The sequence below is a fragment of the Notolepis coatsorum genome (genome assembly GCF_963971535.1).
Source record: "Notolepis coatsorum genome assembly, chromosome: 3".
NCBI lineage: Eukaryota > Metazoa > Chordata > Actinopteri > Aulopiformes > Paralepididae > Notolepis > Notolepis coatsorum.
The window spans coordinates 107,875,824-107,935,763 of NC_140167.1; the positions used below are offsets into that span (position 1 = coordinate 107,875,824).

Genomic DNA, 59,940 nt, shown 5'->3' on the forward strand with positions numbered 1-59,940 from the left:
AATATTGAAGAAAACAGACCTGGGCTGGAATATGGAACCAACAATCTTGTATCTCCTAAATAAATATAAAAATAAAAATCAGGAATGAAAGAAAGACGAAAGAAATGTCTCATATTCATATCTATTTTTGAAATCCATGACATTTACATTTAGTCATTTAGCTGCTTTTATCCAAAATGACTTACAAGTTCTGTCAAGCATGCAGGAAGGGTACAACTCTGCGTATAAGTAAGATTGTTTGTTAAACAGTGTCAAACTTGAGTGCTACAGTCTTGAGTCCATATCCGTGTCATGCTATAGCATACAGGCACAGGTCAACATAGCTTTTTCAACCTCAACCAAAATAACAAATCTGACCAAAATCCAACATTTAATGAATGTCTTTTGCTATCTGGGAAACATGCAGGTTGCATGTTTTCATGCCGACATCATCACACTAATGTTACTGCATCAGACAGTAATGTTGAAACATAGAAATTAGTGGAAAATATATTTTTATAAGATAAGATAAGATATTCCTTTATTGAATTCATGGGTACAGTGACTGTGACAGGCCCGGATTGATTGATTGAAAACTTTATTAACAGATTGCAGAATGGGTACAGTGACGTCACAGGCCCGGATTGATTGATTGATAACTTTATTAACATCTCTCTCTCTCTCTCTCTCTCTCTCTCTCTCTCTCTCTCTCTCTCTCTCTCTCTCTCTCTCTCTCTCTCTCTCTCTCTCTCTCCTCTCTCTCTCTCTCATTTAAAGCTAGCAAGAAGTGGTATGAAACTAGAGACTGAGGAGTCCATATATACCAGCCGTGTCATGCTAATACAGGCACAGGTCAACTGTGTCATGCTAGCATACAGGCACAGGTCATATAGATACCAACAGTGTCATGCTATACAGGCACAGGTCATAGATACCAACAGTGTCATGCTAGCATACAGGCACAGGTCATAGATACCAACCTATCACACCTATCACACCTCTCACACCTCTCACACCTCTCACACCGATCCCACCTATCACACATATCACACCTCTCACACCTATCACACACCTCACACCTATCACACCTCTCACACCTCTCACACCTATCACACCTATCACACCTCTCACACCTATCACACCTCTCACACCTCTCACACCTATCACACCTCTCACACCTATCACACCTCTCACACCTCTCACACCTTTCACACCTCTCACACCTATCACACCTCTCACACCGATCCCACCTATCACACATATCACACCTCTCACACCTATCACACCTCTCACACCTATCACACCTCTCACACCTATCACACCTCTCACACCTCTCACACCTATCACACCTATCACACCTCTCACACCTATCACACCTCTCACACCTCTCACACCTCTCACACCTCTCACACCTATCACACCTCTCACACCTCTCACACCTCTCACACCTTTCACACCTCTCACACCTATCACACCTCTCACACCGATCCCACCTATCACACATATCACACCTCTCACACCTATCACACCTCTCACACCTATCACACCTCTCACACCTATCACACCTATCACACCTCTCACACCTATCACACCTCTCACACCTCTCACACCTCTCACACCTATCACACCTCTCACACCTATCACACCTCTCACACCTCTCACACCTTTCACACCTCTCACACCTATCACACCTCTCACACCGATCCCACCTATCACACATATCACACCTCTCACACCTATCACACCTCTCACACCTATCACACCTCTCACACCTCTCACACCTATCACACCTATCACACCTCTCACACCTATCACACCTCTCACACCTCTCACACCTATCACACCTCTCACACCTATCACACCTCTCACACCTCTCACACCTTTCACACCTCTCACACCTATCACACCTCTCACACCTATCACACCTCTCACACCGATCCCACCTATCACACATATCACACCTCTCACACCTATCACACCTCTCACACCTATCACACCTCTCACACCTCTCACACCTCTCACACCTATCACACCTATCACACCTCTCACACCTATCACACCTCTCACACCTCTCACACCTCTCACACCTCTCACACCTATCACACCTATCACACCTCTCACACCTATCACACCTCTCACACCTATCACACCTCTCACACCTCTCACACCTTTCACACCTCTCACACCTATCACACCTCTCACACCGATCCCACCTATCACACATATCACACCTCTCACACCTATCACACCTCTCACACCTATCACACCTCTCACACCTATCACACCTCTCACACCTATCACACCTATCACACCTCTCACACCTATCACACCTCTCACACCTCTCACACCTATCACACCTCTCACACCTATCACACCTCTCACACCTATCACACCTATCACACCTATCACACCTCTATACCCATTCTGCAATCTGTTAATAAAGTTGTACTTAAGTTATGCTTTTACATTATACTTACTTAATAAGTGAATAGTTCCAAGTCAATCAAAAACGATGAGTTTTATTTACTCAAAACATAATGCGGTTTACAGTCTGTATCTACTTAATTATCTTAAGTTGTACTTAATTTATGCTTTTACATTATACTTACTTAATAAGTGAATAGTTCCAAGTCAATCAAAAACTATGAGTTTTATTTACTCAAAACATAATGCGGTTTTCAGTCTGTATCTACTTAATTATCTTAAGTTATACTTAAGTTATGCTTTTACATTATACTTACTTAATAAGTGAATAGTTCCAAGTCAATCAAAAACTATGAGTTTTATTTACTCAAAACATAATGCGGTTTTCAGTCTGTATCTACTTAATTATCTTAAGTTGTACTTAAGTTATGCTTTTACATTATACTTACTTAATAAGTGAATAGTTCCAAGTCAATCAAAAACTATGAGTTTTATTTACTCAAAACATAATGCGGTTTTCAGTCTGTATCTACTTAATTATCTTAAGTTGTACTTAAGTTATGCTTTTACATTATACTTACTTAATAAGTGAATAGTTCCAAGTCAATCAAAAACTATGAGTTTTATTTACTCAAAACATAATGCGGTTTACAGTCTGTATCTACTTAATTATCTTAAGTTGTACTTAAGTTATGCTTTTACATTATACTTACTTAATAAGTGAATAGTTCCAAGTCAATCAAAAACTATGAGTTTTATTTACTCAAAACATAATGCGGTTTACAGTCTGTATCTACTTAATTATCTTAAGTTGTACTTAAGTTATGCTTTTACATTATACTTACTTAATAAGTGAATAATTCCAAGTCAATCAAAAACTATGAGTTTTATTTACTCAAAACATAATGTGGTTTAGAGTCTGTATCTACTTAATTATCTTAAGTTGTACTTAAGTTATGCTTTTACATTATACTTACTTAATAAGTGAATAGTTCCAAGTCAATCAAAAACGATGAGTTTTATTTACTCAAAACATAAGAACACGTCACACGAACTCAAGACATTCAAGTTAGTAGAACTTTCATAGAATATTGAGTATACCCTACTCAAACTAATTGATTATTTTGAACGTGCGGGTTTACAGTGTACAGTAAATGACCAAGTATGGTTTCGTCAATATTCCAATGTACAGTTTTGCTTGTACAGTTGTACAGTGTACTTAGTATAATAGTAGTAGTAAAGTATAATTTCTGGGTACTTTTTACACCCCTGTTTATGATGAATTGAAAATGGGGGACCCTGATGTAAACAAGACAAACGTCTTTCTCTGGTCTGTATGTATTGAGCTGTTTTGATTGATTGATTGAAAACTTTATTAACAGATTGCAGAATGGGTACAATATAGTACAGCTCAATACACACAATTGTTAAGGGGATGCAGACCAGAGAAAGACTTTCGTCTTGTTTACATCAGGGTCCCCCATTTTCAATTCATCAGGACAGACATACATGACATACAGATAGACAGTACTGCTACATCTATGTACTGTACTGTACCCATTCTGCAATCTGTTAATAAAGTTTTCAATCAATCAAACACAACTACTGTACATAACGTTAAATAGACTGTGGACGACGTACCCCCCCCCCCCCCGCCCCCATACACAACCTACAGCATAACTTCCCACAGTAACGTTAACCAAATACTGTGGGCGACGCAGCCCCCCGCCCCCCTCCCACATACAACCTACAGCATAACTTTTATATCAGTATAATACAACTCTCAAAGCCAACGTAGAGTTTGTGCACTACTGTACATTTTAACTAGCACTTACCAGCCTCGGGACTCGGCAGTTCTGTTGTACAATGTGGTAGAAAAGATCGCTCCTGTGAATTGAAAAGCAAGCCCCGCCCCCAGCCTAGTGAATGAGAAAAGCCTGCCCCTAGTGGAGCAGGACAGTCCCTACACAGTACACTACACAAAATGATCACTGTGATCCGCTACATCACTGTGATCCAATGTCCTGACTCCTGCTACATCACTGTCCTGCTACAGTACATCACTGTGATCCAATGTCCTGACTCCTGCTACATCACTGTCCTGCTACAGTACATCACTGTGATCCAATGTCCTGACTCCTGCTACATCACTGTCCTGCTACAGTACATCACTGTGATCCACTGTCCTGCTACTGTTGCATCACTGTCCTGCACAGTATGATGAATTGAAAATGGGGGACCCTGATGTAAACAAGACAAATGTCTTTCTCTGGTCTGCATCCCCTTAACAATTGTATGTATTGAGCTGTTTTGATTGATTGATTGAAAACTTTATTAACAGATTGCAGAATGGGTACAATACAGTACAGCTCAATACACACAATTGTTAAGGGGATGCAGACCAGAGAAAGACTTTCGTCTTGTTTACATCAGGGTCCCCATACATGACATACAGATAGACAGTAGGCCTACTGCTACATCTATGTACTGTACTGTACCCATTCTGCAATCTGTTAATAAAGTTTTCAATCAATTCAATCAATCAAACATGTATATATTCCCTCCCCGCCGTATGTATATTTCTCTCCCACCCACCCACCCCCGATCCTAATGTACAGTCCCCTCCCCATCATATGTATATACTCTGTCAGGATCTAGGGGTAACAGTACTGTATATTTGAATACCGGTTATGTCACAATTTAGAAATGTATCAGTACTAAATACCTACAGTATATGTCCCTAATACCCTATGCCATAAATGTCATGTATGTTGTGTATGTCATAAATGTCTATATGAATTGAAAATGGGGGACCCTGCTGGAAACAAGACAAACGTCTTTCTCAGGTCTGCATCCCCATAACAATTGTATGTATTGAGCCGTACTGTATTGTACCCATTCTGCAATCTGTTAAATAAAGTTTTCATTCATTCATTCATTCACAACTCTCAAAGCCAACGTAGAGTAGAAAAGATCGCTCCTGTGAATTAGAAAAGCCAGCCCCGCCCCCAGCCTAGTGAATGAGAAAAGCCTGCCCCTAGTGGAGCAGGACAGTCCCTACACAGTACAGTACACAAAATGATCTAACTCCTACTGCAAGAACGGGTGCACAAGCACCTGCCCTTTTGTGCCTCATAAAAAGTGCCCTTTTTATGCCAATTATTTTTACCGTATTTAATTTTTTACCTCCATATAGAGAGAGTGATCTGCAATCTGCTTGGGTTGGGGGTGCAATTCCTAACAGGCTCAACCATATGGATAAAAGTTCCCATATTATGTGCATTACACAAACTAAAAACAGATATTACATTACATTACACAAACTAAAAACAGATATTACATTAATTACACAAACTAAAAACAGATATTACATTACATTACACAAACTAAAAACTGATAGTCTGAATTACTAGAAGAAAGAAATGCACCACCTTTGGCTGATAGTAATTTATTAATTTCTTAGGATTTCTTTTGGTCTAGTAAATGTTTAAGGTTCTTAGATGGATCCCCTGCTGCTGCCTCCTCCTCCTCTTCCACTTCCTCCAACTCCTCTTCCTCATCTTCCTCCTCCTCTTCCTCCTCTTCCTCCTCCTCCGCCTCCTCCTCCTCCTACTCATTTACATTTACATTTAGTCATTTAGCTAACGCTTTTATCCAAAGCGACTTACAAGTTCTGTACGACAAGCCATCAGGAAGGGCACAACTCTATCAGCTGAGCAACAATGTTCATCAAAGTGTTGAGTGCTACAGTGTAGGTTAGTTTATTAGGACAAGTGCATGACAGTATGGTTAGTTAGGGTTAGATTTTTTTTTTATTTCTTTTTTTTTTTATTTTTTTTTTATTCAGATAATGGTTGAAGAAGTGCGTCTTTAGTCGACGGCGAAAGATTGGACGTGTTTCGGCTGTCCTAACTGGGGTGGGTAGTTCATTCCACCATTGTGGGGCAAGGACTGAGAATAGGCGACTTCTCTTTGATGACCCTCCCGGAGCTTGGATAGGAGTAGGTCTGAGGCGGCCAGAAGATGCAGAGCGTAGAGGTCTTGAGGGTGTGTAGTTAGAGACCATTGACCGGAGGTAGGCGGGAGCGGTTCCCTTTGCCGCACGGTATGCCAGGTCGAGGGCCTAGAAGCGGATTCGTGCAGCAATGGGGAGCCAGTGCAGGTCCCTAAGAAGTGGGGTGACATGGGCCGACTTCGGTAGGTTTGAGATCAGGCGGGCCGCTGCGTTCTGAATGAGTTGAAGAGGCTTAGTGGCAGTGGCCGGGAGGCCAGCGAGCAGTGCGTTGCAGTAGTCGAGGCGGGAGATGACTGTTGATTGGACGAGGAGTTGGGTGGCTTCTTTTGTCAGGAAGGGGCGGATGCTTCTGACATTGCTCAGGAGGAATCGGCAGGTTCTGGTTGTCGCTGCGATGTGAGCAGAGAAGTTCAACTGGTCGTCGAGGACAACACCAAGGTTAATGCCCGGATAATCACCAGAACCCCTGTCATCAGTCACATCACCCCCGTCCTACGCCAACTACACTGGCTTCCCATTAAACATCGCATAGACTACAAGATCCTCCTCCATACATTCAAGGCCATTCACAACCTCGCCCCTCCATACCTGTCCGACCTTCTTCACATCAACATTCCCACCCGGTCCCTCAGGTCTGCCTCCTCCATCAACCTGACCGTCCCCCCAGCCCGTCTGTCCACCATGGGGTCAAGAGCCTTCAGCTGCTCTGCCCCCCGCCTCTGGAACTCCCTCCCCCCCGACATCAGGAACATTGACTCCATCATTCCATTTAAAACCCACCTCAAAACCCACCTGTTTAGGCAGGCGTATGTCTGATTTTATTTTGTCTGATTTTATATTTTTATTTTATATTTTAATGGATTGTGATTGAGAATTTAACTGTTTTTAAATTGTTGTACGGCGACCTTGAGTGCCTTGAAAGGCGCCTTATAAATAGAATGCATTATTATTATTATTATTAAGGTTCTTGGCGGTCGGGGACGCGGTCACAGCTGCATTCTCGACTGTGATGGAAAGGTCGGCCAGGGGGGAGGATTTGGCCGGCAGGTGGAGCAATTCTGTTTTGCTTAGGTTCAGTTTGAGGTGGTTGGTCGTCATCCAGGCGGAGATGTCGGACAGACAGGCTCTTCCTCATCTTCCTCCTCCTAATCCTCCTCCTACTCTTCCTCCTTCTCCTCCTCTCCTCCTCCTAATCCTCCTCCTCCTCCTCTTCCACATCTTCCTCCTCCTCCTCCTCTTCCTCCTCCTCCTCCTGCTCCTACTCTTCCTCATCTTCCTCCTCCTCCTCCTCCTCCTCCTGTTCCTGCTCCTACTCTTCCTCATCTTCCTCCTCCTCCTCCTCCTCCTGCTCCTCCTCATCATCCTCCCCCTCCTCCTCCACCTCCTGCTCCTCCTCCTCCTCCTGCTCCTCCTCCTCATCCTCCTCCTCCTCATCCTCCTCCACCTCCTGCTCCTCCTCCTGCTCCTCCTCCTCCTGCTCCTCCTCCCCCTCCTCCTCCAGGGGTCACTGCAGGGGTCACTGCCTCCTCCTCCTCTTCCTCTTCCTCCTCCTTTCTCCTCCTCCTCCTCCTCCACGGGGAACAGCGTACTGGCTCATATTAAATGGCAGGCCATGCATTACGCAGCAGCTTAGGGCACCGCGCTGGGTCTTCATGTCCTCGGCTACAGTCCACCTGTCGCTGCTCTGGTCGTAGCGCTCCACATTGGAGATGAAGCCATTGGAGTTGCCTCCGACCACGAAGAGCAGGTCGTACAGCACCGCGATGCCAAAGAAGCAGCGGGGGGTGATCATGTCGGGCAGGGCGCTCCAGGAGTCAGTCAAGGGGCTGTAGGCCTCCGCGCTACGCAGGACGTTTCTACCATCCCACCCTCCCACCTGAGGACAGGACACATGAGAGGAATGTTTTAGTGTGTGGCTCAGGCAGGTAGGCAGGCAGGCAGACACTGTATTAATCCACTTAGGGAAATGAGGGCATCACAGAAGCATTGCAAGTCAAATGATACATATCTATAGAAATATCTAGTATAAAGCATTTGTCTCCGTGTGCACCTACCACATAGACTTGTCCTCCGTATGCAGCGACTCCCACTCCATAACGCCTGCTGCTCATGGGGGCGATCAGTGTCCACTGGTCGGTGTCTGGGCTGTAGCACTCAGCTGTGAGCAGACACTCCGCCTCGTTGAAGCCACCACAGATGTAAACCTGTAATAAGAAAGAATATTCTAATTTAGTTTATATATTCCATTTGATTTCATTCTACTTTAATTGTCTGTTAATGTTGATGCACCAAAGGACCCAGACGCGTGAATACTTTCGGCAGCCAACATGTCCTTCCGCGTTGCTCTGATTGGCCGAGCGCGCGCATGCGCATGAGCCGCGACTAAGAGGCAGGAATACTAAACTCCGCTTAACGCAATTTATACAAATGGAAGTATTGATTACGCCGTAACGAATCATTAAAAAAATATACCGTTAACTGGAATATGTTGTGCCTTTACACATATGTTGGATTATGTAATTGGTTTGTCATGACAAACCAATAAAAAATCGCGATTTACCCGGTGGCTACAACAACAAACAGTAACTACATGCATCATTGTTTACAATGAACGGTGGGGCTAATCTAAAGGACTAGACACGGACACGTTAAACTAACCTAAAGTTAGTTGTTCACCAACAATCTACAGACACAAACAAACACAGAACCGGACTGTTATATTAAATTAATTGATTGCTGTTTAACGCGTCCGTGTCTAAAGGACTGGACACGGACGCGTTAAACAGCAATCAATTAATTTAATATAACAGTCCTTGGTGAACAACTAACTTTAGGTTAGTTTAACGCGTCCGTGTCCAGTCCTTTAGATTAGCCCCACCGTTCATTGTAAACAATGATGCATGTAGGTACTGTGTGTTGTTGTAGCCACCGGGTAAATCGCGATTTTTTATTACATAATCCAACATATGTGTAAAGGCACAACATATTCCAGTTAACGGTATATTTTTTTAATGATTCGTTACGGCGTAATCAATACTTCCATTTGTATAAATTGCGTTAAGGGGAGCTTAGTATTCCTGCCTCTGAGGAGCTTGTCGCAGCTCATGCGCATGCACGCGCTCGGCCAATCAGAGCAACGCGGAAGGGCATGTTGGCTGCCGAAAGTATTCACGCGACCCAGACACATCTTTTGTATGTGCAAGCTTACTTGGCAATAAAGACATTTATGATTTCTGATCTAACGTTCCTTGTGTTCATCTAGCACCCTGTGTCCCTCAGTTCAACCCACCTTGCCCTGGAGGGCTGCTGCCCCTGCGTGGCTCCTGCGCTCCAGCATGGGTGAGATCACTGTCCACTGGTTGGTTTCAGGCTCGTAGCGCTCTGCGGTGTTCAGTACCACGTGTCCGTCCCACCCTCCCATGGCGTAGATACAGCCGTCCAACCCGACCACGCTGAGCTCACAGCGGCGTGAGTGCATGGGAGCCGCCTGCAGCCAGCTGCGAGTGACAGGGTTGAACCTGCGCAGACTGCTGAGATGCTGTACGCCGTTTCTGCCGCCGACGCAGTAGACCAGACCGTGGACATAAGCGGTGCCGTGGCTCCACCGGGGACTCTCCCCCTCAACGCTCATGTCCATCCATCCACCGGCTCGGATGTTGTAAGCCTCCATGCCACCCCGGCCTCCGATGGCCAATAGGACCTCCTGGGGCCGGCGTGGGCGGCTCAGGGGATTCGGGAGCCTGTCGGAGCCAGGGGGGTTCAGGACGCTGAGGATGAGGGCCCTGCAGTCGTGGCTGTCCCTCACCACAGGGTTGTTCTGGACGTTGTTCAGCAAGTAGTCAGGCCTCATCAAGCCCATGCGAACCTGAGAAGACAAGCAGACAGCGGGTACAACTTAGACATCTGTTGTAGACGGTTTCTGTTGCTAGGGAACAGTTTGGACCCAAATGTTTGAGAACCACTGTACTAGGGAACCTAGTGTTGTTTTAATGTAATGCACACTAATACAATTAGTTACCTTGGGCAGCAGCAAAGGGATGTGTGTTTTACGCTCCTCACGGGAGTGGTCGATCCAACGGAGGACGGCCTTGAACACCGTCTCCTCGCTCTTCACGTTCAGATCATCCCTCTCGATGATGTCCACCAGTTGCTGCAGGGACAGCTCCACAAACTCCTGTGAGACGTGCAACATCTCCTCAAAGTGGCACACAATGAAGAGATGGGCCTTGCGCATCAGGTCAGGGCAGCAGTAGATGTCCACGAACCTCCAGATGCCGACACAGTTTTCCAGAGACAGCTGGCCCTCTAGGAAGTCAGAGCACGCTCCTACTATACCAGTGACGCGAAGCTGGTCTGCAGCCACCAGAAGCTCTTCCACGTTCTCTGCTGTCACCAGCACAAAGTGTGTGTAGGAGTACTCTATGATGAGCTGCATCATACCCGGGGACACCCCAGGGATAGTGTAGACTGGTTTCTCTGAGTCGCTCCAGCGAGTGAAGAGGGCTCTGTGGGACGCAGAGTATAGAGATATCTGATGAGTAAACAGTAAGCAACATTCTGTCCTGTGTAGTAATCAGAGCATGTGAGCGGAGCGGAGCGGTGGATTTTGAAGTGAGCGTGAAGTGGGTTTTAAAATGGGTCCGAGCGACTCTGGAGCGAGAGCTCTCCTCCGCTCCGAGCCGCTCCCAGCCGCTCAGTGCACACGATCACACAGAAACTGATGTAATATACATGTAGTACAATGCCAAAGCAATAGGTGGCGATGTACAAACATGAAGGCCATTTTCAACCAATGAGAAGGGTGAACCGTCACTACACATCCTGCTAAGTCCAAAGTAGAATCCGCCATCTTTAAATCACCTTGGGACCTCGGGCGAACGCAACATTTAGTTAGTTGAATGGATAAACGTTATTTAACATTGCAGAATGGGTACAATACAATACGGCTCAATACAAACAGTTGTTAAGGGGCCCAGGGGGTGCAGAGTCATCAACACAATGTACCACCAAGAGCGGAGTTTAGTCTCACAAAAAGCGAGAGACTAAAGCTGACGCTGTTGTTGTTAGCTTACATGCTAACGTGAATGGGATCTGCCATAGCATTGCGGCTAGGCTAGCTACCATAGCATAGTACAGCTAGTTGAATGGATAAAACGTTATTTAACATTGCAGAATGGGTACAAGACAATACGGTTCAATACAAACAATTGTTAAGGGGCCCAGGGGGTGCAGACTGTTGTAGTTTGGTCAAATCAAGCTAATTTACATCATGCTCCAAAAAAATTCTGCTGAGCGGGCTGTGGAGCGGGGAGCGCTTGATGCGCAAATGAAGGTGAGCGGTGAGCGAGCGGAGAGCGATTTGGGGGGGGGGGGGGCAACATGAGCGAATGAGAGCGGAACCAGACGTCTAGAGCGAAGAGCGGATTTCTCGGCCGCTCTGCACCGCTCACATGCTCTGGTAGTAATTAGGGCTGACCCCTATTAGTCGAATAGTCGACTAATCGGTCGAAAGGAGCCGTAGTCGACTGCCAACCTCTTAGAAGCGTGGCTAACGCTAATGGCACGCACACCAGAGGCCAACTGCCTAAGAAAACAGGCACAGAGGCACTGAAAGAGGATTTCACCCATCTAATGAACACACTAGACTAGACAAATATCAAGATGTATCCATCAGTGGACCAATTGCATGCTTTTGCAGAGGACAAGAAGCCTTCAGTCGACTCCTTCATACATTAAGCACCCCCCACAGCCCAAATGGAATGATACAAAAATATATATATATTATACTTTTTTTTTTATATATATATAGTCGACTAATAGTCGACTAATGGCAAATTTTGGCCAATCATAGTCGACTATCCAAATCCTTAGTCGGGGACAGCCCTAGTAGTAATATATTTTCACTGTAGAAGTATAGGGTCTTAGCACAGTATAAGTGAAGAGCGCTATATAAATCCAATCCATCATTATTATTATTAAGTATAGTATATTTTTACAGTAGAATTACAGTATAGTATCTGTTTACAGTATAAGTACAGTATAGAATCTGTTTACAGTAGAAGTGCAGTATAGTATATTTTTACAGTAGAAGTACAGTATAGTATCTTTTTACAGTAGAAGTACAGTATAGTATCGGTTTACAGTAAATGTACAGTATGGTATCTGTTTACTAACCAAGCTAACCTGAACCAAGCTAACCTGAACCAAGCTAACCTGAACCAAGCTAAACTTACCTGAAATAGTCACTGCAGTCACACAGGCGGGCCTTGTGGGCATTCAACTCAGTGCTGTTGACTTTAATAACCACATCACAGAACCTTCCCTCCAGAGGCAGCTCATTAAGGATTGTACAGGACATTGTTTCCTTTTCCATGTGGGGATTTTAAATTGTATCTACAGAATATATTCAAGCTTACAAACAAGTAGCCGGAAACAACAAGTGATATCTTCACTTGGTCTTCTGAGATCTGAGAACTTCTGAGAGAATTGTTGAATATAATACTGTACACAAATGTTCTAGAATGGTCTATTATGACATCATACTGTGACATCACAAATGTTCTAGAATGTTTGATTATGACATCATACTGTGACATCACAAATGTTCTAGAATGTTTGATTATGACTAGAGGTGGGCATAGATTATTTTTTTTAATCTAGATTAATCTATCTGCAATCCTGGATTTAATCAATGGCTCAAAAAAAAAGAAACCTGCTGAAGGCATTCAAAATATATGTGTTCTACCCAAATAATGACCAGAAGTAAGTCCTTACTTTTTCTTTCCTCCTTATGTTTCTCAGGCCAGGTGGCCCATTACACCATGAGCCCATCTCCCGTTTCCAAAATGCATTACAGACTGTTTGAAAAAGCTGTTTTGCTATGATAATTGGTAATGAAATATCAAAATAATGTTCAATAAGATGTACTTGTGTTTAATAAGTTGTTTTATTCAGAAGTTAACACAAATAAATAATATTACCAGTACAGTACAGTATCTAGCAAACTCTCAGGAGCAAAACAGAAAGAAGCATTTCAAACTTGAACTATGGAGTTGCTCAGTGGCCAATGGTGTCAACTGTGGTTGTACTGGGCAGCTCCCAGGTGTGAATGGAACTGTGTGAATGTGAAGCAGGGCGTTCCTGAAAAAGAGCATCTGTGCTCAGCGAACCTACCCTGGGTAAATAAAGGTAAAAAAAAAAATGTATGCATTAATTAAATTATCGCGCGATACTAGTATCGCGTTAACGCAGCACGTTAACGCCGTTAGCGGCCCAGCTCTAATTATGACATACTGTGACATCACAAATGTTCTAGAATGTTTGATTATGACATCATACTCTGACCACAAATGTTCTAGAATGTTTGATTATGACATCATACCGTGACATCACAAATGTTCTAGAATGTTTGATTATGATATCATACTGTGACATCACAAATGTTCTAGAATGTTTGATTATGACATCATACTGTGACATCACAAATGTTCTAGAATGTTTGATTATGACATCATACTGTGACATCACAAATGTTCTAGAATGTTTGATTATGACATCATACTGTGACATCACAACGGAACATGTTTGAGTTCCATTTGAATAATATAAATAATTTGTTGACCTTAACCCTTTCGCTGATGATGACGTGTTAAGACGTCATTCCTCATCATGCGTAATCTGCCAATGACGTTTTACAGCGTCTTTGAGATCAATATTTCAAATTTCTGTCATGGTATTCATATTTCACCCACGGATCCTTGACTGGTGCTGTAGGACTCCGCTCAACTCTCCAACGCTTCAATGCCGCCACCTGGTGGCCGATCGGCGAGTTGCAACCGGATGTTGATAATTGTGACGCCGGTGTGTCTCCCTATTCCCTCCGGCCACTCACTATCGCTCGCGGGACTCCATCTTGATACACTGGATATCGATCCGTTGCCATAACTCAATAAACAACATTATTTGGACGTATATAGTATTATACAACCTGGAAATGGATCGCATAGATAAACATCCCATAATAGCGATCTTTTTGCTCCACGCTCATCACCCAACGGTAAGAGGGTGAGTTTCAGCGTTTTTGATTATTATTATCCATACAAACTGTTCTGATCTATATATCACCCATACTACATGAATCATTTAACGTCGGTCATTGCATTATAAACGACCCCCCCCCCCCTCCGGTCACCAGCAGATGATGAGTCATGACGTTTAGGACCTTGTACAATTGAAATTTTTTATCTGCCGTCAATCGCTATCAAACTGCATTTGATGATCTAATATATGCATAAATGGCTATAACTCACGTTCTATGAAATACAGCAGAAAATGATAAAAACATATTTATACTCTAGACAGTATTTTTGTATGAATGTGTGAATGAAAAAGTTAAACGTTCCTACATCCTGAACGATAGATAATTGATGTTGAATGGGCCATAGTAATGTCAATTTAGCAATACAATTTAAAAAGTTATAGCCCTGCAAAGAAGGTGAACATCTCCATAGACAAATAGTGCTGGCAGAGAGGCTACAAGGATGAGAATAAGCTCCGGCAGATAAAGGGTTAAAAAAGAACAAATAAAATGATAAAAAAAACTACATAAAAAACAATGATACAAATTATAATAAAATATTTAAGTAAAATGTATAGAAATAAAGAATAATAAGACAATGAAAAAGATAATAATTCATTTAAAAGCTATTTTAAAAAGGTAAGTTTTGAGCAGTGCCAACCGAGTCTGCTGTCCTAACAGACTTGGGGTCTGTAGGGTAAGCACTTATTCCCTCCACCCTGAACATTTATGGAGATGTATGGGCCTTTTAAGTCAGTGATAAAAGTGTCTTTCAAGGATAAGTGAACTCCTGCACTGATTATTATAGTTCAATATTCAATATTTGATCACCAAAACCCCCCAAAAAGCATAAAAAGGCCCCTCCCCGCCAAAAAAGGGCCCCCAAAAATAGCACAGGCCCAGTGCCCTTTCCAGCCTTTGAGCACCTGCCCCTCTAAAGTCCTGTGCACGTCCCTGGTCACACTACAAAGGTAATGCCAACTATTGTATGATACAATGGATGGGATAAAGTAAACAACATGCATTATTGCATGTTTATTTTACACTCAGCTGACAGCATGAGTGTTCCATTCCTATTTCTTATTTAGGTGATGGGATGGGAGGCCGGGACTATGAATCACTGACTGGGCCTTTAACAGTCAATGTGGTATTTATAATGGAATAAAGGTTGTGTTTGCTGGATCTCTGTGAATATAAGACGTTGTGTGATTGTGATTTTGTGTGACATTAGAAAGCAATCGACCATTTCGTTTTCATTGTAATTTTGTTGTTTTGCCAAACTAACCAAAAAGGTTAAAATGGGTAACAAAGACCAATGTGAATATAAATACACACACTATGTAATGTTATGAGTCAGCCACATAAAGTAGCAGTCTAAATACATAAAGCGGCACTACAACATTTCATTTCAAATAATAAAAATGTGAGTGAAGTACAGCATTATCATTTGTTTTACCATAAATAGACAAACGTAACATAATATGAACAGAAACTGCTGATTAGAAATTACATACATGCCTAACATTGATCAAGGATCTACAATGATACGGATACTGAATTACCGGTCAATTATTATAGTCTGAGGGAAAAACGTGTTCATATCCTGTGACGAGCACTTCCGACAATAGATATCTATGCTTCCGACGACATCTTGATTGACAAGCCTTGAATCAATCAGACAAAGTGAACAACGAGCTTTGACCAATCACAGAAAAGAGGAGGTATGGTTTAGTGGTAGAAGTGAGGTGGGCCGTTCTGCCATACATGGTCTCGCATAGGAAAGAATAGCAACAAAAAAAAAGTTGATAGCGTATGGTTGGAAACTCGCATTAAAATGAATGGAACCGCATATTCGAACTTTGACAATCAAGAACACGTCTTGAAATTAGGGGAAACGTTTGAGAAACACCCTAAAAGCGCATACCATACGGTGCGATGTAAGTGCCATTTTGAATCCAACTTGTTCTGCTAACTAACGTTAGCTAACGTGTGCTAAGCTTTCTACCTAGCTTGCTAGCTAAACGTCCAACGGGAGCTGTTAGCCGTGGTGTCACGTTAGCGGCTAACTTGGAGCTAGCCTTGTTATCAGTAATCGGGTTAAAAACTGTTCGTGTCACATCGTCATTGTGAATTTCGTAGAGTTTGCTCTGATGCTCAAGCTGTCTACAGTAAATGTTAAAGTTAGCTAACGTTGTTGTCATTAGTGCTGTGTGTCAGTGACTGCAGATTCATTATTTGTGACAGACACGCCATCTTTTGGGCATAGATTGTAATTGCTGCACTGAAACGTCACCGGTTTAGGAACTGTCATCCACTCCCAATGCCATGGCAAACCTCTCCAGATGGTGGCGCAGCACCAAGTCGAAAGTTCAAGCAAAGTCTCATAAGGTTCCAAGTCTTCTGAAAAAATGCATAAAAATCAACTGTACTGCACACCCTACTACTGGTATTGTACGGTGCTGTGGTTGTCGTTCCAAATGAGAGGAAACCTTCCTACCCAGTTAACTTGCCCACATAATCAATTATGAAATGAATCCACCACTCTGTTTAAATGAAGAACTGGAAAACGAAAAGCCCTACTACTAGTGCTACATTCCTTTCCTCAAATGACACCAAAAAATGCCAGAGTGCTGTCAGAGACCTGCACAAACCAGAGCCTAAAAGAGGGTTTCCATTTGATCAAGAATGTTGTTCCAAGGCACATAACAAACATCTGCAGTGCACCGTATACATTTACAGTGAGATTTTGCATAATAAATGTCAGATCTTCATAATAAATTGGGCCTACCCAATGCAGTGTTTGTAGATGCTGTATGCCAAATTTATATTCCAAATACTGCATTTTTTTTTACCAAGCTATATATGGTGCCCTCATGTAGCATAACACATTTAGTCAATGGAAAAATACAAACATTTTATGAATTTAATCAGCTTTTTGACTTCTGCCTTTATGGTATTACATTTATCCTTATTCTCTTTCTTGCTTCTAATACACAATCCTCCTTCATCTTGTTATTTTATTTATCTTTTTCTGAGCATTGTAGTCTGTTCACCCATACAATTTCAAACCAACCACAAGATCATAATACCACTTCTCACAGTCAGCTGAAGACATTCGTAACCTGCCATAAGGGTTATGAGTTCAAGTCATCCTCTGTGCTGCTTAAGAAATCTAATATGCATTTGCCTATGTTGTCTTTAACATGCCAGTGATTTTACCTACATAGACCAGCTGAATACTTTTCATTTTCATAAACAAGTGAAAGTCCTATTGGAAATTCCATGTGAGAACATGAAGGTGGTTAGTCACTAGCTACTGGCAGGCACTTTGCGCTCGGTACCTGTCGTCTTGACAGCCTTGAACTACGTTACCATGTATGTTAAACCTTATCCATTTGGCCACCTAAAAAGGATCCAATTCAGTTACACATGCATATTCTGATGTTCAAACTTCAAAAAGTTAATAAAATAACGTACAACTGTCGATCTTAAGGTACATTTTCACGAGGACCGTGACTACCTGTCTATATAGTCCTCTTCTAATTATGCATTAGAAATACGTCCAGCCCCATCTCGTTGCTGCCAGCAGCTGTACAGTATTACTGCCAGTGTTCTGTTGTTCACTACCAAGCTTCTCTTTTCTCTTCTCAACACAGATGACTTCAAACCAGCCTCTATTGACACAGCATGTGAAGGAGAGCTTGAAGTCGGTAAAGGAGAACAAGTCACCATAACTCTACCAAATCTAGAGGTAAGATTCATAACGCTATAATACCTGAATTCACTCTCGCCACAGTAATCCATTGACGGACCTTCGTAAATCATAGAAAGGTTTAGTATTTTAATTGGTATTTAGATTAGTATTATATATTTATTCTCACAGCGCATGTATAGCTATCCACACCTGTATGTACTTACCTGCATATGTCCTTTACTATATCTAATCTATATCTGTACATATCCTACTCTCTAGTTACGCTGCTGGCCAGTATGACTACTAGTACCTTACTGTCCTACCTATATCTCTGTACATACATCTGATTATCACTATACTCACTACTCCGTAGTACTAATTTGTATATTTTGTACCCTGTTTAATCACCTGTACATTGTATAGAGCTGTTGCACTTTACTGCTACATTTGCACTCTGGTCGGATGCCAGAACCTCTTTTTGTTGTGCTGTATAATGACAATGATTCAACTATTCTAATGATTTATAAAAAATATATATATAATTTCCTTCTTTTTTTTTAATTGTTTTTAATTGAAGGGCTCAACTGCCCCTGTAACAGTCTTCAAGGGATCCAAGAGACCTTACATGAAGGAATGTATCCTCATTGTGAATCATGACACTGGAGAGTATCGCCTGGAAAAACTCAGCAGCAACATTGCTGTGAAAAAGACCAGGTAGGTGGAATGAGTTGTGTGTGATCATCATCATTAGTATAAGGCCATGTCCACACGTATCTGGATCTTTTGCAAAAACAGATATTTTCAGGCTCAGTTTAATTAAATATCCTCGCCCACACGGCAGCGTTAAAAAAAAAAACTCCATCCAGACGCAAACACATCAACGCATATAAATTGCTCCAACAAGCATGCCGGGCCAGTAGGTGGCGATAAGCGATATCTCAAATACCATAGCGGTACCGAGCGGACAGGACGATTGAGGAACGATGTGTTTCTCTATAGGTCATTCAAACTGTTTCCTTTTATATATGACTGTGACGGCACCACACATGTGAACAGTAACAATGCAATTGTTGTAATTATTATTATACCTAATGTAGTGAGTCTTCTGAAGCGGATTCAGCTTTTTTTCGCTCCGATTTGACATCCGTTTAAAACCCATTGTGCGCTGTAGAATTGTCCAAGAGTAAGTGCTTTTGCCCCTTTTCATTTGTAACTTCATCTTTCAATATCTTATTTAACATTACTGTATGTATGATATAAGTGTGTTAAAAGACGGAGCTGTTAAATTGCGTATGAATGTCTGTGTCCACGGGCAAGCTATATTATTTTGGCGCTGCCCCCTGTGCGTGCGACTCTGTCACCTGAGCGTCCGTCCATCATCACCTACAGCCGGCTGGAGCTGCTGCAGCTTCGGCCTCCTTCAACGGGCGGACTAGGTGGCCTACTTCCCCGATGTCGACTCATCTGTACCTGTACCCCATGTGAAACGGAGGAAGAGGGGTTGCAGAGGATCCCGAATCAGGACGAGACGGCAGGGTTTTTTTAAACCTGTGCTCCCGTCTGTTATTATGGACAATATCCGCTCACTAGTCAACAAAGTGGATGAGCTGTCAGCTTAGGGGTGGACGGTATAAACGGTATGAATTTGCTCTACGGTATGGATTTTGACTATACCGTGTAACCGGTAGGGCAGCTCTAAAATAGCAATGACGTCATGTAACCACAGCGCGACTATATATGACGAAAAATAAACAGGATACACAACAAGGTGCACTACATATAACCTCATCGCATGCACCTTGTTGTGTATCCTGTTTATTTTGTCATTATTATATTCAGAGTTAATTATATTGTTTACACTGTCTTTCTTCTATTATAACCCTGCCCATTCCCAAATCATATTCAGAAAGTATCACAGAGACTTCTATTGACCGCGGAATTAGTTATTATTAGTAAGACACAACATTTCCGTAGTAATTGACCACCAGACTCTTTCTCTTAAGGCATTAACTGGGTTAATTAATATAAATGTTATATTGTAACTGTCTAGTTACACATTGGTTCCGAAACATGTATGTTCCAGGCTGCGATTAAAATTTTGAATCTGAGAGAGCTCTGGTCAGCGAAGCCGGCGCCGTTCGCGACCTCCATGTTTTGGGGCTATTCATCAGAACTCGGATACGCGATTCGGCTCTCATCCGTCGGGCAAGAACTGGCAGTTTTCAGCCTCTCTCTCTGGAGCTTAACGGAGTTTCGAGTTTGGGATTCACCGTGTTGAATGGGGCGTCTGAACTAAGCGAGGACCTCATGCGCATGCGCGGCGAAGAATGCGGAAGCGCTCTTGCACTCTTCCGCTGGCATTATGCTACACGCAGCCAGGAGCCCCGCAGCACCCTAGTACTAGTAACGTTAGTATTGTGTATTCAAAAACACACCGGACTGCGACGTAACGTTTTACTGTTTATTTGCTTGTTCCACCAGTCCACAACACACACTCTCGTTACCACAACGTTTTACGGTATTTTCACAGCACTGTCGCAACATTACCGTAAAGCGTGACCACCGTTGTGATACACATACACAACAGTTAGCTCTCAGAACAGCCAGTTAGCCCGCAGCAACGGTAAGCGTGTCTCGACTCTCATTTAATTTCCAGTGAAGCGGGGTTTCCCCTCCTCCTCCTGTGTATAGACAACCAGCTCTGCGGCTCGCTGCCTCGCTCCACTAGTGACTCGAGGACTGGTCTCGCCCTCTGCTGGCGCGTGTGTGCAGTGCACTACAACCAACCACTGTTAAAACTCCGTTTCACTGTAATTATAAACTGAAATGGATCTGTGATTTTGACGGTATTGATTTTCAATACAGTCGGTATCTCTAAATACCCTGGTATACCGTCATACCGCCCATGCCTAACGCCCGGCGCCATTGGCTTGTAGATTTATTGTTTGGCGATTAGAATTTAAGGTCTGCTGGCGGCTAACAAAATACACTGCATCTACGTAATGGGTCGGCTGTGCTCGGCGTCAATATGATGCGGCGGTGGTGAGTTGAGTGTGTGTGTGTGTGTTTGTGTGTGTGTGTGTGTGTGTCACGTGTCCGTTCTAATGTTTACAAACAATGAACCTTTAAATGTAAATGAGATGCGCTCTGCTCACGAGGTCAAGTTTGTAACATGAGACGGCACATGAGGTCTTACATCACCGTTCTTTAGCCTACAAGAAAACCCTGCAATCGCGTTTTTGATTGTGCTCTGATATTTTACTATTTCGCATTTGATTTGACCAAATATGTGGAGGCATATTCCCTGCAACAGGTTCAAAGATAACTTCACATTTATTGGCAATTCGTTTCCTTATATCGCTTCCTCCAGGGTTCCAACTTGTGTTGACAAAATGCAACCCTGCTCAGCTACGGAGAATCAGCGCTCTCTCTCTAGACTAGAAAGGTGCACTCAGTAGAGCACAGATGTCCGCCAGGGCGGCAGCCACACATAATAATAATAATAATAATAGATTGGATTTGTAATGCACTTTTTGTTCACTGGGATCCCAAAGTGCTACACTACATGGTTAAAACAGTTAAAAAAAATTGAAATAAAATAGTTATTAGTCAAACAAATAAAATAAAATACAGAATAAAAATAAGATAAAAATAGAACATAGTTAATTAAAAACATAGTATAAACAGACAATTTAAAAACAAGCGCAATAAAATTAAAATAAAAAGCTAACAGTCAAAGGCCTTTTTGAACAGGTAGGTTTTCAGGCCTGCCTTCTCTCTCTATCTATCTATCTATCTATCTATCTATCTATCTATCTATCTATCTATCTATCTATCTATCTATCTATCTATCTATCTATCTAATCTACCTCTCTCTCTCTGTTCAATGATTTAAAGTGGCCAAACGTTACAATATAAATACTAATTGGATTTTTGGCTGGTAAAAAATCTGCCCGGCTGGTAGTTTTTTAAATCTACCAACCAAATGGCTGGTAAGTCAAAAAGTTAAAGTTTGTTCCCTGTGCCTAGCTATTCTCCTGTTATCCAGAGACGGCCTATCAAGTCGAAAACTGTGCGTGTGTGGTTTGATGACGCTTGTGAGTTGTGATAAATTACAAGGGAGCTTTGAATGTACTGACTGGTCTATATTTTTAGACAACGATGATCTCGACCTGGACAGTAAAGCTGACGGAGTCACCGCCTACATACATTTCTGTGTTGATGGCGCCATCCCCTGTAAAACAATTAAAACGTTCCCCAATGATGAGCCTTGGATGTCCAGGGAGGTGAAAGCTGCAATTAACCAAAAGAAGAGGGCATTCTCCACTGGTGATGATAGAGATATGATTAAACTACATTCTGTTGTGGAAGGACAGCTCATTCACTGAGAGACTTACACTGCATCAGGGTAAGACATTTTAAGTAATTTAGTAATATCTTTAAACTGAGACTTGATTGCTGACTTGACCAGCTGACTTGATTAAGACATTTTTAGTAATTTAGTAATATCTTTAAACTGAGACTTGATTGCTGACTTGACCAGCTGACTTGATTAAGACATTTTTAGTAATTTAGTAATATCTTTAAACTGAGACTTGATTGCTGACTTGACCAGCTGACTTGATTAAGACATTTTTAGTAATTTAGTAATATCTTTAAACTGAGACTTGATTGCTGACTTGACCAGCTGACTTGATTAAGGGGCGTGTTTAAAGCGGCCATTTTGTTTCCTTAAGTGACCCATTAAGGGCCAGGTGTTAGAAAGCACTAATTAGTGATAGGGATTTAAAGGCCTGCTGGCTTAGCGTCAGCGAAGCGTCGAGAAACGAAGAGGGACAAAGAGGAGTTTTCCTGGAGTTCTCTGCAGAGGGATCCAGGGATCCACCCAGCGCTAAGTACATCATAATCCTATCTTACACTCCACTCTGAAAAATCTCCCTTTCCCTCCCACTCTGCTATTTCTCTACTTCCTCCCTGCCACTCTTGACACCACAATGTGTCTCATATCCACAATCTGCTCCCCCAGAACAGACTCAACCCACCCACGGCAGTTTGCTAGCAACCCGGCTAATCTATCCTACCCTCCTACAGCCACTAATACACCTGTCACAGTACAGGGAGGCCTATGGAATTGTCAATCAGCAGTCAAGAAAGCTGACTTCATTACTGCCTACGCCCATAGTCAAAACCTGCAGCTCCTGGCTCTAACTGAGACCTGGATAACCCCCAATAACTCATCAACACCTGCAGCATTATCTACAAACTATAACTTCACTCACACACCTCGACCTTCCAGGCGGGGTGGAGGCACTGGCCTCATGACATCTCCTTCATGGACTACAAACGTAACACCCCTCCCAGCACTGTCACTCTCCTCTTTTGAATATCATGCAGTATCTGTCTCTAATCCTTTCAATCTCACCATTGTTACACTCTACCGCCCTCCAGGTCCGCTCGATCACTTCACAGATGAGCTGGACATGCTTCTAAGCTCCTTACCGGAAGATGGTACCCCTCTCCTTCTATTGGGCGACTTCAACCTGCCTGACTCATCTCAGTCAGTCATAGTAGTCTCCCTCCTACAATCATTTGACCTGACTCCCACTGCCATGCCTCCCACCCACAAAGCAGGCAACTCCTTGGATCTCATATTTTCCCGTAACTCCAGCATCATTAACACCACGGTAACTCCCCTACATGTATCTGACCATTCCTTCATATCCTTCTCACTAACTCTCATGCTTAACCGAAAGGTCTTCACCCCAACTCAAACCGTCTCACTCAGACGCAACCTGCCCTCCCTATCCCCCTCCACCCTCTCCTCTGACATACTATCCACTCTACCTTTGAGTGACACCTTCTCTGCTCTCTCCACAGAGATGGCAACCTCCACCCTCCTCTCAGCCCTTGCAACCTTCTTCGACAAGCTCTGTCCCCTCGTTGAGAAACCTGCCCGCCGTTCCCCACCCAGTCCATGGCTGACAGATCCAGTGAGAGAACAAAGACAGGTCCTGAGAGCAGCTGAAAGGAAGTATAGAAAGTCACGCCTCACTGCTGACATCGACACATATCACAACCTCTTGTTAACATTCTCCAAAACCATTACTAATGCCAAAGCTTCTTTCTTTCACCATAGGATCGAGGCCTCTGCCAAGAATCTTCGCAAACTGCATGCTACCATGTCCTCCCTCCTCACTCCCCCCCCACCCCCCCCTCCCTCATCTTTCTCTGCCGAAGACTTTGCGATCTTCTTTGAGGAAAAAGTGGAGAACATCCGCAGCTCCTTCTCCCAACCCCCACCCATTCCAAATGCTGAATCGAGAACCTCATCCTTCACTCTGTCATCTTTCTCTCCCATTACAGAAGCCGAGACCCTGACACTGGTAACGTCGAACCGTCCGACTACATGCCAGCTGGACCGGCTACCTTCCCCACTCCTCCAGTCCATAGCACCAGACATCCTCCCATTCCTAACTGCAACCATCAACTCCTCACTCAACTCGGGGGTGGTCCCCACCTCCCTAAAACAAGCCAGAGTCACGCCCCTCATAAAAAAACCATCCCTGAACCCTACCGTCATAGGCAACTACCGTCCTGTCTCTCTTCTCTCCTTCCTTTCTAAAACACTTGAACGTGCTGTATCCAACCAACTTACTGCTTATCTCTTACAGAATGACCTCCTAGACCCTAATCAGTCAGGCTTCAGGACTGGTCACTCCACAGAGACAGCCCTCATTGCGGTCACAGAGGCACTTCACTTAGCAAAAGCGAAAGGCCTCTCCTCTGTCCTGATTCTCCTAGATCTATCTGCAGCCTTCGACACAGTCAACCACCAGATCCTCCTCGCGGCCCTCGCAGGAATGGGAGTGGCTGGCTCTGCGCTGACATGGTTGTCATCATACCTCAATGACCGCTCCTACCAAGTGTCATGGAGAGGGACCCTGTCGGCCACCCGCCCCCTGCGGACGGGTGTCCCCCAGGGCTCGGTTTTAGGACCCCTTCTCTTCTCCCTCTACACTAAATCACTGGGTAACATTATCACGTCTCATGGCTTCTCCTACCACTGTTATGCCGACGATACTCAACTCTTCCTCTCCTTCCCTCCCTCAGATATCCACGTCTCTGAGCGGATCTCGGCCTGTCTGTCCGACATCTCCGCCTGGATGACGACCAACCACCTCAAACTGAACCTAAGCAAAACAGAATTGCTCCACCTGCCGGCCAAATCCTCCCCCCTGACCGACCTTTCCATCACAGTCGAGAATGCAGCTGTGACCGCGTCCCCGACCGCCAAGAACCTTGGTGTTGTCCTCGACGACCAGTTGAACTTCTCTGCTCACATCGCAGCGACAACCAGAACCTGCCGATTCCTCCTGAGCAACGTCAGAAGGATACGCCCCTTCCTGACAAAAGAAGCCACCCAACTCCTCGTCCAATCAACAGTCATCTCCCGCCTCGACTACTGCAACGCACTGCTCGCTGGCCTCCCGGCCACTGCCACTAAGCCTCTTCAACTCATTCAGAACGCAGCGGCCCGCCTGATCTCAAACCTACCGAAGTCGGCCCATGTCACCCCACTTCTTAGGGACCTGCACTGGCTCCCCATTGCTGCACGAATCCGCTTCAAGGCCCTTGACCTAGCATACCGTGCGGCAAAGGGAACTGCTCCCGCCTACCTCCGGTCAATGGTCTCTAACTACACACCCTCAAGACCCCTACGCTCTGCATCTTCTGGCCGCCTCAGACCTACTCCTATCCAAGCTCCGGGAGGGTCATCAAAGAGAAGTCGCCTATTCTCAGTCCTTGCCCCACAATGGTGGAATGAACTACCCACCCCAGTTAGGACAGCCGAAACACGTCCAATCTTTCGCCGTCGACTAAAGACTCACTTCTTCAACCATTATCTGAATTAAAAAAAAAAAAAAAAAAAAAAAAAAAATCTAACCCTAACTAACCATACTGTCATGCACTTGTCCTAATAAACTAACCTACACTGTAGCACTCAACACTTTGATGAACATTGTTACTCAGCTGATAGAGTTGTGCTCTTCCTGATGGCTTGTCGTACAGAACTTGTAAGTCGCTTTGGATAAAAGCGTCAGCTAAATGACTAAATGTAAATGTAAATGTCAAAGGGAGCTGAAAGCTAAAATAAAACAAGCAAAACTTAAATATAAAGATAGGGTGGAAAGACAAATGTCCAATACCAATACCAGGGGCCTTTGGAAAGGCATTCAATCAATCACTGATTGGACCAACAATTCCAATTGTCTGGGCCCTGAGATTGATGTTAATCATGCAAACCAGTTCTTTGCTAGGTTTTCGATGAATTTTATTTCTCTGCTGAGCAGGAGAGTATCCTCTCCTCTCTGGCTCAGCCTAGTCCTGTGGACAGTTGTCCCCCTATTGTCATCTCTATTGAAGAGGTTCGTCAGGAGTTTAAGCGCATAAAGGTAAACAAGGGCCCCAGGCCTGATTTTTATCCACGCACCCTCAAGGTCTGTGCTGACCAGTTGTGCCATGTTTTTCATTCTCTTTTTTCTCTATCCTTGTCTTCATCTGCTCTTCCTGTAATGTGGTTAACATCATGTATTGTCCCTATTCCTAAAAAGAACAATGTGTGTGTAATAGCCTCACTAACCTGAGACCTATTGCTCTGACATGTCACATCATGAAATGTTTTGAAAGGGTTGTGCTGGGCCACCTCAGGGAGCAGGTGGCACCTTATTTAGACCCCTTGCAATTTGCATATAGGAAGAGTGTAGGAGTCGACGATGCACTGATTTTTATGTTGCACCAAATGTATCTAGCCACCTTGAATCGTCTGCCAGCTCTGTTAGGGTAATGTTCTTTGATTTTTCTAGCGCTTTCAATACAATCCAGCCACATATCCTAGCAAACAAAATGATCCAGTTTAAACTGCACAACTCAACCATCTCTTGGTGCACGAAATATCTTGTTCCTCCACCTCAGTTTGTCAGGCTGGATGACATAGTATCGGATGTCATCTGGACAAAAACTGGAGCCCCCCAGGGAACAGTTTTGGCGCCCTTCCTCTTTGTGCTCTATACTGCCGACTGCAGACACAGCGAGGCCATGTGCCATATGCAAAAAAAATTCTGATGACACAGCGCTGATCGGTCTAATCAACAAAGGCGATGACCAAGCCTATAAAAAGGAGATTGACTCATTTGTCCACTGGTGCAATGCCAACTTCTTGGAATTAAACATCGAAAAAACCAAGGAGTTGGTCATCAACTTCAGTAGGAAGGAGGTGAATGTCTCTCCTGTCATCATTAGGGGGCAGGAGGTTGAAATAGTCCAGTCCTATAAATACCTTGGTGTTCACCTGGACGGTAAGCTGGACTGGAAGCAGAACACAGATTCTGTGTTTAAAAAAAGCCCAGTCTCGGCTCTTTCATCTGAGAAAACTTTGTTCTTTTGACATCAGCAGGTCACTTCTCTATGTATTTTACCAAGGTATCCTGGTTAGTGTCCTGTTCAATGCTGTTCTCTGCTGGGGGGGCAGCATCACTGTTTTGGACAAAAAACGTATAAATAAAATCATCATAGCGTTGTAGTTGTAGATCTAGGTTAACTGTGTCCTGGTAGTTGTAGAGTAGTAGTAGATCTAGGTTAACTGTGTCCTGGTAGAGTAGTAGTAGTTGTAGCGTTGTAGTTGTAGATCTAGGTTAACTGTGTCCTGGTAGTTGTAGAGTAGTAGTAGCTGTAGTAGTAGTATATCTAGGTTAACTATGTCCTGGAGTGGTAGTTGTAGAGTAGAGTAGATCTAGGTTAACTGTGTCCTGGAGTGGTAGTTGTAGAGTAGTAGTAGCTGAAGTACAACCACACACACACACACAACACAATAAACACACATACACACTAAACAACGATGCATACAGGATTATTTATGACTATTTTTAAACTGAATAATTTTATTCTTATTATTTGCTAGATCCAAATGTGAAACACTGTGATTATTTGTTCATGAACTACAGGAGTATTACTGAATAGAGAGCCTATTAAGATGCTAGATCCTAATGTGAAACACTGTGATTTGCCATATCTTGCTATGCTCGCTCATGCCTGTATTTTTTATGTCCGTTCTATTTTATAATTTTTTGACTATTTTTAAACTGAATCATTTTAAACTATTTTTACTATTTGTGTTACTGAAAACTGTAAGCGGAGAGCCTATTGGGATGCTAGATCCTAATGTGAAACACTGTGATTCTACCCGTCTATCTTTTTATGCTCGCTTATGCCTGTATTTTTTACTGTTGTGAAGCACTTTGAACTGCAACCTCTGTATGAAAAGTGCTATACAAATAAAGTTATTATTATTATCAAAAAGGCTGGCTCAGTGATTGGCCTTCCTCATGATTCCCTGGAGATCACCATAGTCAAGCGAACCAGGACTAAACTGAACACCATTTTATCTTTTGTAGGCCACCCATTGTTTAGTATTTTCGATGCTCTGCAAAGCTCATTTAGTAACAGATTGCTGATGCCTCAATGCTCTACTGAGCGATTGAGAAGGTCCTTTGTACCTGCTGCGGTAAAAAAAATTAACGAACACCGATAGCACTATGTTAAGAGGCTCTCCTATTGTGTTGTGTATCCTGTAGTGTATTGTATCATGTAACTGTGTCTTTCATGTTTGTATGTGTATTCGCTCTGGTGGCAAATCATGTTTCCCCTCAGGGATTAAGAAATAAACCATACCATATTCACGTAACTCACATATTCAAATGATTCCTGTAATTCCTGTACAGTAACTTCAACTAATAATGTTAAATTATTAGGTCATCCTGGGACCACTCACGTTTGATGCCAACATCCTCAACTATCTGCAACATCAGAGCGCATCAGGTGCAGACAGTCTGGCATCTATTAACTAAATTTAGAATGCAATTTGGCTTTTAACTGAAGCCGGGCGCAACACTAGACATGTTTAGCAAAACATTAAATATCTTTGGAACAGTTTGTGATAAGGACTCGCCTTATTTTGTTTCGGAATCTGAATATTATGAATGATCTCAACATTGACATTGTATCTCTCCGGGGAGAAATAAGCGTACAACGAAAAAAACGTCACTCGCCACTTAAAGAAATCAAAATCGTGTATTTAACAACCTCAAAAACGTTCGAAACACGGTTTATATGAACTTAATAAATAAACAAAATGAAAAATCTACTTATGTCAACGAAAATGTCCAGTAGGCCTAACTAAATAACAGATACATCTCCGTTACACGCAAGCAGCGTCTGATGGCCAAATCTGTCAGACGGCACTGGAGTAGATGTACAGTACTGTTACATCCAGACATTTATGACACAAAGATATACAAATATACAGTACTGCTTAACACATTAATTGCCAAAAACGAGTTAACTCGTTATTGCCCGCCATGCGAATATCGTTATTTCTTTTATTCGCTATATCTATTCATAATTCATGGCTGCAGCCTCTGCAGACCCTGGTGAATGTGTCTGAGCTGGCAGACGGTCAACACCGCCCTCTACTGCCTTGCGGAGCTATTGCACTTCATTGGAAACGGTCTGGTGTGTTTTCTGAGCCGATCTGAGCCGTGGGGGCGGGGTTTAAATACTCAGGCGAGGCAGGCCTTTACAACGATGGCATGGAACACTAACCCCGCCCGCCCGTTCATGTGTAACGCTCGGTAATGTCGGGGACAGGATCGATGTGGATAACTGGAATGGCCATCAGATAATTGGATTATTTTTTTGCATTACATCAGACAAGGTAAGAACACTATATATAAAATCTTGCGTTGATCTGATATTTCTTTCTCCCGCGATCAAAGCTATCTGTGTGGACCGTGTTGTGCTTTCTGCGGTGGGGGGCGCCCCGCTACGAGGGCCATTTCATGTATGCACGAGGAGACATAATAATGATCTAGCGTTGATTTCAGGATGATTAGATAATCAATCGAAAAATTACAACGTGATAACTCGTCTTTTCCTGGAATTACTCAGAATCACTCAAACTATACTCTATACTCAATCAAGTTTTTTGCATGTTGACCAGAAGCAACTCACTGACAGTCGACGGCGTTATTAGATCCATAGCTATAATATAAAATATAGTTTTAGGACTCGCAAGTTTGGCATTCTAATACTATATCCATTGAATAAAGACCTGGTGCTGAAGGAGGATCAGCGCCCCCTGCTGCTGGTGGTCAATGTGTTAAGAGGCAGAGATCAATAAAAGAAAATATATACATTCGAGGGGGAAGAAACTGTACATGCTATTTCTGTCTGCCATTTCAGCACCAGGCGCTGTCCATTGCTATTACATTCATGCGCTTCAAGGCTACAGGCGCCTATTGCCATAGATTACAACAGTCTGAGCATGCGTAGTGAGCTGTGACGTCATCGTTTATCTAGACTATGCGTTTACAGTGGCCACACGGATCCACTGAACCGATATTTTGAAAAATCTTCACATTAAAATGCGTTTTCAAAAATCTCTTTACATTTCTGAAAACACTGTTTACGTGTGGATGAAAGGCCCAAACGTGGAAGAAAATGTGCGTTTTGCAAAAGATCTGGATTCGTGTGGACATGATGGCCTAAAACCATCTCCATACAGGATCCAATGTAATTGTATAAGGCTGTCCTCAATCAGTCGACTAATCGATGAGGTGATTTCATCGACAGATTGGTAAAAATGTGGGTACCTGCCTGTGTGTTCTTAGGGCTGAGGGCAGTAGTAAGATCCATTCTGTTTGTGTACCGGCCTGTGTGTTCTCAGGGTTGAGGGCAGTAGTAGTAAGATCCATTCTGTTTGTGTACCTGCCTGTGTGTTCTCAGGGCTGAGGGCAGTAGTAAGATCCATTCACGTATGGAGCAGCAGACCAGTCGTCTAAGCCAGCAGGTGAAGACCAGCAGTAGCAGCAGCAGCAGCAGCAACAACAACAACAAGACCCCAACCGGCTCCAAGAGCTCTCCGCCCAAAGAGAAAATGTCCCCTGCCTCGCCCATGGACGACATCGAGAGAGGTAGCTGATTGATTGCTTAAATGTATCATCCTTAAAATATGGGCTGCTTATCAAACGGAACAGTCCCACATAATACTAGAACAGTTAATTTTGATTTATAATCTTAACCCCTTAAGCCAGTAGCCATATTTTCTGAAAATTTGCCTAAAAAGATATACCTAAGTAAATGGAAGATTGCTCCACTTCTACAAGGTCCATTTGCATGTTCTTGGTATCTAGGGACATCTATGGATCTCAGGGAATGTATTCCCAGTGTCAGAAATATTGTGTCTGTTACTAGGCTTGAGTAAATTGTAATGAACCAAAGGAGAATATACATTTTCTTTTTTCATCTCTAAAATTGACCAGACATGAAGAATTGCCACGGAGCTCATTCAGCACCTTCTTGAGATCACGTGTACAACAAATCTAAGCAAATTAATAAAAGGCAGATGATTAAAGGAAAACTCCAACATTTTGGGAAATTAGCTTATTTAACATCTTCCCTGGAGTTAGACAAGATACCTTTTTTGTCTCTGTGCGTGCATTTAGCTTTGGGAACAGTCGCTCCGTTAGCGTCGCTTAGCTTCATCACTGGAAGTGGGGGAGGACAGGAGCCTGACGTTCCCTTACAGTGTATACAGTCACCAAATACACTCCAAATACAACTCCAAAACGTTCATGTAAACATGTTGTGACCTGTGTATTCACCACGTGGAGAAATAAAAAAATAATTGAATTAGACAATTACGTTTTCTAAGCAAATATACTCGGAACAATTTTTTGCCTAAGCACTCGTCTCTGCGCGCAGCCAGTTATTTCTACGTGAAGCCGTGTTTGTGGACATTCTCATTAATTCAAAGGATCCGAACCGATTGAAGTTTATGGATACCATGACTTAAAATCCTCTTACCTTGACTATTAAAAGCCTCCCCAATTTAGAAAACAGTAATCCAATGGCTGGTATTGATAATATAATACTAACTACTGCACGCTTGGAGCTAACCGGAGCTAACACAGAACAGGATGGTAAAGCAAATATAATGACTTCCTTTCTGGGGTTTTCAAAATAAAAGTGCGACGTTTATAGCAGCGGAAAACGTTTATTTTGTACATTATCTAACGTTAACACGAACCTAAACTAACGTTACAACTAACCTAAAGTTAGTTTAGGTTCGTGTTAACGTTAGATAATGTACAAAATAAACTTGTCTATTTGCTTATAAAACGTAATTGTCTAATTCAATTATTTTTATTTCTCCACGTGGTGAATACACGGGTCACAACATGTTTACATGAACGTTTTGGAGTTGTATTTGGAGTGTATTTGGTGACTGTATACACTGTAAGGGAACGTCAGGCTCCTGTCCTCCCCCACTTCCAGTGATGAAGCTAAGCTACGCTAACGGAGCGACTGTTCCCAAAGCTAAATGCACGCACAGAGACAAAAAAGGTATCTTGTCTAACTCCAGGGAAGATGTTAAATAAGCTAATTTCCCAAAATGTTGGAGTTTTCCTTTAACAGGAGGTTTTGTAGATACAGTACTGAATTCTGCCATCCGGACACATGCCATTTGAAATATGATTATAGAATATAGAATATCAGGCCTATAAATGACCTTATTATGGCCAAGTCACACATCTATGGATCAGGCCAAATCGCATCTTTCCAATGGCCGCGTTCAATCTGGATTTAGTACCACCAGGCGCCCCCGACAGGGCAGCAAAAACCGTGAATGAAATCTAGTGTAAGTACAGTTACTTTTTTATAATGTACATTTCTCCGCCATTTTTCATCAGATTGCTGGCGTAAAAACTGGGAAGTGTAGTTCTTTGAAATTCGAAAAGCCCTGGGTCTTCCCGTTCATAGGACTACACACACTTATGACAGCTGGCTTTACTTCCGCCTAAATCCTCATATTTCACTAACACTTAAAATCATTGGTAAACAAATGTAGTGCTGAAAATATACACATTGACTGCCGTTTTGATAGGGTTAGGGTCTTTACTCTTGGCTACATTTGACAAAGAAATGCGGGCGGCTGGGTGGCGCAACGGACTAAGCGTTCGTCACCAACGCAAGAGACACTGGTATCGAATCCGGCTGTCAGCGTTGCCTCCGGCTTGGCCGGCCGTCATACTGGCTCGATTGGCAGAGTCAGCGGGAGGGAAGCCGGCGAGGGTGGGTCCGGGTCGTTGTAAAACAGCGACTCCTACAGTTCGGTCGGGTCGCCTGCACAGCGAGGGAAGGATCTGGAGGGAGGTAGTGTGACCCTTCCACACGTTACACTCTCCCCAGTGAGAGTCCGCGCTGCCAGGTGAAAAGAAGTGGTGGGCTGGGTACACATGTGATAGTCTCCTCCCTCCCAGACCGACGGTAGGGGGTAGAGTGCGCAACGACCAGGAAGGGGATTGGGAATTGGCATAACGACTAACATTGGGAGGGGAGAAAAAATGGAAAAAGAAGGGGGGAAAAGATAATAATAATAATAATAATAAAATAAAAAAATGCAACATTAATTAATATGTTCTGTATTGATCGATTTATGGCGTGATCCGAAAATGCCGTTTTTTACGCGTGGATGAAAGGCCCAAACGTTGAGGAAAATGTGCGTTTTGCTAAATATCCGTACTCGTGTGGTGTGTGGACAGGGCCTTAATTGCGTTTTGATTGAGCTCACCTGTCACCGTGCGCGTCTGGCACAGGTGTGTTGCATCGGGGCTGATGCCGCGTTCACGTTACATGGGAAGAAGCGGAAGAACCAGCTTCCGACTGGGAAAAACCATTCACGTCAGCCTCCTAGTGGTAATTCCTACTAGGACACATGGGATTTTTTTTATAGATCCCGATATCTCCCACTTCGCGTCACGAATTGCGGAAGTATGGATGTGGGCGTTTCATCGAGTCAATGCGTGAAGGCTTCCAAGTTGTAGCAACGAGATGTCCTCTGGTTCTTCCGCTTCTTCCCACGTAACGTGAACGCGGCATGAGTGCTCTGCTCTGCCGGGAGTCTCCTCTGACTTCCTAATATGGGCATATGCCCCGGTACCTAGTGCCGAGATATAGCGGCCCTCTAGTACTATGCCAGCTGGTCTGCCATAGTATACGTGTGTATGTATGTACATTTGCTATAGGCTGCTCTTTTTGGCATGAATTATGCTAACAATCCTGATTCCTGAGCCTATTTTATTCAAAAGGAAGATATTGATTTACATATGTATATATATCATCTTTTTTATAATCTTATCTCCTAAGCACTAACATAGTGTGGAGTGGAGAGATAACACATAATACATATAATAATAACATGCAGATTAACTACAGTAAATTAGCTATTAATATTTTTTTATTATGTAAGTTTCAACAGTGTCAAAATATTATTAATAAAAAAAATTAAGTATAAATAAAGTACTATTTATATAAAATAGTTTGTCATGGTATCGCTTTAGAACCGGTATTTTTTAAAGATGAAGATTAGGGGCGCCCCAGTGGCGAACCACATAGCGCGCTCAGCCGCGACACGGCCGACCCGGGTTCGACTCCCGAACCCGTCGTTATTTGCCGAATGTCTTCCCCCCACTCTGTCTCCCATTCCTCCTCTGTCTCTCTCTACTGGACTGCCCAGTAGCAATAAAGCGATAAAAACGCCAAAAAAGAAATCTTAAAAAAAAAATTTGATTAAAGATTAAAATTAAAGATTAGATAAATAATCGTAATAATTGTGATACTTAACACTTTGAATGCCCAGCAGGGGGCGCACATTTAGTGCTTAAATGCCCACCATCCGCTTCAATGTTAACGTTAATATTGCCTAATCTATGTTTTAAATTATGGCTATGTGTCTAATCTGCCCGTCGCATTATCAATGACCCATTTCCAGTCAACATTGTCGAAGCGGATTGTTTTTTTATCGGTTAATTTCCGTTTTTATAGCATTTTCAAGAAGAAAAAAAAAGAATCCCTGCTAAACGCTGATGTACTGTAATATTCTAGAACGTTGTCATTGTTCGGCCTATTTATGAATAGTTTTCAAATAAACGCTAGATTATCGATAGTATATGTGTACGTATGCACGCTGGTGCCGCAAGCTGTAAATCGATTATCTTATTTCCTGATCACTCGCACAGTCAAAACAGCCATATCACATATAGGGGGAAAGCTTATATCTCCGTGAAAAAAGGTCTGATTATCCTAATACTGGTCAAATAGATTCCTTACCTGAGATCAGATGGTATCCAAATGGATTATTCCAATTCCTGATCGACCATTCCAAAAATGTATCATTTTATTTATCCCACACGTATACTGTAAAACAGCGTATACACATTGTGCTGAGGGTCCAACATGAAGCTGATCGGCCCCGGTTACATGCGTGAGAAGTAAAATGTGGAGTCCGGGTTTTTTTCCCACATGCATTTTCATCGAGTCTAATCCAAAAGGGTGAATTACCATCTGGGAGACGATAGGGGGTGCTTTTTTCACATCTGAGCGCCTGGGGTGGCTGATTTACCAACGGTAGACTCGGTTGATGAAATATGAATTCAGATCGCTAATAAAAAAAAAAGAAAAGAGAGAGAGAGAGAAAACGAATATTCTCGTTATGGGCATTCAACCCGCGGGGGGTAAACCCGAGAAAACTCGGGTTGGGCATCCAAAGTGTTAAAGTGCCACTTGCAGGTTAAACCCTACTCTTCAATTATGGGTAGTTTACATCATTGGTATCTAATTTCATTATCTATTTTTTTCCATTTGACGCCGGAAATGCCACTCAGAAAGGGTTAAAAAGGTCCACGCACGAATAACATGTACGGAGCAAATCAAAAAGCTTATCAGACGCTAGCAGGGCCGTGACGTCACTGCCGGTAACTTATGCCTTATGCCCGTCCGGGTCATAGTACTACTGGCTATATGGCTCTGGCTAACGTCGTTACCCCGCTAATGTTAGCATTATGTCTACTGTCGCGAACCATTTTAAATCGGGGCATGTAAAAGAGTTTTGGGAATGAGTAAAATGTGCAGGTCCTCTTCTCAGACCTGTGGGGCAAAGCACTGCACACGCATCATGCCGGCTAGCAAGCTACACGTCGCGGCATGTTGATACGATAGTAGCCCCTCGGATAGCACTTGGTGCATCACAGTCACGAAACGGGCTACCACGATAGCTATTAGCTAACTAAAGTTAACGTTACAAGCTCAAACACCTTATAACTACTACTATTGTCGTGTCCATAAGTTCCCTGGCAGAATACTTGTGAGGACAAAGGTATACAAAGAGGAGAGAACCATTTTAAATTGGGGCATGTTAGGAGTTTCGAGAATGCTGGCTACCAAGCTAGCTAACTTATCTACTAACGTTATATACACACAATATGTACAACGACACAATGATTTACATTATTACAAATATGGTAACGTGGTTGTGGCTTTTACAAATAGTGGTTCGCTTTGGAGATGAATGGCTATGATCACGGAGCAATAGTGTTAGGTGAAACAGATACATTTTCATTAATTCACTCCTCGGCTAGTAGTAGCAAGGCTCTCTGCTTCCTGCCACTACCTGCCTGTGACTCTCAGAGCCCCTGGCTGCCCTGCACCTGATGTGACATCATCATTAAGATGACACGCACGTTATGAACCATGAATTAAAATATCCACGTGCGTGGTGGTTGTGTTTGGGTCGACAAAATGTTTGATAAAAACGCTAAAACTGGGTCAATTTCTTCTTTTTTTCCTCTTCATGAAAGTCACCGTTGGCCTAGTCACATTGTTTATTGAACAAAAATACAACCTGCAAGTTGGCCTTTAAGCTGGTATCGGTATCGAAGTCAAACTTTTGGTACCGTGAGATTCGTGACAACACTAGTCCGGATAAGACAGCATCTGAGTCTGGACCTGGACCACGGCCCTCCTATTAGCGATGTAAACATATTGTATGTATATGTTTGTGCCTTTCTTAGGCCCTGTTTAGACGGAAACGCTAGCAGGTGAATCCGCAAAAATATTTTTTCGGATGTGCCTTTTGTTTATACGGCAACAGCGTTTTTATAGGGAGAAACCGCAAAAAAGTGAGACCACCTTCCTGGGTGGAATTCCTAGAAACGATAAACCTTTGCGCTATCATCTAAACTGTCAAACCGCATAAAACTATGACAAAAGGGTCCTCAAGGCTCTCGTCGCGCGTACTGCTTACATCACAGGCATGCGCCAGTAGCCTAGAAGCGTAAACAAAGCATGTCTGATTCTATCCATGGCGATCACCTGAAGGCTACATTGGCAGTACTTTTAAATACACAAGAATCTGTCCCGCGGCTATCGCAACTATTAGTGACTGGAGCCACTGTCTGTGGGTGACTCTGCTTTGGTCCAATCACATTCCCCCACCCACAGTCTGCGAATCAGAGGCAGAGTAGGGCGGGTCTTCACAGCACGTCATGTGACATATGCGCCAATCGTGTGACAGCGGGGCTCCGTCGTCTCGAGTCTTTACAGCCTCGTCTGCACACAGAATTCCATCCCAAAACACTAGTCTAAACGCAAAATTAAAAGTGAGACCGCAAGACGACTTTTGTGGTTTCTGTTCAGACTCTCTCCGTCTAAACATGGCCTTAGGCTACTTATTTGAGGTGTGTGTGTTCGTTCGTTCCCCAAGCCTGTTTTTGGTTCGAACATTCACCAGGGTTTAAATCATGCAAAATAGAAAATGTGCTCCTAAATACTTTTTCTGGTTCAGTACTGTCAAGTCTTTCCGCACATTTACGCATATAATGTAGCGCGGTTATTAACCTGTTCCACCCATGGAATATTTTTGCCTAAAATATATACCTAGGTAAATGGAATATTGCTTCACTTCTACAAGGTCCATTTGCATATTCTTGGTATCTAGGGACATCTATGGTCCTCAGGGAATGTATTCACAGTGTCAGAAATATTGTGTCTATTACTAGGCTTGCTTAAATTGTGATGAAACAAAGGAGAATATGAATTATGATTTGTCTTTGCATCTTTGACAGTGAATAACACCATGATAATAATGACCAAACTTAAAAAACTGCCACTGATCTCGTTCAGTACCCTCTTGAGATCATGTGTAAAAGAAATCGAAGGAAGTTAATAAAGGGAAGATGATTAAACCGAAGGTTCTGTTGATACAGTACTGAATTCTCCCATCCGGACCAATGCAATTTGAAATATTATTATAGAATATAGAATATGATGCTTATAAATTACCTTATTATAGCCAATTCGCACATTTATATATACATATATTATCTTTCAAATGCCTGAGTTCAATTTGGATTTAGTATCACCAGGCGTGCATTAGTGTTGTCAAAAATATCGAAAAATCGATACTTATCGATTCTGAATATTTAAAATGGTTTCGATACTCATTTCCCGAAATATCGATATTTAATTATTCATAAATTTTTTTATTTAATTTTTTAAGGAAGTTTCATTGTTCATTTCAATACCTGTAATAGTACAGTAGTCCACACACACACACATGTGCATTCAGTTAAGTCGGAATATGACTGTAATAACAGTTCAGTTTGTCAGGTACATGCAACACAGATTACAGTGTTTACATCTGTCTGCTTGAGAAAATACCATGTTCTGCAATAAAAATCATTGAAGTGAGATGAACAGTTATTTTTAAATGTGTGATCTAAAGATAAACAAAGGGTTTAAAAAAAAAATATATATATATATATTATATTTATCTTCTCTTATAGTACCAGAGAGAAGCTGAGGAGAATCAACCAGCAACAAAAGCAAAATGTGTTAAAAAAGAAAATAAAAAAAATATAATATATATATATATTGGTATCGATAATATCGATACTTTTCAAGGTATCGTATCGAAGTCGAAATTCCAGTATCGTGACAACACTGGCGTGCATAAGAACAGATAATGATATCTACTGTAATTTACTGTATTTTTTTATTTTCACCACAGTGCAACCATTTTTTAACTAATTTCAGATCTAATTGTTGCTACATGCTAACAATAGGGAGCAGAAACTAACTGCGTTTCAATATTTGTTAAAAACTTTACCTTTTGTGGCTTATTATCCCGAATAATATCAGTTATTGACATAATTCATTCAGAACGCTGAACTTTGAACCCCCACAGAATCTGACAGGAAGTGTAGTTCGGAATAATTCCAATGCTGATCCACAGCTATGCATGCCCTCGACAAACTACAATTACCATGGTTAAAGTTTTTCAAAATGGTTGCCGTCTTGCACTAGACTTCAGCAAATCGAGAAGGTAAAACTATCTAATGGCACTTTTAACCTATTGCTAAACTAACGTATTGATGATAACATACATTCTACATGCTTTTATGACATGTTAGTGATGTTAATACTTGAATACGTTTGATTTTAAAATCGCAATTTTTTTTTGCAACACTCTGAAAAAATATTGATTTATGACCACATGCCGTTTTGGGACCGGATCCGGTCCCGTCGGGTGGAACAGGTTAAGAGTACTGACTACGTACTTTTGTGAATACATTTGTTGAAACAACATATTTGTTGGCCGACGGCTCCTGCTATCTTAACGTTAGAAAGCTAAGGGCTGCGCTCTGCATAGCTTAATTAACGTGCAACATAACTTACCTGTGTAACGTTAAGTAACTTGTGTTCCGCTGGGAAAAGCATCAGCATCACTGCATGCACTTGGTTCAATCCAAACGTCCATTCGGAAACGTTGTATTATGAAATAAGACTGGTGAGTGTGAGTCACTAAACTCTCTCTTGCATGATTGATTAATTTCCTGATAATTATGACATGACCCCTTCTCATCATCGACTAGACTGTGTTGTTGTGACCTGTGTTCGCGCGTGACTTTCGAATGATTGTAAACGCAACATAGTACTGTGATATTCTGATGCATATAATTTTCATGTAAAATTAATTAAAATAATTTAATGGAAATTGAAAACAATTAAGCGGAGGTTCGAACCCATTAATTAAGAATCGAATGCCAACGTAACGAACGAAGGTTCGAGCGTTTGGGCTCAGCCCCTAAGTTAGCCCTAGTGTGTGTGTGTCTGTGTCTGTGTCTGCTGTAATGGGAAGCCAGACACTGGAGGAGTCTGTTTTCTGTGCCCATATGATATTTAATGGAATGATTACATGGACATGGACAGATTAAGATAATTGAATCCTATGTATGTTCCTGTCCACCCAGAGTTGATGGCGGAGGCGAGGGTCATGGACCAGATGAGCAGCGGCGACAGCTCCTCCGACTCCCACAGCTCCTCCTCCTCCAGCAGCGATGACAGCTCCAGCAGTAGCGACACGGAGGACGAGCGTCGCTCCCCACCTGCGCCCATCCCCGCCCCCTTGGCCCTGCCCCACCAGGGCATGCCCATCCTCACCACCACAACCACCACCCCCACCACTATCAACAACACTCCCTCCCTCTCCAACAGCCACCCAGAGGAGAGCGGAGGAGCTCTCATGAACACACTCAGTGAGTATTTCCTCAGACCTCTTTAAGTGGGCCTACCTTGGTACCCTAGGGGTGGGACTACACAAGCAACTCACGATACAATACTGTGGTGAGTTTGGCCTTCGATAACAATAATAGCACGATACACAATATCCGTGATAAAGAACTTTCATCTACGATACATCACGACATGAATCAAATCAAATCAAACGTTAATGTCCCCATGGGCCGGACACGTCTTCTTTAAACAAGTCGAGAAGAAACATTACAATCTGACATCTGTGTTACTGAAGAAGAAGAAATACCCATAAAAATGCAAGAAGCAGGAATTATGTATTTATTCACAGAATTGGTGTGAAAGTTTATCAGATTATTTAGTGTGCATCACAAACTGGACAAGTGTACATAAAACAATGTACAACAAATTGCTTAGTGCCTCTTTAACTATTTGTGCGCCACCAACTTTCCCCATCTGTACTGCCTGGCGCCAGCATTATTGACCATTTTAGCGATGTTTGCACACCCATCGTGTGTTCTGTATTATAGGTATGGAGACAATAGTAATTTGACAGGCATTGTTCACAGTCCATTACTGACTAATCAGTTAATTTCTACGTTTGTGCACTATTCCATGCTAAACATCGCCCCTTTTCCAAAATAATCAATATTTTTTTCATAGATCGCCAGATATGACGCGTTATATGCATTATGCCCAAATCGTTCTGGTTGATCGCGTGAAACCCCAAATACTCCCAAATCAAAGATATATACCATGTACATATGCATCTTCACAAAATCATCAAGGGGGGGGGGGGGGGGGGGTAGTTTTAACTAGAAACTGCGATCGTGTTCGTCAAGCATGTTTTACGTCCGGTAAAACACGACACTGATCGTTACAAAAACAGGTTTCAGGTTCGGTAAAATAGACATAGAATATACCTTACCTTAGCCAGAAGGTATTCCAAAAAGAATAATTTCCAGTGATCGCATCGCCATCGCGATTACCCATGTATACAGTATGTCTATACTCGTGTATACGGGAAATAGGCTTCAGGCAAAAAAATCTCGAGGCTGTCGCTCTGTCTCCGAGGAGGAGGAGCCCTAGCAAAACAAAAGAAAAGAAAAGGTGTATCCACACCAAGCTATTCCAGTTCAAAAGGTAGGCGATACTGCCACCTGGTGAGATTCGATCGCCATTGCAATTCCAACGTAGGCAGATGAGCCAGGGAGACCTAGAGGGCTCCGGCTGACCGTATAGAACAGGGACCAAAGGAAAAATATCAAAGGGTCAACCTGAGAAATCTCGGGTTTTGGCACTCAACGGTTGGCGAGATAACCCGACTTATCTCGTGTATGGCGCCCAATGAGTTAACACACACTGACCACAACTTGATTATTATTAACTATTAATTATGTCCCCAACGTAAAACTTTGTTACCATCTGCAATAAAAATATATATAATATATCATCTGTTCTATCTAATAAGATAACGTTTTCAGTCTCTGCACCTTATTCCAATCTTTTTATTATTATTTTGCAGTAAAATAAAAAAATATATATTAAAAATGTTGATATCAATACTTGCCGCCAGTGTATCGATAACGTGTCACAAGAGGAAGTACAATGATATATTGCAGTATCGATTTTCTTGACCCACCCCTACTTGTGGGTTGATTAGTCTAGTGCTTCCTAATTTTAATGGGCTATACTTGCACATCTGTCATTCCAATGCGACTTCTGAGATCTGACGATAAGAAACATCAGATGTTGTGTGACTGCGTTGCCGTGCACCTGAATATCCTCACAATGCGCCTCCCGGGCCTCGATTGTGTTACTTTTTATCACCATTAGACTCTATTGCAGTGATTTCCATTGCAGTGTGGGTGTGGCCCCCTGTTGGGTGGTGAAGGTACTGCATGTGGCCAGAGAAGAGGTCATTTACAATAGATAAATGAAAAGGTTACATTTTGTAATTGAGTTTGAAATTACCATAAGGCATTTAAAAGTTAAAGTAATCGTAACTAATAAAACAAATCCATGGGATTTTAAATGACGTGTTCTTTCTCATTGATGGTACGCAAATACTTGTGGTGATGAGTAAGGGGGAAGAAACCCCCCAGGGAAAACATGCTGTTCTCAAGGAAGCAACAGTTGTGATTGGAGGATCACGTAAAAAGGGTGGGGTTTGAGATGGGTACATTTTGATCCTTTTAAAACACTCCAAATTTACATTTAGTTAGATGTGTTACATTTTAATAGAGTAATAATCTGCTGCTCTATTTGCATGTTGAAGTCTTAACCCATTGAAACCGGGAAACATATTTGTGTGTATATATAATGCATTTCTAGCAGATGTTTTAGGTCTAAATCGGTTAAAGGGGACCTATTCTGAAAATGTCCTTTTCCTGTGTTTTGCATTGTTTGGACAGAAAGGGCGGTTGTCCCAACATTGAGAAAATGTGAAATATGTGCATTGTGCCTTTTCTGCAGTTCAGCCATGACAAGAACCCTCCCTCTTGAAACGAGCCATTCAGAATTGCAGCCACAATCACCGTAGTTAGTAAAACCTTGTACTGTATGTGCATGTGAAGAGATGTTGATAAAATACAAGATGGTGTACATTTTCTCTTTCATACCTAAGGTTGAACCTAAAATATGTTTCTGACTAAATCTTTAACGATAAGATTGCTATGCTATTGCTGGATCTTGAGTCATATTGATCTGCAACGCCTAGTCCAGGGGTTGGCAACCTGTGGCTCTTCAGCCACTTTGCAGTGGCTCCCTGTAGGTTTGAAAAATAATAATAATAATAATATGGAAAATAAATAATGGCTATTTTAATTTATTTAACATTTTCATTACAAAAGGAAAGCCTCTTCTTTTGCAACTGCAACTGTTTCTCAACCCAGTAACATCCCCAACCCCCTGTCTGTCATGGTGCCCCTCTCACTGCTATATTGCTTCATGCCTCTTGCTTGTCTGTCTTGCTGCATGGGTGTGCTACTCTCTGTTCTCTGTGCTTGTTTCTATTTTTCTGCTTGTTGTCATGAGTACTGTAAGTGGAAGATATGCCGCAAATGTTATAACTGTATATTGCTTGACTGGTATATTTGGACGTATCCCTTTGTCCTTTAACTTTTTAAGATTATCGTGCTTTTAGTTCGGTTTGTAAAAGTTTGCATTACGGCTGTCGTTTAGCTACAGTATGTCGGAAATGCTTAACCTGAATTATCCCCCCACTCCCTTCAAGAGGCGTCTTTTGCCAGGCCATCATTGTAAATAAGAATTTGTTGTTAATTGATTTGCCTGGTTACATAAAGGTAAATTTTTTTTTTATATAATTGTAGATCGAGGTGATACTGTGAACTGAAATAAGTGTTTAATATTTCATCAACTTAAAATATGTCGCATGTAGGGCGGCTGATTGGCGCAGTGGGCAAGGCGCTCGCCACTAACGCAGGAGACGCTGGGTTCGAGCCCAGCTCTCGGCGTTGCTACCGGCTTGGCCGGCCGTCATACTAACACAATTGGCAGTGTTAGAGGGTGGGAAAGCCGGTGGGTGGGGATTGGACGTTGTGGACAGCGACTCCTACGGGTCGGTTTGGTGACGCCGGTGCGGCGGAAGCAGGAAGTAGCGGGGGCAGCGTGAGCCTCCCACGTGTTACTCCTCGCCACTGAGTTCGAGCTGCTGCGGTGAAAAGATGCGACAGGCTGCCTCCTCGTGTACCGGAGGGGACACGTGATGCAAGGCTTCTGTCCTCACTACAACCGACCAGTGGGAGGCATAGTCTAGCAACGTTCAAGACGGGGGAGGGAAGAATTGGATAATATGAAATTGGGATGGGAAAAAAATAGAAATGGGGAGAAAAAGTGGATAAAAAAATATATGTCACATGCACCCCGCGCCTCTCCCTGCCGTCTGCAGGTGGCTAATCTTGAGTTTCTGACCCCCCAATAAGATAACCATGGATAAATCCAAAAGTGGGTTTAATTCAGCATGGACAGATTAATTTGCTTTCACTACTAACGATGGGGGCTTACCTGTATGCTTGATATGTGGTGAGAAATTAGCGAACAACAAAAAACGTCACTCGAGTCGCCACTCAAAAAAACCAAAAGCATGTATTTAACAAACTCAAATTTTCTAAACATGGTTTTATATTAACTTAATAAATAAACTAAATGAAAAATCTACTTATGTCGACAAATGTCCAATTAAATAACATACGCTCATAAAACGCTGAAAACAACCAACTGTACTAACGAAGCAACAAGAGTATTTTCAATGAGGCTATTCTTCTTCTTATATTATTATTATTATTATTATCTTAACATTTTATTATTTTGCAACAAGATAGCCTACATAGAACACAAATAGCCTGTCTCAGACTGACTCACCTGGTACTGGGTGTCAGCTGGGAGCGCATGCAGCCTGGTCACAATCAGTCCAAAAACACTCTTGGATGGTACCGATGATACAGAGGTACTGGCATGCCAGCTTTGCCAGCTCTGGCAAAGAGGGCGCACTGACTCTAGTTATATCCTTTATATGAAACGATATGAAATATAGAAATAGATGCGTTTGTTAGAGAAAACAAATTTCAATATATGCCTTATTCTATGCGCACTGCCAGCCAGCCATTATGCGATGGAGAGATACACTTTCAATTTTGACAGAGAAGATAATCTCCCGATTCAGATATAATATAATACAAAATATTTAATGTTTGTAGGCATATTTTCACACCACCAACAAAGTACTGGGTCCATTGTCTCTTATTCGGAATGGATTTGGTGCCAGCTGTCATTTCTTCCCGTCTCCTCTTCTATACACAGACTGAATAAAAAATAACAATAGGTACATACTAGAAATAAGCTTTTGAATAAATTCCAATCCCTCTATATATAGAGGACAATATATAGAGGAGAATAAGGAGCCTCCGAGCTAGGACTAGCAGGCTGAAAGACAGCTGAACTCTCTCCCCAGCCCCCCCCCCCCCCCCCCCTCTGCCCCAAAGACGCTGGACTAGGACCCCCCCCACTGACACACACACCATCCCACAGACACACACTTTACTAACTCACTGCCACTTTATTTTATGTACTACTGCTGGAATATTTGCACTAAGTTCTCTTTTACCTCTATTATTTAATTCACTCATTCATTTAATTTGATCTACTGTTTATATTGTACATAGTCCTATATATTGTGTGTTGTATATTGTGTCCTATATCTTACTTTATGTTTATATTGTTATTACTATATATTACTATATATTGTTATATTACTTTTTATATACACGTGGGAAGGGGGAAAGTAATTTCATTTTTCTGTGTCTTGCACATTATAATGATGATGATAAAATGATAATAAAGTTGACTTTGACTTATATATAAAACTTTATACACTTATCTTCATTTTAAGGGTAAGATTTTGTGGCTCCAGATGGAATTTAATTTTGTGCAGGTGGGGGCAAAATGGCTCTTTTGATATAGTAAAGACCCCTGGCCTAGTCTGACAGTTTGATCTGAAATTCATTTAGCATTACAGGCGCGTGTACCACTGCTAGATGTGGCTCGCTTGTTACAGGCACAGAAACAGCCCATTGAGAACAGGACTGAAACAGAGCCATGTTTAGGGGACCTCAACGATCTATATTAACTTGTTGAAAAGGACTAAAATATGTCCCCTTTAATGGAGTAATGAATATGTTTAATCCTGATCTCAAATCTGCTGCTCATTGTTCTTCCTCGTTTTATTTGTGTTGCAGAGAATGATCTCCAGCTAAGTGAATCGGGCAGTGAGAGTGATGATGACTGACCAGCCTATGATGGCCTCTCCCTTCTTGCGGATGTGCAACTATAGGCTTTCAGAGGAACGTGTATTAAAACACTCGCTAGTATTGCCTCCTGTTAAAGGGAGTTGTCTGTCTGATACAATTTAAGCCACGTCCCAGCCCCCCCACCCCCTAGCTTCACTAGACCGTTTTCTCAGCAGACGTTTTGATGTGTCATAGCAAGGTAAATGTTGATTTGACTAATAACATTAAACATGGGTCCGTTTTCCATTTCAAAAAATCTATTAAATTCCATTTCACACCAAAATTTACAAATAAGCAACCAAATAAATGAATGGAATGAAACGTCAAAATGTCTGCGGTGAAAAAGGACAACAACAAAAAAAAGGACAACAACAGAAAAAGTATTTGTTGCTTCTCACCTACAAATCTCTTTTGTTGTCTGAAATTGCATCTCTTTTCAAATCTCAAAAAAATTTTGTTATCATTTTATGGTCAATCTTTAATGAGAGAGACAGAAATGAAAACAATGTTGTCTTGGAGAGAGAGAGAGAGAGAGACTTTGTTGGTAAGAGAAACAACAAATAATGTAGGTATCACTTGCTGTGGTACTCTAGGGGGTAGACCAGTGTCAATATTCCACCTTGCTCAATACAGGCCTGTACTTGTTACACCGGTCTGAGGACAACATGGGTCATCACAGACGCAGAATGTGGCAACTGTTCATCCAGACAATATGGATGAACACTCGTTTGCCAAATAACTCTGCCACAGTCAACTCTGTAAGCACCCTATTACATTTAATTTTATTTAATCCGCAATGCTGTTAACATGTGTAGTGCCTTAGGTCGGATATGGGCTAAAAGCTGTGATCAGTTCTTAGGTATAACTTGTATCTTAACTGGATTAGTTTCTCGCTGTTTATTTTTAGTGGGATGCTCTTAGCTTTTGTTCATTTGTTACTAATATCACTCGGAATATAAAGCTGAGGACCAGCCATGGTATTTTTTTTTAAGGGAGATCCACACAATCGCTGTGTAATTTTCTGCTTTTGCCTCCTAGCATGTAAGTTGTTGGAGACTTTGCCTTCCAATCACTGTGAAACAGGCAATCTCTTGTTTTGTTTTGTTTTTCCATATGAGGAATTGTCTAAAAAGAAATGGTACCTTGTTTATTGTATGGTCCTGCAACATATCAATGGGTCTTTTTGAGAAACTAGTGCACTAATGAGTTGACTTAGTGTCTGGGAAGTGCAACTTAAAACATTTGCTCAGTGATACATTGTTTTTGAAAATAAAATAATATATATATATTTGGAATTGTAGCTTTAAACCTGCAATACTTGAATTTGACTTATTTATATTTTACATATACTCAGAAGACCAACAGATAATTGCTTAAGCTAATATATTTCAGATAGGAAAATGGAGCAATGACAAGTGTACGGTAGTGTACTGTGTACCAAGCCAGAAACTTTAATACTGCACAACAGTGAGAGTCTTACAGCACTTCACGTGCCTTTAGATTTGCCTTGACCATTTATAATAATGTACCCCCCCCCCCCCCCCCAGATCCCCATATATGTATCCCTGCTGTCTGTTTGTTTGGAATTAAATGTTGTATAATTTTTTATTTTGGAACATTTCCTTTGGATCTCAGGCAATTGAGAAAGTAGGTAAGAGATACATTGTTAGATGTGGGAGTGGAAAGAATAACCAGGGCAGTGAAATATCCATGGAGAACGGCAGATTCAATGTGCCCTTAGGAAGCTTTTGGAAATTAATTTCTTTGTAGATAAATAAAGATTTTAATTATTCATGATTTTTGTATGTTTTTGTAAAAAGAAATTGACATGCCTATTCTAGCCGTTTTGCACATATTATGTGGTCCTATGTTTGCCAAAGATGGAAAGAGTATACTGGAATATTTTACTTAAGTAGAAGTACTTAAATAGAATTGTACTAGGAGTGCTTGTCTAAAGTAGGAGTGCTTGTCTAGAAACTGATTCAAGTATAGGTAAGATTACCATTCCAAAAAAGGACTTGCGTATTAAGTTACTTTTGAATGAGAATCATGTCCTCCCAAAATGAACCCAGTATACTCCTGTGGTCTTTGCAAATATTTTGATCAGAGGTTTGGGGATCTTTTTTTTTTTATCATACCAACGTACCAATGCATGTCATTGAATGACTGGTCCATTGTATTCGGTATCTCTTATGAACTCAATTTTAGGGGAGGGTCAGTTTGGACACTTCCAACAAGAAATAATCTTCCTTTACTTACAGACTACTTGTTCAGGAATGAAAATAATTTGATCCCTGAACAGATACAGGTGTCTGAACAATTTATCAAGGCACCACTGTGTTAAATATACAAGGACTGTATCTCGTCACTCACAGATATCCACCTTTATGGGACCAGGATGGAGATTGTTTGATATTGGATATGAACATATAAAATGTCTATTTTCAATACCTCTGAGTGACATTCAATAGTGTTAATGGAAATAACTTATGAGTTCCAAAACCAATACTAGTTTAATTAGTTATCCTCTCAAATCTGCAGCAATTGCTTTCTCAAATTTTTTAAGGAATTTCTTTTTTTCTATCACATTTTTGCTAAATTTCTTTTCTTTTGTATTAAACTACCATAATTTACCATTGACATTTGAGAAAATAATTGCCGCTGATTTAAGGGAGAATATCTAGATTTAAACCAGCATTGGTTTTGGTTTAATGCTATTGAATTTCAATGGTAATTTATGTCTGTTTCATGTTTCCTTAAAATTGGAACAAAGATTTGAGAAAGTAATTGCCACTGATTGGAGGGAGCATATCAAGAATTAAACCAGCATTCATTTTGGTTTAACCTCTTCCACCCGGAGCCTATTTTCTGAAAATCCGCCTAAAATACATACCTAAGTAAATGGAATATTGCTCCACTTCTACAAAGTCCATTTGCATATTCTTGGTATCTAGGGACATATATGGACCTCAGTGAATGTATTCCCAGTGTCAGAAATATTGTGTCTATTACTAGGCTTGCTTAAATTGTGATGAAACGAAGGAGAATATGAATTATGATTTTTCTTTGCATCTTTGACAGTGAATAACACCATGCTAATAATGACCAGACATGAAGAACTGCCACTGATCTCGTTCAGTACCTTCTTGAGATCATGTGTACAAAGGTTCTGTAGATACAGTACTGAATTCTTCCATCCGGACCAATGCTATTTGAAATATTATAGAATATAGAAAGCAGGCTTATAAATTACCTTATTATAGCCAATTCGCACATTTATATATATACATATATTATCTTTCAAATGGCCGAGTTCAATTTGGATTTAGTATCGCCAGGCGTGCATAAGAACAAATAATGTAATCTACTGTACTTTTTTATTTTGATCAGGGTTCAATCGTTTTGAAACTAATTTCAAATCGAATTGTTGCTGCATGCTAAAAATAGGGAAGAGAAACTAACTGTTCTTCAAAATAATGCAATAACGTTAACACAATCTGCGCCAGAAACGAGTTAACTCGTTTTAGGGATCGTTATTTTGTTTATTCGCTATATCTATTCATAATTCATAGCTGCAGCCTCTGGTATAGCCTTCAGACCCTGTCTGACCTGGCAGACGGTCAACACCGCCCTCTACTGCCAGGCGGAGCTATTGCATTTCATTGAAAATGGGCTGGTGTGTTTTAGGAGCTGATCTGAGCCGGCCGGCGGGGTTTAAATACTCAGGCGAGCCAGTTCTATACAACGATGGCATCGAACAGTAACCCCGCCCGCCCGTCATTGTGAAATGGTCGGTAGTGTGGTACGGATCTCCTCAAGCAGTATTTGGAATTGCGATCAGATATTTGGATTATTTCTTTTGCATTACATCAGATACAAGGTAAGAACATTATATATAAATTTGATCGTTGATCTGACATTTATTTCTACCGCGATCACAGCTATCTGTGTGGACCATGTATGGCTGTTTACCGTTGGCTGCGGTGGGGGGGATGAGCGCCCCGCTATGACGGTAATTTCATGTATGCACAACGAGCAGCCACGTTGGAACTTTAAATCGGTAGGGGGTGCTGGGGGGTCGCCAGATGATAAAACATTTTTTTTTTTTTGGTCAGGCCACTGAACTTAGAAGCAGGCCAGGCCAGTGTTTCTAGTTGCACCAGCGCAATAGTTAGATAACCTAGGTGGGGAACAACCAGGAGATCACTAGCTAACCTGTAATAATCCCCCCCAGAAAAATTTACTTTGCATTTGATATATTGCAAATATATGCCATCACACACTGGCATTTAAAGGGTTAGAATTATAAAATGAATATGTGGTGTTATGATCAGGGCTGAAGTTGAATAAAATATTGTATTTATCAATTACAAAAAACTGAAAATCCATAATAATCTGTGTTGTTGCTAATCATACATATGCTAGCCTGTTTTTTAACAATAATTTGTGATGCCATCACAAACACTGGCATTTAAAGGGTACAAATAAAAAAAAATCCTGCACCAGAATGCAGGAAATTAAGTCTTTGTAACAAAAATATTCTTGGTGGGGGACCCCCAGACCCCCTGCTTAAAAAGTGGCCTGACTGGGGCTATATTTCCTGGCCTGAATGATTTCCCCAGTCCGGCCCTGGTTAAAAGCCTCCAATGCTTATTAGTGTGTGTGCGTTTGAACGTTTGCATGTTTCAACCATACATTTCCGTTTAACATTTTAAATTTTTTTTACCTCCTATAATAGTGGGGGTCGCGGCTCTCTGACACCGTTTTTTTTGGGTCGCGGCCTGAAAAGTTTGGGAACCCCTGGTCTAGCCTGTACCCCCCAGACATGTTGCTGGCCCCGTCAAAACAGTATCCTATCAGCCTCTCCATGGGCAGGTCGAGGCGTAAAAGTATTTTATACACAAACACAGCGTCTCGGCTGTTGTGTCTGGGCCGGGCATTGTAAAAACCCCAAAAGAAGTTCTGACCTTCCAAGTTGTCATCGGCGAACTGTATATTACACGAGAATTGTTCTTTTCCAGTGAGTGACATCAGTGGTTCCGTCAGCGCTCAAGCCAAAGAATGGGCTTTTGGATGCTTTGCCTCTAATTTGTCGCTGAATATCATGGGCAAACAGCTGTAAGATTTCGTTTTGGATGTTGTTGGACATCCAGTTGTCTCTCTTTTGGAGCCAATTCTTCAACTCGGGATCAGACAATACACACAATACACACAATATTAAAATGGTGAAGTGCTTTGAGCAGGATAAACTTATAATATACAGTGTTACAGTTATACAGTTACAGTATATACAAATATATAAATACTGTCATAAAAAAAAACCATAAAGAAATAAAATATGTTTATTTTTTATTTTTAATTTTTTTTTTTTTTCAATAACTGAGGGGGGGGGGGGTGCTGCAGGTGCCCCCGCACCCCCCCTTCCAACGTGCCTGAATATATTTTAAGCCCTCGCAAGTTTGGCTTTCTCAAATCAAATCAAATTTATTTATAGGGCCCGACAACACACGTTAATGTCCCCATGGGCCGTACAGGTCTTCTTTAAACAAGTCAAGAAGAAAACATAACAATAAGTCAAGAACAGAACAAGAACACCATAAGGTCCAAACATTTTTAGATGAATGCAAATAAATGAAAGAATGCAAGCACTCCCAGACATACCCCACGCGAAGGTAAGGAAAAACTCACTAAAACCTAACAATAGGGAAAAAAGCTCCACAGGCAGTGTGGAGGAGAGAAACCTTAGAAGGGCCATTCAAGGGGGGATCTCCCTTAGATGTTGGTGATAGTAGTGTTGCAGACGGAGTGTTCTCCCCATTGAACAAAGCGATGGCATTCTACCCAGAAGGTAAACAACGACCCCTAGCGCTGAATGAGTTAACACTTTCCGTGCCGGCCTCTGTGTCCTATTTACCCCCTTGAGTGCCACCACCCACTTCAATGATAGAGCTCTCATATTTGCGAACGCATAAACTACATCTTGGATGTCTCTGGGTCTTGGCCAAGATTTGCAGAGACTGCTCTACGTGCACCACCGAGGCCATGGCCTGTGTAGACTAAACTATGCACAGAATTATGTCAGTCTACAAGGTCCGGATTCTACATGGTCCGGTAATGTAGACCTTGTAGACTCCACTACAGACCAATTATCAGTGAATGTTCATGCATTTTTAAGAAGGGCTACTTCCACAAAAAAACAAAGAACTCACCAAAACATCTCAGTAGCACCTTATCTAAATGTTCTATTTCATATATGGAGATTCATATTTATTTATGTATTGCATGCATTTCTACATTTTATTTCCTATTTTGTTTATTCATCCCAGTATCTTTCTTTCTTATGTGTGGAATTCTACAAGGCATGTAGGTGTATATGTGTTTGACGATGATATCCTTCAAACAGGCAATAGTGATGATATAATTTGGGCAGTACTGAGCTGGGTTACTTTCCTCCAGTGTATTTGTCCCCTGGCCCCACCCAATGGCCCCATGCACACACACACACAAAAATCGAAGTAAAAAAAAAAATTTTTTTTTTTTTTAAAGATTTTGAATTTTCTTTCTTTTTTGGGGAACTATCTTATAAATGGCCTTTTTGAGTGTTTAGCATTGTTTCCTAGCTATGTGAACTTATATTAATATGATCTATGTCTCAAAATTCTCATATTGGCGCATTCTTCCAATTCTCCTCTCACAATATTCACCCTCACTGAACTGAGTCGTTTGAAAATGTGCCTATATGTGATGTCATATAGTCACTGCTGCATGTTAATGTTCAGGCGAAGACGACGCTCCGCAGTGGTTTAGGAGCCCAGGCTCAAAACAGCTCGAGATCTTGAGGTAGAAAAATGCTGTTTTTGAGGACTTGATTAGAAATACAAAACAATGAATAAAAAAAAAATATATATTACAGAGGTGTTCCATAGACTCACAGGAATTGTGTGTAAAAGTGCCCAAATAGTGAAAGAAATAGTAAAATAGTTCCCCTTTAAACTTCGATTTTTTTTTAATGTTCAAAGCTTGTGCCATCGAACGAAGCTTCGAAGCTTCGAAGTATTTAAGACAGCCGTATAGGTTTTAGTGAGTTTTTCCTTACCTTCGCGTGGGGTATGTCTGGGAGTGCTTGCATTCATTCATTTATTTGCATTTATTTTAAATTTGTTGGACCTTATGGTGTTCTTGTTTTGTTCTTGACTTATTGTTATGTTTCTTCTTGACTTGTTTAAAGAAGACGTGTCCGGCCCATGGGGACATTAACGTGTGTTGTCGGGCCTTACAAATAAATTTGATTTGATTTGATTTGATCTTAAATTATGGCTATGTCTAATGTGGCCGTCGCTTATCAATGACTTGTTTGCAGTCAATATTGTCGAAACGGATTGTTTTTTTAATCGGTTAATTTCCGTTTTATACCATTTTGAAAAACGCTGGTTTCTTGAAACTTCCAGAAGATTTCAGAAGATTCTGTGATAAACGCCCTTTACTGTAATACACAAAACACGTTGTCATTTTTCGGCCTATTTATGAATAGTTTTCAAATAAATGCTAGATTCTCGATAGTATATGTGTACTTATGCATGCTATAGAAGCAGGCTGAAAAATCGATTATCTTATTTCCTGATCGCACACACACACACATACACACATATGGCACACGCTGATATATAGGAGAAAATAGCTCTGATTAACTTTCTATCATGACATCATACGGTGGTTCTAGAATGTTATATGTTCTAGAATGTTTTATTATGACATCATACTGTGACATCACAAATGTTCTTACATAATAGCATTAACTATTTATGTTCTTATTCAATGGCATTAACTATTTATGTCTCTATGGGTGCTTTCTCACTCACCATTCGGGTCCGTTCCGGTCCGTTCCGTCCTCGTTTCGTCCTTGGGTGCAAACTTCCCCCCTCCCCCCTTAGTTTCGTTTTCTGATGAGGTTCGCTTTTCCAGGTCGCAACGTAGCGGTAGCCGAGTGAGACATACGTTTTGCAACCTGAGTACAGTGATGTAGTACACTGCCAAAGCAGTAGGTGGCGAACATGAAGGCAATTTTCAACCAATCAGAACTTGAATGTGCCAAATGCCAATACACTTCCTGCAAAGAATATGACAACAAGGCGGGCGCTAGCAGAATGAATGGATGTAAACTTTATTTAACATATTGCATAATGGGTACAATACAATACGGCTCAATACAAACAATTGTTAAGGGAATGCAGACTGTTGTAGCTTGGACTGGGGTCCTTATAACAATAACTTGACAACACATGGTAGCTGCAGCTATTTGGGACAGCTCTGTTGTCACCGGAAGGGCACGCAGATGGTATCTACTGCGCATGGGCGTTGAGCAACAACGGCTCCGCGCAGATTACACGACATGTTGTCGGCGAGTTTTGGGCTACTCCAAAACGGAAAACACAATTTAGCGTTTTCAGTAGGGCCACAACGTATCCGGCAAAAACGGCATTTCTATGTAATAGGGACAGCAAACGTATTCAAAAACGTATAAAAACGAGCACAAAAACACTGTGTGTAACAAGGGCCTGAAGCAAGGGAACCATGGCAAATTGTATACACAACTTCTCTAAGAAAGGTAGGTGGGTTTCTCTTTCTCTGTTCTAGCTGCAGCTCGGTTATCATGGTGTTGTCCCAGCAGCCTCTGATGAATTGTCTTAGAAGTTGCTGATCAAGGTCGGTTGCAGGCTACGGTTGAGCGCTTTCTGCCACTCAACAAACTCATCTAGCAAGATTGGCCAGGCTCCGTTTTCATCATAGTTACTCAGGTCTGTGTTGACTGTCCTGCTGAACTCTAACACGTTGTACCACTGATCTTTATTCATTACGCTGTACTTAGACTGCTCTAGGAACTGATGAAACACAGGGAAAAGAGACCACGTCGTCCCAAGCAGCAGTGCCAACATGGACTTAGCTGTGTCCATGTCCAGACTCCTCTGGTCCTTATTCCTGGAGAAGTCAAAGGCGTATTGGTAGATATTCTTGAAGATTGCAGAGTTGTTGAGCTGACAGCGGAGGTAGTCCAGCCTGCTCTGTAATCTTTCTGTACAGTCACACTGTAGTAGAGTCATTCCCCTTAGCCACTCCTGATTAGTAAAAAATCCCATATTTTGTGCTTCTAATTTCCAGGCTAAAACCAACATAATAATGTTCTCCGGTTCCACTCCGATGTCCTCACAGAACTTCTTCATGCCGTTGGGCCCGACCATCTCATCTGGCCCAGCATACTCGTAGAACCAGGCCAGGCACTTCTTACTGGAGAACTTTTCCTCTCCACTCAGTAACCTGCCCCCATGGATCTGAGGCCTACAGAAACTGGTGATTTTATTCTTGTGGAGCCCATGGTCGTCTGACCCCGAGGACTTTCTCTTAGCAGGCATCTCTGAGGCTGGACTGGGCTGCTGGTTCTGGACTGGAGTAGTTTGTCCAGCGTTTGTGATACGATGTTTATGTCAGCCAGTCCGCCAGTCGCTTTTTTGTTACAACCTCGTCAACCGATCACTTTCAGCTGCTCTTGCTGTCGCCGGGATACTGCTTCCAGGGTGGAACGGGGTGCTGGTTGAGAATTGCAGGTTTCAGTCTATGTTGTTTAGTCCATTCAGTCAAAGATGCCGAGGAAGAGAGAGAAGCTGAGGAACCGCCCGCTTATATAGAGACCCAAATGTTCTAGAATGTGACCTCATACAGTGACATCACAAAGGTTCCATAACTTTCTATCATGACATACGGTGGTTCTAGAATGTTTTACGTTCTAGAAAGTTCTATTATGACATCACCACAAACATCCCAGAATGTTCTATGTTCCAGAAAGGTCTATTCACGACATCACCACAAACGTTCTAGAAGGTTATATGTTCTAGAATGTTCTATTATGACATCATACTGTGACATCACAAATGTTCTTACATAATAGCATATATGTATGTCCGAGTGGCGAAGGGTGTCGCTTCAGGGAGGGGTGTTGCACTAGATATGCCAAGTAGTTGGGACGGAGGCAGTGTTGGCGTAGGCTATCTGCATCTGGAGGGAGATGGATGAATGATTTGTTCTTCATTCTCTTCCACTTTGTGGCATGGGCCTCAGCCATGGTGCTACTCTTCTTGTCACCATAAATAACATGTTGTGTGAACTCGAACAGCTCCGCTAACACCTCCTCCTCAAGGTCAAGGCTATCTCCACACCGCGAGAGCAGCCGTCGTGCCACAGGGCTCTTTGCCACCTTGTCATACACCGACGACTTACCCTTGCCATAGAAGCCTGAGTTGGCATCACAGCCTGTAATACAGTGTAGCTGCACAATACAATCTGCCATCTCCTCAGTAATCAGGCCACGGCAGAAGACTGTCCTGCTTTCTCTTGATACAGAGCATACCGGGCAGCTGTTGAGAGATGGCCGCTGCCGTGACATAGGCATCGGTGTCGGCTGCATCAATGACAACAGGGCCACTGTAGCCTGACTCACGTAGAACTGTGTAAATAGAGAAGAGGATGGTGTCAGCCTCAGACTGGTCAAAGCTGTAGTTCTGCATTGGTTGCTGGGTTGACAAGTTGGTGCAGTGGGAGCCAACAGAGTAGATGATCTCTGTATCTACACCCTGTGCAACAAGGTCAGTCAGATAGCTGCATATTACTTTTTGTAGCCGCTCCTTGTTGCTGACGCTACACAGCAGTGTTTTGAACTCTCTGGCAGAGGGGAAGGGGTTGCCCAGCTTCATGTAGGTGTTGGGGACATGTACCTTACCTTGTACCCGCAGGTCTCGCTCATCATCTTTAGTTGAGTATGCTGTGTCGTACGGGTCATTTACACAGAAAATACGGTCAGCATCACCATGGCGGGCAAGGATGATGGATGATACCTTGTGGACATAGTCCAACCACTTGTATGGGGTGCCATCTTGTGTCTGCCGATCTTCAGCTGATGGGGTTGCCATCCTCCAGATCATGCCCATGTCGACAAGAGTGGTGTAGGGTTCTTGCAGATCTACAGATTGGAGAGAGCTTCTGAATGAGCTTGAATGAATGAATGAATGAATGACTTTATTTGACAATATAAAAAATAAACATGTGACAGAAGAGCACAGTCGGGATATACTGCCAAGGATGTAACACAAAAAAGCTCAGAGCTTATTTCCATTGTGGTCCTTGTAGGGGGGTGGGGGAATGTGATGCTTAACACATGCATCATACAAAACGTGACATCACAACACATCACATATACCATTTAACATTTATATACATACAGACTCATACAACATGCAAGGGTGCCTTAAGCTAAGTGTCTAGGTATAGTCCCTTTTGAGCCATGTCTTCAGGCTGGACTTGAATCTAACGGCACTGTCTATGGTTTTCAGTTCACTGGGCAGACTATTCCAATAGACAGCTGCTGAATATAAAAATGACTCCTTCCCCATACAGCTCCTGAATCTGACTGGCACAAAGTCAGTTGAGCTGCGCCTTGTTTGGTAAGCATGGGTGTCTCTGATTCGGTTGAAGTAATTGTTAAAGTACACTGGCACTACCCCATGCACTATTCTGTGAACTAGGCACATCCCTATCTGGTTTACTCTGTCTTCCACCTTAAGCCATCTCATGACCTCAAAGTGAGATGAGTCAAGGTGGGTTCGAGCAGGTAGCCTTAGTATTACCCTGATTAGCTTGTTTTGTGATGTCTGTAGTTTTATTTTCTGACTTTTGGGGGCACTGTTGTACCAGGAGCCACACGCATAGTCATAGTGACACTGTATGAGAGCTCCAGCAAGAATCTTCATCGCTGACTGATCTAAAAAATTTGAGATTCTGGCTAGGTATCTAGTCCTGTTATTTATCTTTGTAAGTGCTTGGTGAGCCATGCTTTCCCCTGATAAGCTGTTTTCCAGGACGCAACCGAGATATTTCACATATGTTTTGTCTGTGAGAACAGTATCTCCTATTCTAATGTTAAAACCTGGCAATTTTCTGAGCCTGACCTTTGACCCGAATAAAATTGACTCAGTCTTCCCCACGTGGAGGGACAGCTTGTTGTGGCCTAGCCAGTCGCTAACCTTCTCTAGTTCTGCACTCAATGTCTGCTCAACCACTTTTTTGTCTTTGTGAGACACTAGTAGGGCGGAGTCATCTGCATATAAAAAAAGGTCACATGAGCAAGCTGCTTTCAGGTCATTTATATACAGTAGAAAGAGGAGCGGACCCAAAACACTCCCTTGTGGGACCCCGCACTCTACTGTCCGAGGACTGGAGAGTACTCCGTTTATATCTACCACCTGTTGTCTCCCTGTTAGGTAGGAACCAATTAATTTCTGAGCTGCCTCATTAAAGCCTAGGGCCCTAAGCTTCATTAACAAGATGTTGTGATCCACTGAATCAAATGCCTTCTGGAGGTCTAACATTACCATTCCACAGAACTTTCCCTCGTCTACCTCTTTCCTGATGTAATCTGTGAGGAACAGCAGGCAGGTGTCTGTGGAGTGGGACCTCCTGAAACCAGATTGGTATTTGTACATGATGTTATTAGTGGAGAAATACCCGTCTATTTGCTCATATACTAGCCTCTCAATGGTTTTTGATAGAACGCCCAGGATGGAAATGGGTCTGTAGTTACCCGGTTCCAATTTGTTTCCCTTTTTGTGGAGAGGAATAACTCTTGCCGATTTCATTTCGCTTGGAAATGTTCCTGTGTCAATGGCTAGGTTGGTAATGTGAGCTACATATGGGGCAATGATTTCTGCAGCATCCTGCAAGAATTTACCAGGGATGTTGTCTAATCCAGTAGCCCTTGAGGTGTCAAGTTTTTTAAGCTTTTCCTGGACCTCCATCTCAGTCACTTTCCTAAAGGAGAAAGCATTTGCTTTAACCCCCTGATCTAGGTAGAATTTATGGACTTCACTCTCTATGTTGTTGCCGGGTTTAGCTGGGATCTTTTCCGATATAGTTTTTGCAATGGATGTAAAATAGCTATTCAGACAGTCTGCCACCTCTGATTTGTCTGCTGAAATTTTTTCTCCTATTTCTAAACTGATATTGCCCGATTTAGTCTTTAATTTCTTACTGTATCCTACCTCTTTAAGTGTCCTCCAGAGTTTCCTTGAGTTGTTCCTATACTCTGTTATTTTTTCATTAAAAAAACCCTTCTTCGCCCCTTTAATCAAACTATTTACATAGTTTTTGTGTTTCTTTAAATCTTGCTCTTCTGTGTCTTCCTATATGTGCCGTTGGAGTTGAATAAGGCCACACATTCCTCAACAACACGATGTTCCAGCAACTCGGAGAGATTCACAAGTTGACTGACCTCAACCAGGTCAATCACTGACTTGAGAGCACTCCGCTCCATCTCAGCAGCTCTTGCTTTGAGTTCCTCCCCGGGCTTCTCCATGCAGGGCCGCTTGGCAAATGTCAAGCGTTTGCTTAGAGGGACAGGTGCATGGAGGGAGTTTTT

The 59,940-nt window shown here is 42.2% G+C and overlaps 2 protein-coding genes across 2 annotated transcripts; one reads left to right on the forward strand and one right to left on the reverse strand.

The window, feature by feature from the left end:
• The first annotated feature begins 16,260 nt into the window (after positions 1-16,260).
• eaf2 (ELL associated factor 2) lies at positions 16,261-48,278 on the forward strand. Its single transcript, XM_084309922.1, has 6 exons — positions 16,261-16,432; positions 18,152-18,246; positions 18,767-18,903; positions 31,030-31,217; positions 40,395-40,679; positions 46,431-48,278. The coding sequence occupies exons 1-6, from the start codon at positions 16,330-16,332 to the stop codon at positions 46,478-46,480; spliced, it is 858 nt and encodes a 285-aa protein (XP_084166048.1). The 5' UTR covers positions 16,261-16,329; the 3' UTR covers positions 46,481-48,278.
• A 6,887-nt stretch (positions 48,279-55,165) lies between these two features.
• On the reverse strand, positions 55,166-55,888 carry LOC311225947 (DCN1-like protein 5; the record flags this gene model as incomplete). Its single annotated transcript, XM_084311334.1, has 1 exon — positions 55,166-55,888. One exon carries the CDS (start codon positions 55,886-55,888, stop codon positions 55,166-55,168), a length of 723 nt encoding a protein of 240 aa, XP_084167460.1.
• Between the last annotated feature and the right edge of the window lie 4,052 nt (positions 55,889-59,940).

Bases quoted from the DNA above. Each gene is read 5' to 3' on its own strand.
- eaf2 (XM_084309922.1), top strand. From the start codon at position 16,330: ATGAATGGAACCGCATATTCGAACTTTGACAATCAAGAACACGTCTTG. The intron at 16,433-18,151 runs GTAAGTGCCATT...TTCTCAACACAG, and splicing joins CGCATACCATACGGTGCGAT to ATGACTTCAAACCAGCCTCT. The intron at 31,218-40,394 runs GTAGCTGATTGA...CTGTCCACCCAG, and splicing joins CATGGACGACATCGAGAGAG to AGTTGATGGCGGAGGCGAGG.